This window comes from Gobio gobio, assembly GCF_949357685.1.
Source record: "Gobio gobio genome assembly, chromosome: 6".
Taxonomy (NCBI): domain Eukaryota; kingdom Metazoa; phylum Chordata; class Actinopteri; order Cypriniformes; family Gobionidae; genus Gobio; species Gobio gobio.
In genome coordinates, this window is record NC_137102.1 from 41,373,998 (window position 1) to 41,443,055 (window position 69,058).

The following is a 69,058-nucleotide window of genomic DNA, read 5'->3' on the forward strand; positions in this document are numbered from 1 at the left end:
AAGTCTAGGTCACACTTTAGATAAGGGTCCGATTCTCACTATTAACTAACTATTAACTATGTCTTTTACTTCAGTAAACTCATAATTACTTGCTATTAATAGTAAGGTAGTTGTTAAGTTTAGGTATTGGGTAGGACTAAGGGATGTAGAATATGGTCATGCAGAATAAGGCATTAATATGTGCTTTATAAGTACTAATAAATAGACAATATCCTAGTAATATGCATGCAACCAGTAACTTATTAGTGAGAATTGGACCCTAAACTAAAGTGTTACCAAAGTCTCTTATGCTCACTGAGGCCGCATTTATTTAAAGGATTAGTTCACTTCAAAATGAAAATGTCCTGATATTTTACTCACCCCCATCTCATCCAAGATGTTCATGTCTTTCTTTCTTCAGTTGAGAAGAAAAGTTTTTTGGGGAAAACATTCCAGGATTTTTCTCCACATAATGGTTTTCAATTGCAAATCAATGCAGTTTCAAAGGAAGGGCTTCAGAGGCTCTGCACGGTCCCAGACGAGGAACAGGGAAGCGTTTTTTTAGGTTTTCTAGCGAAACATCTGTCATTTTCTAAATAAATGAAAAAATATTTATATACTTTTTTATCCTCAAATGCGCGACTTTGGTGCTGTGCTTCTTCACGGCGTATGACATCATCACGACGGAAAGGTCACGTCCATGACGTAGGTGGAAGTACCTACCTAGTGCCGAAAAACTCCATCTCCTGTTCTCCTCCAACTTTGAAATTGTCTGACATTGTTATTTTACCTTTATTTTTGTAAAGGGCGTTTGATTTAGTCCGTTTTAACCCAGCAGCAACCTCCCGCAGTTTCTCTTGAAGCCAACACGGAAGTGACTTAAACTGCAATTCATCGACTGGCCACTAGGGCCACAGGCTCCAGAAGGAAGCAGAATCTCTTTGAGCCCCATGTTAAAATGCCCAACTTTACAGCCTGGTACAAATTGTGGTTTTGGTCTATACGGCTAATTTTGCCCTTCATGACAACTGTGAGGGGGGTGGATTTTTTTATAACTTATTCTTTTACATTATATAAAGCCTTAAAGTTCTGCATAATAATAGGCGTGGCAACTACGAGTGACAGGTGGATAGCCATGTATCTGCTGTCTGTTAGTCATCGCGTCACCTCAGCTCCACCCACGTCCCGCCTCTTTGCCCATTTTCTGTTATCCGGGAGTGACGCACGATGACGCGCTGCCAAGATGGCAACGGCCAGCTTGTCTTTACTTTACGCTTCAAAACAGCTCTTCAGAATCCTATGGGTGACGTCACGGACACTACATCCATATTTTTTTACAGTCTATGGTTTTAACACTGGGTCGGTATGTCACAAGCATGACCTTTCCGACGTGATGCCGTCATACGTCATGCAAAAGCAGAACACAGTAGTCACACATTTGAGGGTAAAAAGTATATAAATGTTTATTTTTTTTAGAAATGGCCAAAGGTTTCCCTAGATAAGACCCTATTCCTCGTCTGGGAACTTTGACACTGCATTGATTTGGATCTTCAACCCATTGGTTGCATGAGAAAACCATTATGTGTAGAAAAATCCTGGAATTTTCCCCCAAAAAAATAAATTTCCTTTCGACTAAAGAAAGAAAGACATGAGCATCTTGGATGAGATGGAGGTGAGTAAATTATCAGAAAATTTTCATTTTGAAGTGAACTAATCCTTTAATTAAAAGTACAGTAAAAACAGTAATATTGTAAAACAATTACAATGTAAAAGTTTTCTATTGTAATATATTTTTAATGTATTACTAAAACAGCATTTGTTTATTAATATAATTATATATTTATACTTTTTTTAACTGCAGCAACTTTTATCCAAAAAATTGTGTCTTAATATGCACTCTGCTCATCAACGATTCACTATTGTTATTATTATTATACATTTTATTTATAGGCGCCTTTCATGGCACTCAGGGACACCTTACAAAGTTCACACAAAAAACAAAAAAAAAATTAATCAAACAACAAAGACAATACAGAACTGACGACAATAACATTAAAATCACATAAAAGCCTGCCTAAACAAATAAGTTTAAAGACGAGTTTTGAAAACTTAAGACTTGTACTATTACTAACTTCTACAGGAAGCAAGTTCCATAAATGAGGAGCCGCGTAACTAAAAGCTTGTGACCCCATGGAAGTTGTCCTAGTGCGTGGAAGAACAAGTGTAAGTGCAGAAGCAGATTTTAGAGTGCGGGAAGGTATGTATATATGCAGAAGATCAAGAAGATACAAAGGAGCCAAATTATTAAGTGCTTTATAAGTTAAAAGTAAATTTTGAAATTTACGTGAAATTTAACTGGAAGCCAATGCAAATTTTGTAAAACAGGAGTAATATGTTCTGAAATGGATGTTTTGGTAATAACTCGAGCAGCTGCATTTTGTACTAACTGTAATTTATGAAGAGATTTTGAAGGAAGCCCATAAAACAAGGCATTACAGTAGTCAATTCGTAATGTTACAAGAGCCTGCACAAGAGTAGCAGTACTGTTGAGTGAAAGAACAAGACGCAACCGATTAATATTCCTAATATGATGGAATGTAGAACGAGTAACACTGTTAATATGTGCTTCAAAAGACTGTCAAGGATGACACCCAAACTTTTAACCTGATTAGACAGAGGAACAGAGTAGTTATTTATTATAATGGATGAAATGTTTGACTTAGCTATTGAATGTTTTGATCCAATGAGTAGAATTTCTGTTTTACTATTATTCAGCTTGAGAAAATTACCTGAATTTTTTATTCATCTAAACATTCAAAAAGAGCAGAAGGGGGAAACTTTAAGGAATGTTTAGAAGACGGATAAAGCTGGGTGTCATCAGCATTACAATGAAATTGGAGGCCATATTTCCTGAAAATAGTGCCAATTGGTAAAAGATAGATAATAAACAAAAAAGGTCCCAAAACAGAACCCTGAGGCACACCAGAGGAAACATAAGTGGGTTTTGATTTAAACTGTTTAAGTTGTACAAATTGAATGTGGTCGTTCAGATAAGAACAAAACCAACTTAAAGCCATACCAGTGATACCAATAGATTCCAATCTACTTAAAAGAATTTTGTGGGAAATAGTATCGAATGCTGCACTAAGATCGAGAAGTACAAGTATCGATAAAAGACAAGAATCAGCAGCTAGTAATAGATCATTGGAGATCTTTCCAAGTGCACTCTCAACGCTATGATGGGAACGAACTGCACATATAAATCATTAATACATTGTAACTGATAATACAGTCATATTGCAACTTCAGTTCAAGCCCAGGGATTCTCCAAATGTACAAATGTGCAACACAAGCCAACGGCACTTTTTCCAGAAACCGTCGCTAATATGACGTAATTCGTAGAGCTAACAGGAAGTGGGGTTTGCATGCTGAGCTGAAAGGGTTCCAGATAAAAGGTGACAATGCATAGAAAGAGGGAAGTGGCTCTTCTCGTTTCTTTTGTACAAGCGGTTAATCCTGGACTGAATACAGATGGCTAGGGGGTGACAAAATCTGGCTCGGCATGGGGGTCAAAGGGGTCCACCGCAGACTGCAAACATAGAAACTTCATTATAGAGTTACAGGCTGCACAGATCCAAGTTAAACGCATCAAACTAGATCTAATTATGTTTAAGACACATCAAAGACAAAAAGCACCGCAGTGTTAAATACTCTAAAGGGACTGTTCATTTTTAAGAAAGAGGGAAACCATGGGGCAGAATTCCACATCACACTGTCAGTGAGACACGGCACGGATTGCATTCCATGCATTCCACATTCCAAAGGTCACTGCAGGAGGCCGGTACAGTACTAACTACACCCTGAACAAGTAACTGCTTGATATGCAATTGTACAAGTCGGATTGCCTCCAGAAGTTTGTGCAACGTGTTTAGCATTCCTGCCATGCATTAGATGACTTTGACCCTGCTAATTGCCTAATTTCATGAGTTTAGATGTCTATATTTAAATCAATCCTAAAAGGCTCCCAAAGCCATGATAATTGTCTTGTTATTTGTCTCTTTACCCAAGGTGTGTCAGATCTGTCTCTTTTTCGTTAGAAATGATAATGTTCACAAAACTGCAGTCAATTATTGCATTTAGAATGACTTGTTGACAACTTAAAGTGGCTTAATACAATCAAAGCGAACACACACACCCTCACATTGCAAACAAATCATACACCCACCCGCATAAATACACACATTTGGGCTTAAGAAGATCCCCAAAGCTGCATTTCGCTAAATCGGATAGTTCACCCCGAAATCACTCACCTTCACGTCGTTCACAACCTGTACAATTTTATTTCCTCAGTGGAGCACACACACAAAATATATTCTTTTTTTAAAATTCTTTTTTTCTCTTTTGTCCACACAACGGAAGTCAATCGTGTTTTTTTAACCCCATTGACTTTCATTGTACAGCAAAAACCAGTTGAAGCATTCTTCAAAATAACTTCTTTTGTTTTTTACAGAGAAAAGAAAGTCAGGTTTGGAACAACATGAAGGTTTGTAAATGATTAAATGAGTTTCATTTTTGGGTGGAACTATGAAGTATGCCTTTTCGCGTACAGACAGTTCAGTAATCCATAGACATGCATAAATGAAATATCCGGTTAAGAAATGTTCAGGTATTTCAGCTTGTTCATTTTTATAATTCTTCATACATGCCATTGATGTGGGTGACAAACTCAGTTTCTAGACACATGCCGTTACATGTTCTACTGAAGTGTAATTGCTAACTGTTACCCATATATGGGTGTCATTTATAACAGAAACTTCCTGGTATTTCATTGTCTATGTAAATAATTGACTGTGCTCAGGATGATGGACATATCTTATCTTTGAACCTTTTCAAAACATGCTATAAATCTGACTCAAGCTTCAGAGGAACTGCCATCTAAGGCAATTCATTTTAGACCACGTTTATTGGAGCGAATGCATTTCCTTTTTAAAGCATATTTAACTATTGGAGAGATAATGAAAGTGCCCTTTAAGGGCAGATGGATTCCAGTGTGAAAGACAGTTGATTATTGAGCAGGCAGAAGAAGCTAATGTCACTCAGTGTCAGCAGGGGAACGAGTCCTCATTATCTGAAGCCCACCTGATCAGCAATGAGAAGACTTATAGATCATTTATGTAATGTTCCATGTGCAGCGACTGAAGGTGTTAGCAAAGTCTGCTAATACTACTGGAATTACGCAGCCAAACAATTTATTGTTTGCTTTGATTATCATAATGGCACCTATAACATTACCAAGATTTTATTGCTCTTTCATATCAACTTCGCTTTAGATGTTTCTCCTAAAATGCAATTTGTGAAGCAGGAGATATAATGGCACACTAAGAATTTATTTTCTCACTGGCCAGTAGTGACACAATATAAAAGTTTCTGACTGGTCGTGTGATCAAAAATGTTGGCCCCTAACCCTTTTAAGGGATTTTGTAGTATATAATTGTACACATTTTTTTTAATCTATCAGAAATAATACTATTTTTGCAATATACAAATGATATGAATGCACCTTTAAACAAACATCTCCAACGGCACTCCATCTTGCTGAAAAGATACCTGATACCCTGTCATTTTCTTTCTAATTGGCAGCATTTACACATTGTTTAAAGGGATAGTGCTTACCAAAATTTTAATTCTGTCATTATTTACTCACCCTCATGCCATTCCAAACCTGTATGACTTTCCTTCATCTGCAGAACACAAAAAAGACAATATTCTGAAGAATCGTTCAACGATAAACAAAATACCACTGACTTTCAATGTATAGACAAAGAACACTGAGATTTATTAAAATATCTTATTTTGTGTTGCACAAAGGAAAGAAACGACATGAGGGTGATTAAATAATGGAAAAAAAAAACAGTAAATTTTGTGTGATCTACCCCTTTAAGTAAGTGTGATTTATTACATTTTACACTGACGTTTATAATCAGACGTTTTACACTGCAGATTTGGCATGTTTTACAGTCAATGTAAGGTATACATGTTATGAGAATAGGATTAGTGTTAAGGAGAAAATCTGTTTGCAGGGGAGAATGTGCCTGCATGCCAACTAGAGGAAGGCCTATTGTGAAAGAAATGTGATAAAAAAAAAACTAGCTGAACTTGTGGAGAAAGAGCAAGCAAATCGAAATTCCAAAGCTTTTTGTTTCCTGCATCTACCCATGCCCATCCTTTACTAATGACTTTAGTAATGCATGACTGGTTAAGGCTGTAGAGGATAGTAGTCTTTCCTGAGGAGCCGGGGCAGGACAGCGACGGGTGCCAGGAATGCATTTTTTGTCACGAGACTAAATGGATTTTATAAGGAGTGTCAAAACTTACAATGTAAAATATTCATAACACGTCTTCTATAGGAAACTGTAGGTGGAGGTGGAATGTGGCATGACAGAAAGCAACCGTCTTTCTCTTTCTACCCCCCCATCCCGTCTCATCCACCCCCTCCACCATCAGGTTTGTGCAGGGCAGACAGCAGACTTGGGGAACGACTGCTTTGATCGTCTGATAGCGTGATAAAAGCGTGTTCTGTGTATGGCTGACGTAAAGCCATTCAAAATACCACCACCGATAAAATCATGCAGAATGCTGACCAAATTATTTAGTCATGTTGTACAACTGTCCCCTTATCTGCGCATCGCAAGCGAACACTAACCTATTGTACGCTCTGAGTTGCAAAGAAAGTACACTATACACCCCTCCAAATCATTGAATTCAGGTGGTCCAATCACTTCCATGGTCACAGGTGTATAAAATCAAGCACCTAGGCATGCAGACTGCTTCTAAAACATTTGTGAAGGTATGTGTCGCTCTCAGGAGCTCAGTGTATTCAAGCGTGGTATTGTGATAGGTTGCCACCTGTGCAATAAGTCCATTAGTGAAATTTCCTCACTACTAAATATTCCACGGTCAACTGTTAGTGGTATTATAACAAATTGGAAGTTATTGGGAACAACAGCAACTCAGCCACTAAGTGGTAGGCCATGTAAAATCACAGAGCGGGGTCAACGCATGCTGAGGCGCACAGTGCACAGAAGTCGCCAACTTTCTGCAGAGTCAATAGCTAGAGACCTCCAGACTTCATGTGGCCTTCAGATTAGCTCAAGAACAGTGCGTAGAGAGCTTCATGGAATGAGTTTCCATGGCAATGCAAAGCGTCGGATGCAATGGTGTAAAGCACACCACAACTGGACACTAGAGCTGAAGAGACGTGTTCTCTGGAGTGACGAATCATGCTTCTCTGTCTGGCAATCCGAAGGATGAGTCTCCGCCAGGACAGCGGCACTTGCCTGACTGTATTGTGCCAAGTGTAAAATTTGGTGGAGGGGGGATTATTACGCTTTTTTAATTATGGTATTATTATGGTGTGGGGTTGTTTTTCAGGGGTTGGGCTTGGCCCCTTAGTTCCAGTGAAATGAACTCTTAATGCTTCAGCATACCAAGACATTTTGGACAATTTCATGCTCCCAAATTTGTGGGAACAGTTTGGGGATGACCCCTTCATGTTTCAGTGCAGTGCACCAGTGCACAAAGCAAGGTCCCTAAAGACATGGATGAGCGAGTTTGGTGTGGAGGAACTTGACTGGCCTGCACAGAGTCCTGATTCCCATAAACCCACTCCTAAACCTTGTGGGAAGCCTTCCCAGAAGAGTTGAAGCTGTTATAGCTGCAAGGGGTGGGACAACACTATTAAACCCTACGGATTAAGAATGGGATGTCATTAAAGTTCATGTGCATGTAAAGGCAGGCGTCCCAAAACTTTTGGCAACATAAGGAACGTATCATCATCAATCTTTTTACTGTTGAATCGATACACATGGCAACCTTTTGAGCGACGTTGCCAGGCAACATTACTGAACATTTGCAGTGAGAGCAACAGGACATATGTGCACTACTGAGGCTGCTGTTATTGACCATTGTACAATCCCATCTTTTGCTTGCATTGTATAGCGATGCATATCATACCAATATTAAGAGTTTGGCCGATATTAATAAGTGGATAATTTTTTTCATGATATGGATGAAAACATATGATACATGCCAAGATAAACAGCCAAGATAAATGGCTGATATTAATGGCTGGTATATAATTGTCGGGGGTGGGGATAATAATAAAACACAAACCTTAAACATTCTAAAAATATTAAATTTAAATAGAGTGAATTTAGGACTCACAAGATTATAATGCACATTGCCCAGTAAAACATATTTATTAATTTTGAGATGTGCTAAAAATGACATTTAACAGTGTTATTATTTTTAAAGGTTATAAATAAGCATTAGATAAATCTAGCACTAAAAACATCCAATATCAACCAATATAAAATACATTTTTGGGAGTTTGGGATCAGTTGTTTTTTGATAGAAATTAATGCATTTATTCAGCAAGAACTGACTAAACTGATAAAAAAGTGACAGTAAACACTCAAATTAAAATAAAAAGTTAAAATATAATAATATAGAAATTAAAATAGAAAACTTTTTTTATTGTATTAATATTTCGCAATTGTACTGTTTTTATATATCAATAAATGCAATCTAATATTATTGCATTAAATGTAATGTAAATATAATGAAATATTGATCTCAACACAGCTCTAATGATTCTTATTTCTGTTGTTGTTGAAGTTGAATCAAGGCTAAATACGTTCTAGAAATGAAGAACTGTTATAAAACGTTTCATCTGCTTGGCTGAAACTTTGTTTTGCTCAGTTTTTCCAGCATCTGCAGCACACTAGCCGTAGTAAACAAAGGCAAGCATGCATACACTTGCACATGCTCACGGATCAGTCTTAAGCCCTTAAGAAGTTAACTATTGCTTTGCAACTGCGTGTTAATGATACAGACTCGATCCTAGCTAAACCAACACCTTTGCAGCGTGCAAAACAACAACAGCTGATGGTGGTCACTGTCATTTTTCCACCACAAAAACACTGTCTGTCCCTCATAATCCCCCTTGGATTTTCTGCCCCACCCTGCTGCATGTTTTCTCTTCAAGCTTGTGCATAAAGATCAGGTATTTTTTCAGAATTTCCACAGCCGTTTACAAGAGTAAGTGCATGCCAAAACAAAACAGAGGACAAATGTCTCTATAGTTGACCTCAAGCACACTTTCTTTCTCTCTGTCCTATGGTTGTCAGTGTCTGCACACATGCATGCCACTTATGTAACATCCCCAGTTTCATGTACCACCCTGAGCTCTGTTGTCCTCCCCTGAAAAGAGTAGCTGAGTTGGGAGGCGTTTTGGCCCAACCCAGCACTTTCCTTTAATGTGTATTTGACACATGCTCAGACTCCACTCCCTCCATACTCACATGTCAGGGAAGAATACTACGAGAACGCCGTCACACTCTCTCACATGCTGCTCCAGCTTTGTTTACCATCTACCAGCTGCCGGTTGGCTGAGTCACTTTATTGTGACTCACCTTTATTTTAACAGACTGTTCTAATTTTACTTTTTCAACCTTTATTCTCTTTCACGTCTTTTAAAAAAATATAGATGTGCTGTAGAACAGTGGTGACCTACAACATCTAGTGCACAAAAACAGAGATTGGAAGATTTGTTGTATAGACGCTGTCATTAGGAATATTTGTGCAAGTCTAAAATGAAAATCATAAGTCAACAGTATTATGTAAGATATCTATTCCAAAAGGTGAATAGCATGAATGACACACTGTGAAGCATTGTAAAACATGTGCCCTTAAATCATAAAGGGTTAGTTCACCCAAAAATGAAAATTCTGTCATGAATTACTCACCGTCATGTCATACCCAACCCGTAAGACCTTTGTTTATCTTCGGAACACAAATTAAGATATTTTTTTTATGATATCGTGGAGCTCTCTGACCCCTCCATATTTTTTATGCAGAAAAAACAAACAAAAATGTACGACTTTATTCAACAATTTCTTCTCGTGAACAGCATTGGCCAATGGTAAGGCGTTCTGACGCAGAACTGCGCTGTATTTACTACGTCAACAGCCTAGGAGAATGACACAGACGAGAAGAAATTGTTTAATAAAGTCGTTGTTTGTTTGTTTTAAGCTTTGTATCAGTAGAAACCCGGTAGTATATTCAAATGATGGTACCTTTCCCCCTCATGTCCCCCTGAGACGAGAGAATTATGCAGTTTATTTCTGGAAAAAATCCTCAGATGACGCAAATATCGTCATTTTGCGTCATCTGAGGATTTTTTGGCCAGAGACTAGAGACTGCAGCCAGTAGAAGGAGCTAGTTCCGCATGTTATCAATCTCCCCATAGGGGTGGGATCTCACTCACTGAATGTAAATGCGCACGGCCGCTCGGCTCGGGCATTAATAACAGAGCGATGCGGCGCAAAGTGAGTGTTTCAACTTTTCAATGAATTCCTATGAAAGTTAAGCTGCCATAGGCACGATCTGAAAAGGCGCTAGACTGGACACGCGTCGTGAATGACTGCCGCGCTTACCTCAACTCAGCTCAGCTCTTCGCTCTCGTGATGAATGAAATCTGACTCCTGCTGCGTCTTTGCCGTGCCTTTCGTTCGGCTCACTTACACTTTATTGAAAAGACACGTTCAGTTTTTAATTGTAGTGTTTATTCTCTAACTGAACAAAATGATTGTATTAGTATGAATATCAAAACGACGGTGGGGTTGGTGTAATGGTGGGCAAGTGATAACCAGTAGCCGTGGCTTTGGGAGTGGCCTCGTAGGGCAGCGAGGCAAGTGCATTCTGGGAGTTGTTGTCTTTCATCCACATCAGACTAAAATTAATTTTCTATCTTTTCTTGGTCTAGAAGGCACCAAATTAAAAAATAATTTCACATTTCTACTACATAAATGACCCAGCTTAAATACACATTCATCTTCCCAAAACTGAAGTACCCCTTTAATGACCTTTAAGTGTGTAGAGTTTTCTTATATCTATTTAATGTGCACTTTTTACAGATACTGCAATATTGGTTCACAACATTGCCACCTGCTAGGTCTCTAAACAGAATATCACCACAAAGCATCATCTTACTACTGGGTGAACAGTAAACTCTTCACAAGTAAAACATTCACAAATGTAACATTTCTATGGAATTATTTGACTAATTGCATAACATTTATTCATGCTTAAATTGTCATAGAAATAGTTGACAATATTTGAAATCATTATTCTTATAATTATTCATATTCATATTATTCAAACTTTAGTAAACAATATTCTTAATGCTGTAGTCTAATAAAAATGCTCTAATTATTGTGCAGAAAAAATAAGGATAGATAGATAGATAGATAGATAGATAGATAGATAGATAGATAGATAGATAGATAGATAGACAGACAGACAGACAGACAGACAGACAGACAGACAGACAGACAGACAGACAGACAGACAGACAGACAGACAGACAGACAGACAGACAGACAGACAGACAGACAGACAGACAGACAGACAGACAGACAGACAGACAGACAGACAGACAGACAGACAGACAGACAGACAGACAGACAGACAGACAGACAGACAGACAGACAGACAGACAGACAGACAGACAGACAGACAGACAGACAGACAGACAGACAGACAGACAGACAGACAGACAGACAGACAGACAGACAGACAGACAGACAGACAGACAGACAGACAGACAGACAGACAGACAGACAGACAGACAGACAGACAGACAGACAGACAGACAGACAGACAGACAGACAGACAGACAGACAGACAGATAGATAGATAGATAGATAGATAGATAGATAGATAGATAGATAGATAGATAGATAGATAGATAGATAGATAGATAGATAGATAGATAGATAGATAGATAGATAGATAGATAGATAGATAGATAGATAGATCGATCGATAGATAGATAGATAGATAGATCGATCGATCTGGGGGTGTTTGGGAAACCTGTTTGAAAACAATCAAATTTTTGCAAATTCATTTGGCCTTGCAGAAATTACACACTTCAGCATTAAAGCAAATGGGACTGCAAAATACTCCCAAAAAATATTTGCCCAACATATTTAATAATTAAAAAAAAGGTGTATTGCTTTTCATAAATTGTCGTTTGTGTGAGACCGTTTTCTTAGAACAATTCAGGCAAGCATGTTTAATAAACAGATCCGCGTCGATGCAGAGTAACATTTTGTCTTTATTTTATTTCATCTACTTTTTCCGATATCATCATTTTTAAACAGCAATATCCACAAAATATTAACATTGTGCAAGAAAACATGATTTATGGCACATCCGAGAAGAACAATTACAAAAAATAGATATATTTCTTCATAATCAAGGCAGAAAGATACATATGCATACACAGGAAAAAACACAAATTAATGGGACAGGCTGAGATTGAAATCTACTGGCTAAGGACTCAGCTACAGATATTACCCACACAAAGCCTAAATCTCATCTCTCATGGTCATGAAAGAGCTCGATGGTGTGTGAAGTCGAACAACGTTAGGGAACGAGGAATTGAGGTTAAGGTATCACGGCCTTCTCAGCACCTTAAGTGTTCTCGCTGCGCGCAACGCTCGCTTGTCCTAGCGCTCGCAAACAACGGGTCTCACAACGTAGCAAGACGTTTTCTCAGCTAAATGATGGCGGGGTCTTATTAAACCTAAGTGCGGGGAGTTGTTAGCGCTATACTGAGTCAAGAAGGTGGAGAACTCGATTCTAACAAGCTAACTTAGCTTAGCTGATTTTCACAGTGTTTGCTCCAGTGTAATACCATCAAATGTGGTACAGCGAGTTTGGTGGCTGGTCAAAAAACGTCACACTGTTGTAGTGCTAGTTTAGCGCATTTGAGCACTTCGCACTTGGCCTGAAAGGCTTGTTCCTAAAGCGGACTTCCTTTGCAATAACATGGTTAGAAAGTCAGACTTTCTAACGTAACACTTGAAGTGATTCAATTGTAATCCTCCATTATATAATGCGGTGCTTTTTCTTCTGAAGTAGCTACCCATCTCTCTCAAGTTATTTGAAATGCAAAAAGCCACTACACTGCTCCGTTCAGGAAGTGATGTCGCTGGAGCAGCTCAGTCCACTGAGCGATTCTGTTGTTCGCTGACCTGCCGGATGACACATAGCATCTCGTGACCTTCTTAATACAGGAGCTGATGACAGCATCCCGTGGGCCGCAGAGAGCACAAACCCCCTCTGTCCCACAACGAGACCCATTTTCCTGCACTCTGTTGTTATTTTCCAGCATACGAAGCGGGATAGTGGGGGAATTCTGTTTTTAGCACTTATCTGAATACTGTGAGTGACTGTTCGGGGATTGTCACATGCAAAACCGTCACTCTTGGTGGCCCAAAAGACTCTGTGATGACTCTGTGATGCCGAGTGCACATTGGACAATTAGAGTTGTGGGTTGACCTTGCCACTCATCTTTTGCATGTGACTGCTCAGACCGAGCCAAACCAGATGGCCTGTTGCATAACACTGAACATCCTGCCCTTTAGATAGACTTAACAACACGGACCACCTCATGAAACGTGCTTCGAACAACACTTTGCGTGGGCATTGTGTTAACAATCTCTTCCACATTCCCTCGCAGGGAGCAGGTAACCCATTGACTATCACATGTACAAGCACTGAAGCCGTCCATCAAATCCTTCACTCGCGTCTTTTGCCTCACCTTAAAGAGGACTAACTCAACGGTTAAATATGAATGATGGAAGAAACGGAAATATTACACTAAGATTACAAAAAGATAAAACATCCACAAAAGAAAGAAAGAATGCGCTTTAGTTATCAAACACTGTACAGTTTCATACTCAATGACCAGATTCCATGTTTCCATAGAAAGAAGAAATTGGAACAAACAAATCCAAACAGCTATTCTCAAAGTTAACACCTCTGAACATATCCAAAAGAAAGTTTATACATTTTTTTTTTCCTTCTGTATGGATTTTACAATCAAGTTTGGTTTCAGAGAAAAACAAAAATGGCCTTTGCAGGGGCTTCGACTTTAAAATGACTAAATTTAATGGGGCATGTCCGAGCCTCTGCTATTAGGATTCTAATTATTCATTATTATTTGATATATTTGATATCAAATTTTGGCATTTTAATACATTTGACCACAAATGTTGCAACTTTTTTTCGTATTTCACATTAATATCTCAAATAATAGGGCTCCATTTTTATACAGAACTGCACTTTAGGAGGGAGCTGGGAAGGAAAGTATTAGGTAAATATATTTTCTGCATTATATAAAATCATTTCTTTATAACTTAGTGTTTGAGGATTCTGAAATATAGTATAAACATTAGAAAAAAAACAAAGCATTAAGTCTAATGAGTTTTAATCAATGAAAAGAAAAACTACAGCTCACAAACGGACTGAGGAAGAAAAAAAAAAGTAAAAATATTGGCAACTCTGGTTAATGTCTTGAATCCCTTTGTAAAACATGAAATGCACTGTTTTGATAAAGGTAAGCATACCTGGATTCAGTTTTGGCCATACAAATCTAAAATGAACCTTTAGCTTGCACAATGCAGGGTTAATACTGAACAACCGTTTACCACAGTATGACTGGGCTAGCCAGCTAGTCAGTCAGCATAATCATGACTGTCTTCCTCTACTCTCCTCCATCACCTATGGTAACAAGGCCAGCCGCTGCACTGAAAAACATGCTGGAGTATCTCTCAGTCTCTGTGTAATCTTTTGAAACGGTTTAGAAATCCGAAATATGCCACCTCCTGTTAAGTGCGTCTATATGCATGAATGTAAACAGGCGTGCTGTGCTGATTCATTCATATAGATTCACTCAACGCTGGGCTACATGACGCTAGGTAATACAGATATTGCCCCTTTTTGTTTTTACCGAGAGAGTGTGGCGTTTATTTTCTGGAGAATACCAGGTAAAAAGAAGTGTTGGACGGAATTGCCCATTGACTGGGGATGGGCATCGGTTAAAGTGGGACTGGGATAGCTGGGCTAGACAGTGTAGCTATAGAATGATGCAAGGCTTCTTGTCTTTGAAAGGATTCTCTGAGGTGGGAACCCCCACCAGCAGAGGGTCGCTGCGGGCATGCTGCTCACAGTAACTCATGAGGTCTGCAGCAGCCTTAGACACCTGGGAAAGAGGAAGAGGAAGAGATGTGATACTGAGTCAAAGACTATTATCAAAATCTGAGTGAAAGATTTGAATCGCTTTCTTCCCATTTAATTTTTGTCACTATTACTTTAAAAAGAGTAGAAGGATGACTGGAAATGAAGGGGGGGGGGGGGGGGGGGGGGGGTGTTATGGTGCTATGATTTGGAATACTGTCATAAAAACAGAATTTAAATGTATAATGCGGAATTGCACAGAATTTGTAAAATATTTGATGAATAAAAGTGTCTATGAATATTACACCACAAAAGAGTATTTAAATATGAATCCTAGATGTTCTGTGTGTCTATGTGTGAATTAATGGCGCAGGTTTCATTTACCACACACACACACACACACACACACACACACACACACACACACTGAAGCATGCGTGACGCTCACTGTGTTTTCAGCCTTTGCCGCCTCACTATATGAGGACATGAAGTTCATTCTCCAGAGCCGCTCTGAGAGTCACTTCATGAGCATTTTACCATTTCATTTCAGAAAAACTATCGTCATATCATAAACACAGAAACTTCAAGGGTTTTCATGGCAACTTTTTTTTTTTTTTTATGTAGCTGTCTCAATGTAATAATAATACGAACACTAAAACTAAAAATATTTTGTGCAGCACTTTGTTTGACAAAAAAAACTGTTTAATTTCATATGATTAAAAGAAATTTAATGATTGTTTCATTTGATTTTCAGAAAAAATAAAATACACAAGAATTTCTGGAAAAAAAAGTATTTTCTTAGAAATGTTATTACATTTTGAAATTAATAAATTGATGTTTTTTATGAATTTAATTCATTAGACATGCTTTTTGATTATTACAATTTATTTAAACCAGTGGAACCCAGAACATTTAAAACAGAAAACACAGAATTTGGTCAAAATAAAACAGAATTTGATCAAATAAAACATATTTCATGTCATGATTTCAATTAATTAACATGCTTTTTGAATACTAAAATGGAATTTAACCATTAAAATGGAGTAAAAAAAAAAATACTCCAAAAATAGTAAAATAATTAAAACCCGAAGAAAAATGTAATCCAGAAAAATTTAAATGGAATTTGGGAAAAAATAAACAAATTTCATTGGGCCTTAAATGGTTTTTTTTTTTAAATACTGTTAAAATGCTACAGTAAATACCTATATACAGTGTAAAGCTGTAAAAGGTTTAATATCTCTTTATATGTCAAATTAAATGTCAAATTCATGGTTTTAGGAAGTCACCAAATTATTTATGGGCATTTAAGGGCATTCCCAAAAGTCCCTGCATGACACTTCAAACATGATCCTATTTTATATAAATATTTGTTTTATTATTATTTTTATCATCAGTACAGTATGGTGTTTTTTGTTTTTCATTTTTTGTTGTTTATTTAATGTTCATTGCATTGTTTCATGTCATGTTTGTCAACACCCTTATGGTATTTTGTATTTGTGTGTATGAGCCTGTGCACGTCTACATGAGAGTATTGCTCATGTGTTATGGACAAGCCACTTATGAGGAACTCTGTCTGATTCATCATTGCCTTCCATTGTGCCACCTGTATTATTAATTGTGGTTATCAGTACATTTGATTATAAAAAGCAGATTTTGGTTAGGTGATAGTTATATTACCCTTAAATCACTTCATGAAATATACAGTTACAAGCTGTCAAATAAAAAGGCATCCCGTAATATCAGATACATTGTCACAGCATTTTATATGGTGAATTTCTGGCAACCACAGCTGCACTTTTAACAAGATATCTCTTTACAGTGCAGTATTCAAACAGTTTTTCTCATATGAGCACCACAGTTCTAGATAGTAACCACTATGTCACACCTCCAACATATCAATAACAAGCAAAAAAGCTATTGCTATTAGTTGAAAGCAAACATGTTTTAAAGAATAATAAAACCTTGTGTACCTTAATACGTTCGAAGCCTGCCTCGATCCTCAGCTGCTCCACCAACTTCCTGGCCTGGGCTATGTTATTAGTCGTCGACATTCTCTGCCATCGGTTATCGTGCCAAGTAAAATGAGAAAATTCTACAAGAAAACAAAAGATGCAACAATATTAATATGGAAGCAGCATTCAAAGCATGCACAGTATGACCTATGGACAATCTATGTAATGAATGAGATGCTTCTCGAGCTGCTTTCAAACTCACTTTCAACTTTTAGAGGACATTAAAAGGGATAGTTCACCCAAAAACCGAGAGCTCTCTGACCCCTCCATAAACAGCTATTTAAAGTTCAAGGTTCAGAAAGGTAGGAAAGGACAGGACATCATAAAATAGTCCATGTGACTCCAGTGGTTTTTAATGTTATGAAGCGGCGAGAATACTTTTTTTGCGCAAAAAACAAACAAAAATAACGACTTTATTCAAGAATTTATTCACGTCTGTGTCAGTCTCCTATGCTCTTGACGTAGTAAATACAGTGCAGCTCTTCCGAGTTGTGTCAGAGCTTTGGCCGATGCTGATCACGTGAGCACCACGCGCATGCGTGTGATGTTGACACAGGAGCTGACCAACGTAAACTGTGTAGGAGATTGACACAGACGTGAAGAAATTGTTGAATAAAGTTCATAACATTAAGGTTGAACCACTGGAGTCACCTGGACAATTTTAACAATGTCATTCGTACCTTTCTGGACCTTGAACGTGTTAATTACATTGCTGTCTATGGAGGGATCAGCGAGCTCTCTGATTTATCTTATCTTAATTTGTGTTCTGAAGATGAACGAAGGTCTTACGGGTTGGGAACGACATGAGGGTGAGTAATTAATGACAGAATTTTCATTTTTGGGTGAACTATCTCTTTAACAAAACCTCAAGAATGGCAAGCAGGGACGGCAGGGAGTAAAAATAAAAGTGTAATAATTAAAGGGATAGTTCACCCTAAATTAAAAATTGTCATCATTTAATCGCCCTTATGTTGTAACTATAATTTATTTTGCAGAACACAAAAGATGATGTCATGTATTGTATGTCATGTTTTTTTGTTTTTGTTTTTGTCCATACAATAAAAGTCAGTAGGGTCCAATGTTGTTTTGAACCACAATGACTTTCATTATATGGACAAAAATATTCTTTAAAATAGTGTTCAGAAGACGAAAGTAAGTCACACAGGTTTGGAACGATATGAGAGTGAGTAAACAGAATTCTTTGGGGTGAACCATCCCTTGAAGTTACAATCATATCTTATAACTTGAGAAAGTCAAGCCACTAGAATAGTTTACCTATACAAATAATATGTCAATCAAGATATTTGTTAGACAGCTCCGACCACACAACTACCCAGAAACATCAGTCCAGACCACCCAGTTTTGGGGACTATTAATCAGACTAAAAGTACAACTGAAAACAGGTGCGGCTGTCCTCTGAGGCCAAGCACACCAGCTTATCTTCTCCCTCCTTATTTTAGGACCAAGTGTTCTGAAAACAAAATGCGTGAGGAAAGATGAGCGTGCACCCTTAAAATAAAAAGGGATAAATTAAGACTTTAGCTTTCCATCGTGATTTTTTATCAAATGTTTCAACTGTTTTGCCAATGGGGTCCAAAACAACACTGGACCCCATTGACTTCTACTGTATGGAGGGGGGGGGGGGGGGGGGGGTCATCTTTTGTGTCCCACAGAAGAAAGTAAGTCATACAGGTTTGGAACAACATAAGTGAGCCTAAATGATCCATTTAAAGCATAAACTGTTTCTCTTTCTGTTTCTCATGTCATGCGATTTGCTTACTACAAGCCTTTCATACAGCTACATCCACCAAAAGGTCATTTTAAGAACCACTTAGCAACACCAAGCAAATTTTAATATCAGCACACCCACAGAGGAGGTGACTATCAAAGTAACCGCAGAAACAGAGGAAACACTGGAGGCAGTGAAAGGTTTGCTTCTTTCTGGAGACAAACACACTCCTTATACGACCCCCTCCCTTTGCTCCATGCACGCGCTCCCAAAACAGCGCTGCACCCCTGGCATTCCACGACGTTCCTAGAAGGGGCCGTAGTTCTAAACACATGTTGCTTAGTGCCTGGGCTTTGTCTTCTCACAGCAAACACAGTCTCTTTCACGGCTCCGTGTGCTGCATTCCAGGAAATGTGCACAGCGGCCCTGCATACATAATTGCAGCACTCTAGAATACATTGGCATATTCATTCAAACATACAGGTCTTATAAAGGACGATGTCTCCCTTCACAATTTTTTTCCAACCACATCTTCCTTTTTTTAAAAGAAAACCCTCACAGGAAAACTGCTTAAAGGAACAAGCTTTGGATACACAGAGCCATAGTGTGTACCAGGTAGGCTCCATGTAGGCTGCTGGGATTTATTCTTATCTACTGAAAAGTAGCAAGTTTTTTAAACATTTTTACTTCAGTATATCTGGGTATAAATACAAATTTCAATTTGACTTAGATTGCAACTTGTAGTTGGCAACTAGAAGTGTGTGCATTGCAACTAATTTTAATACTGCCCTAAACAAAGCGATGCATTACAGAATGTACGTTTACATGTTCAGCTTGTACATGAAAGTACTACAACTGGTTTTTGCATAGTCAATGTAAATTCTTCATCTTACTGCCCAAGACTACATGACACAATGCGTAGTCAAGTGCTTGAAGGATGAAATGCAATCGCATTGCATTTAGATCTGTTAGTCTGACTTCAGTTGGACTACCCTTGTGTGCTTAATTGTATTGAATGTGCACTTGTAGTGTACTTTCAAATCTTACAAGTATACTTTTTAAAAACCTATACTTGCAGATAATCTAATAATAATGTTAAAGAACACTCAAAGAGAGTACCCTTTCAGAACTTTTAATGCACTTTTTAATAACATTTTAAATCAATATGTTTTAATAATCTTTTGTTGTGCTTTAAAGTACACTTATTCTGATACTGAAGCACTGTAGTGGGTTATGAAATATTGCATATAAAATATGCTTAAGTGGTTTTAAAAAAGCACTCTAAAGCTAATTGCATTTAATATAAATAATATAGCTTTAATATATTTTCATTTAATTGCAATTAACATGCAATTAAGAGTCTTAAAACAATACATTCAGATGGCACTTAAGTATTTTCTTAGTAAAATAAGCACTCTAAAGCTAATTGCATTTAATATAAATATAGTTAATATATTTTCATTTAATTGCAATTAACATGCAATTAAGAGCATGAAAACATACATTCAGAAGGCACTTAAGTACTTTCTTAGTATATTATTATTCATTTATAAAGTATATTATTTCCAGAATAAGTACTCTTTTTTAAAAGTATGCTAAAGTGTACTTTATCACAATGGGTTGCCAATGTGTGGTCACAGATTTATTCATTTATTGGCATTTTACAACAAACTTACTCTACAAAAAGTGGGTTAAATCAAAGAGGCTTAGACCGTGTCACAAGGCACCACTGAGTGTGCTGAACTTCCTATTAGATCTTTATTTTCTCCTCAGAGACAGTCTTGATATTAACCCTTATCCATGTCTTACACACACACACACACACACACACACACACACACACACACACACACACACACACACACACACACACACACACACACACTCCTCATTCTCTCTTTCGGAGCAGGAATCAGGCTCACGTGCAATCACACACTGCGCTTTCGCATAACTGTGTGGTCTGCAGCACCAAGGAGAGTCTCCAAAACAGGCGTCTCTTTCTCCACTCTGTGGAATTCTAATCCAGTGAGGAGGAAGAAGAGGAGGAGGAAGGGGGCAGTGGAAAACTGCACCCCACCCTCGAGTCCCTATGCTCCATTTTAAGGCACAATGAGGTGTTGCATATTCAACAATAATAAACATTTATTCAGTGAATAGGTAAGGTTTAATTTGCTGATATAACACTGAACAAAACCTTTACTACATTTATTAATCATGAATAAATGTTCATTTCTATATATACACTAATGCATTTTTAAAGTCACTGTGAACCGGAAGTTGAACCCGACTTTACTTCAGATGTTATTGTGATGGAATTTCCCAGTACAACGGAATATTGAATGCGAAAAATAGAGGGTGTGGCTTGTTTTTTTCCCACTGGGAATTGATTGTATCTAGAAAAGTGGGCGTTCACTTCAGCTCTCGATCAGAGCTCGCGGCAGACTAACAGTTGGAGGGTATGTTCTACCCAAGCCGTCAAACTGACATCATCTAGAGGGGAAGTACATTTTCAGATTTTGATAAAAAAAAAATAACTTGCATGGATGAATTGTTCACCACAAGACTAGTAATATAAAAAAAGTAAATAGGGTCAATTTAGTTTATAAGTCCTTAAAAATACCAGGTTGTTGATAAACTAACATTAGTATTATGAACGAAATGAATTAACAATGAACAATGAGCTTATTCCCTAACCGACCATAAAAAAAAAAATATCATACATTCTTCCCATACTTTTTTCCTTCTAACCCTTTTGGTATGTCCCTGAAGCATCAAAAAAGCAAAAAGCATTGATAAATCAAGGATGCAGCATGTAAACAGTGGTCAAGTGAGAATCTGAAGTATGCATCATTCTGTTTGGTCACAGTCTGTTCTGATATGTGCGGCTTTGCAGGCAGACTTTTTTCTTGAGTTCAAAGTGAGGCGGCAGTTCCCGCCAGCTTTCCAATCAAGCGGTAGTATTAAATCAAAAAGCCCTTGCCTCTAACGGACACCTGGTGGCAACGTGCCGGCTCTCTCAGTAATCTCACCAGGCTCCAGATGCTTCCTACATTCCCGCTTCTTTGAGTGTTCGGCGGGAATACCGTACATGATTGTTCTAAACAAGGAGCGTGAGGGAGGAAAAGAGGGGGGAGATAGAGGAAAATATAGAGTGTTCTGGCTGTCAACAAAACCTGACCAACGGCCCTTCGAGCCTAGCCGGGAAAGATGCCTCATATCGACAACCAATCAAATTTGAGCCTGGGTGATTATTAAGGCCACAGGAATTTGTGCCTGCTCATTGCTTAAGCATGTGAAAATAATAGCTGCTCCATCATTGCTAATACCAGTTGATGCTGTACTTAGACAAGGTGTTATAATTATATTTATTATATTTAAAATAGCTTAGAACAAAAATGCAATCAAAGTCATCATCTTTTCAATGAGGAGCAGTAAACACTATGGCCATTCCTGAACTAAAGCTGATGTTTGTATTTTTTTATGTTAAGATATTTAACGTACCGGGCAAAAGTTCCCTTAATGCTCACCAAGGCTGCATTTATTTGAACAAATATATATGCATGACATTTTAAATTAAATGTAATTTATTACTGTGATGCAAAGCTGAATTTTCAGCATTCATTACTCCAGTCTTCAGTGTCACATGATCCTCCATAAATTATTCTAATATGCTGAGAAAGCGATTGAACTGACAAAAATCAGTTTAGTATATGATGAGTCGTCAATATTTTTGGTCAGTTTCTTAGAAGAAAAATTCTTAGAAAAATGTTAAAAGTGTATATATGCTAAAAGTGAAATCTGTCAACACTAGCAAACTGATTTGTTTCCTCAATACTAACACAAATAGACTAAAAGAAGACTAACCACCAACTAGTAGTCAACGTTGAACAGACCGTTGGCTGAACGTCTGATGCATATGATACACTTATCTGAAAACACTTCAGGAGTTTCAAAGTCTTCATCTGATTGGTTGAATTCTACAAGATGTCCGCAAGACGTGTGTGTGTGTGTGTGTGAGTGTGTGTTGCGTTCTTTAACAGTCTGCCTGGAAACAAATCCTGTGACGGCAAACTCCCTCGTGGAAGAAGAACGCCGTCGTGTTTACAACTGTGACAATGAGTGCTTACCAGGATCGACTAAACACTGGATTTTCAAAAGTATGTGAAGTTCGCGGCTCCATTGTTGCAGTAAACTCGCACAACGTTCTTGAACGAATAATTAATAGGCGCATGCCCGGTTGTTATTGCAGGGACATCGACTTTTTCATTTTCACGCCCATAAACATGCCGCTGAACAAAAACTGTGATTGGTTGTGTTACATGTCAGTCAAACGTCCTCTTGGGCGGTCCTTGACCAATGAAACCTGCGATAGAGTCCAGACCTTCTGCCGTCAGTCTGAAGGTCTGGCTACACGAGACTAGGCCGGGCCCCACTGGCTCCACCATACAAAAAATATAATACAAAAAATGTATAAAAAAGCCCTAGTTATTGTTTTCGTTGTTTTAATAAATAAGGTTATGGCTAACTCATATAAATTGCTGTCCTTGGTTTAATTAACATTAAAAACAAAGACAGCAGCAGGTTTATTAGGCTGCTGTCACTTTAAGAGTTGCACAGATCCAAAATACAGGTACACATATGTTTTATTTCTCAACTGTTTCTGTTCACCTAAGACACAACAGACTGTTTACATGGATACTTGCCAATATGGGAATTTTCTTTGCGTGAATATGTCCGTTTAAGCGCAAGAAGAGAACTCCAACAAAAAAAAACAGCATAAGAAATAACTAAATTAAGCATTTGCACTGTCTGAGAGGCAGCTTTCTGTAAGCACACTTTGGATGTCTGTTGCACATGTAAAACTTCTCACACAGCGCACAAGTATTGAATTGAGTTCTCTTTCGAGTGTGCAGCGTTCCAACCGTTGTTTAAGCGACATGCACCAGTATTGCGGTATAGTAAAAATTAATATCATAACAAAACTAAACACCGGTTTTCGGTATGAACCGGTATACCGCCCAGAACTACTTTCTAGTCTTCTTGCGCTTAATACTTAAACTGGCAAGACTTAAAAGCAGTGCAAATGATAAACTTTCGTGATGATGCAGCACTGACCTGATCGGGCCTGTTCTGTCAAATATCGAGTGTCGTTTATGCTGGTCACGGGGCATAGGGCAGTCCTTATTGTTAATCCCTGCTTAAACTACTTGCAGAAAGGGAGAGCATAAACCTATGGCAACCTGTGCAAAAACATTCATTATTTATGCAATTCTGTTTGTTGACAATAGTGGAGCGTAAACTACCCTATATTTTATGCACACTATATAAAAGAGCAGGGAGTTCATGGCAAGTTCACAGAGTTGCAATCCTGAGCCACTGTGACTGTTAAGTTCCACACCTTTCCCCGAATTTGACAGGCTCAGTCAGCTGCTGCAAAGCTTCTTACAAGAATCAGAAACCGAAAACACATACAGCTTGATCAGCTGCCAACAGCAATGCCAGAAGTGTTTTCCTCAGTTTACAGGACTTTCCAGCATAGCAGCACACATGAAGGGGGAGGCAAATGAGGGGCATGGAAGGAAAACGAGAGGAAATGAATGGGATTTCTCATCTCCCAGCTGAGATCAAGTGAGGGAGTGTTTGCTCACGTCAGCATGCATGTGCACAGAGGGGTCACAGAACATTCGTGCGCCTGTGTCTGTATGTCAGGGTGTGACCAGTGGGGACGGATCTGTAGAGAGACACTGAGACAGACAGACTCATGACCAGGCAGACAGAAAAATAGACACAAATAATTGAAGTGGGTGGAAATTGTTTGGACAGGCTTATACAACGTGTTCCCTGCAGAACCATTACTGATACAATTCTGGCAGACACATGCGGCATGCAAAGACAATAATGGGACTGTTCTCCGTTTTTTGGTTTATAAAAAGCATCAATATAATGAGCTTACAAATGAATTACAACGATGACTATGTTGAATTCTTGAGGTCAGAAACTGGTGCAACATCCACAACCCACTCAAAGGTTTGATAAGACAGGTGGAGCTGGCATTGCCGGTGTGTGCATCACTCCGTGGTACCTACACCACCCTGTTCAAAACTTGTTTAACAAAAAGGCGGACAAAAGAGGGATTTGAAAATGCCTGAATAGCTCAAGTCAAACCACTTCATGATAATAACTTTAAATAGTCATACAGTGAAAAATGGTTGCTAAGGAATTCATTAAGCATTTGTTTAACAGCCGGAGGAATTGTAGGAATGCGGTCCGATGCAATTTGTGTTGAACGTTGCAAGAAGCTATTGTGACCACAAATCCAGTTCAAATATATTAGCAACTTTTACTCTCTACTCGACTACATTTATGAACAAGTAAATGTACTTTTTACTCTAATACATTTGTGATGAGTAATGCTGTTATACATTACATTTTGTATGGCACGGCACCTAACTTTTTCTGCAGCAGTTTGTTTCTGCTATAAAGAAGCAATATCGCATTCGCCATCTAATACTTTACGTGCTCAGTTTTATTTTGATTTTAGAAAATAACAATTCTAATATTTCTAATCTTACAAACGTTCACTGGCATGTCTCTTAGGTGTTGAGCACTAGTGCATCTTTGAGCCTACATTCAGTACGAGTAAAATACTTAACTAATGTTAAAATCAGATACTCGAAGACTTTTACTCGTTTTGGAATTGGTGACTTGTAACTTGTAATTTTCCTTTTCGCTGTAAGGCATCTGCACCTTTAGTCAAGTATGGTTTTCAGGTACTCTTTACACCTCTGCAAAAAAACTGAGTGTTGCATTTTTAGCTTGACCTATTATAATGTGTGTATGTTACCATTTTAATGTGTTTTGCATATTTCATGATGCTTACATTGCAAATATATTAAAATGAATGATTGAATTGCCATCTGACCTGATGTAACGTCATACTGTGTGTGTACTTTTTACTTTACATTTTTATTTTACTTTCAAAAGTTTGGGATTGGTCTCATGTTCACCAGGGTTGCATTTATTTGATCCAGAATACAGTAAAACAGAAATATTATGAATCATTTATGCAATTAAAAATCTAAAGTTTTCTAATAATATATTTAAAGATATTTATTTCTGTGATGGCAAAGCTGAATTTGCAGCAGTCTTCAGTGTCACACGATTCTTCAGAAATCATTCAAATATGATGATTTGCTGCTCAAGAAACACTTCTTATTACTATGATGAATCTATGATCTTTTTTGATAAACAGAACGTTCAGAAGAACGGCATTTATTTGAAACAGAAATCTTTTAATGGATTTAATGCATCAAAATGCAACAAGGATAGGACATTTATTACACACACACCAAGTGCAAAGATTGTTTGCTTTATTATTTTGCAAATACCTGCATAAAACCAATTGGAATATTCTCTTAGATCAGCAGAAATAGAATGGAGATAGACACTGAAAGAGAGCAAGGCCATATGTATGCAAAACTAACCAACCAACAAGTTTAAAACTTACAATCAGCAAGTGAACTTGTATGCAAAAACCGACAGCCACTGTCAAATTGCAGTGAAAGGTTCACGCTACAAATGACAGATACTGAAAACAGATGCAAGGTTGACTATGCACAACGCCCTGTCTCTGGAAAAACAGGCAGTTAATGCCAGAAAAGCACAGAAACATGTTTCTCTAGTGCCTTGGGAGGAGGCCCCTATTTTGACAACTCGGCAAAGTGAGGTTGAGGTTAAAACTCTGGGCAGGAGGAAGAAAATTCACAATAAACTTGCCCCTACAAAACCTGGAATGAAGGTGACAGGAGGATGAGGTCTGGAAGTGCAACTAGTCAAAACACAAAAAGCGTGTGTGGGGGATCCATACCCTCTCCGCTTCTACTTCATAGGTGATTTCTTTTTCTAGTCATGGATGGAAAGAAACTGAAGCACAAACAGATTTTCTGCGATGACAAAATATTAGGTTGCACGAAAACCGGATCTAGAAACTTGAGAAACACTATGTGACTCAGGAAGGTGCATGAGCTGATAAACATCTGCAGTGGAACAAAGAAAAAAACTGTCTTGCCCTCTTCCTATACTGAGAATTGGGTATTTACGAGATGGCACAAATCATAACAGCCTTTTCATGATTCACTGACCTCCAGCAGAATGTAAGCTGGTCAGATCCTTTGTGACTGGGTGAGTCTAGAAGCAGGAGACTTGGTTTACTCACAGGGTCGCTCGTGCAAACATGTGGTTCCAGCATGATGTGTGTGCACATTGGACACGAACAAGGCCTTTGAGGTGGGAATCAGAGCCAGGTGCATAGTAATTAACCATTGTGATCAGGCAGTAAACAAGCATAAAGGGCAGAGCAGAGAAAGTGACTAACCGGCCTCTTTCACAACAGCCAACTTCCTCCCCTGGCCCGCTTCCTAATAAGGGCAAAGGAAGCTGTATAGACGGAAATGGGGAACTCCTAAGGGGTGCGACGTAGCTTACAGTAAGTACGATTGGCACTTATCTGGGGGATCCTGAGTCGACACGTCCATTACCTAATATAGCAAACTGTCTGTTTTCCTGCTCCTTCAAGTGAGCAGGCGTTTACACTGGAAAGTCTGCAACACGTTGAACAAATATGACACATGTATCATTTCGAGCTGTGGATAAAGACGACGTGTGGTGGAGACATTTTGTTTGGACTAAAAGAAACTTAGATGGAACAGTGTGGTTGGATCTGTCCTTGTGGGAATGTACATGTGTGGAGGATGGGAGATATTTGAGATGACGCGAGACATTTCTGGTCAAGGCAGCCTGTGACGCAAGAGCACTGCGCATGTCTTTCCTCTTTTGGCCCCTGATAAATCTATAGCACTGTTGGGAATACCGACAACTTTGTCACCATGCAATCAAAATTGCCAATTCTTTTTTTTATGGAATACTGCAGTGTGTATTACAAATACACTGTGCACATCTTTTTTAAATGTATATGCACTATCAATCTTTTAACAAAAACATCAACTTCACCTTCCCTTCATAATGACATCTCTTCATGAGGGCGGGACAAAAATCCCTCCCCTTCAGCAACCTGGCTGTCACTCACATGAGATTGCAGCAATTAGCAAAGAACAACAATCCAATGAACCAATCAATTCCCGATAGATAAAATAAGGTCCCGCCCAACATTTTTGTTCATTTAAAACCAGTTTATCTCGGATATGCGTCAAAATAAGGAAGAAAAGACAATCGGTTCATGTTGGTTAATGCCGATTTCAACCCATCAATCAAACGTAAATAGGAAACAGATTTTGCATTGGTCTACGCTACTTGAGTGGGATAAATTTGCAATGCACATTATTAAAATTTTGTCCAATGCTGATAAGTATAAAGTAAAAAAATCGGAACGAATGATTTAATGATTCATTCACTCGTACTTGTTTCATTACTGGATGAATCAATGTTTTTGAATAAATCTCTTGAATGAATGATTCAACGACAAATACATATTTAACCGTCACTTGTCGCCACCTACTGGTGTAACAATGTAATTGATACAATCGTTATTCAAAAGGTGATTTGCTCTAGTTTGAACACTTCTGTTAACATCACCGTTTATATCCAAACTATAATCTTTTATTCCAGTACTTCTGTAATAGGGCTGGACGATTAATCGAAAAGTAATCGAAACCGAAATTCAGAACCTCTAACCTACATAATTTTCCCATGTCGGTTATTTCGGCTTTAAGGCCTGTTCACACCGGGACGATTTTCGCGTGCGTTTATCGCCGACGTTTAACGCCTCGTGACTAAACAAAGGGCGCCAATGTGAGTGTGCACACCGACGCGCAAAACGGCAGGCGTAAAAGCGTCATTTAAAAAAAAAAACGCCTCGGGTTCGTTTTTTATTTTGAACCAGCGCGTTAAAAACTGGCCGACTAATGAGATCGGCGCTTTTGTTCACGTGCCTGGAGCTGCTGAAGTGACAGTAAAACATGACTTGGTGGCGCTCAAGGACAAAACGGTATTGCCGAGCACGCATTGATACAACGAAGAAGTACTAAGTAGACTAAGAAGAAGATGAACAGCTAATGCTGCTTGCAAGTTAGCAAAAAGTGTGTGAATGGTTTTGGCCATAGACATAATATGTCTTATGGGTTTTGGCAAGCACATAAATACTGTCTCTCTTCTTCTTCTTGTGTGACAAGCGAGTGTCAGAACCGTAAAGTGCCGCAGCACCACCTTGTGTACCGGGAGCGCTATCTTCTGAATTTGCACGTTCACTCTGCGCATCGCCAGTAAAAATCTCTTGGGTGTGAACACTCAAGACGCGCCGAAAAACGTCACGAAAAACGCTGGCGATAAGCGTGCGCGATATTCGTCCAGGTGCGTACAGGCCTTTAGTCATGTGACTCCGCCCTGTCAGTCACATCAAGTGCAATTTGCAGGCACACAGAAAGATTCAGGAGCAGTTATCTTTGTTTATACAATCTGGATGCTCAGTTTTACTATGGAAATTGCATGTTTTACACAGTTTATACAGGTAAATTAATCGCCGTTCTTATATGCGTTGATACATGCACACAGACGGCGCGTGCAAGCCCCGAAGTCAGATCACTTTCACTTGCGTCCTCATGAAGTTTGTCAATTAAATGCGTTTAAAGGCTTGCCAGTTTGAACATTCAAGCGATTTTACACTATTCAAGAACAACAATATGGCAAACATATCCGTTCAGTGCTCGTGAGCTCTTTTTCTGTGACACAGAGAGCCGAGTTGTGTCATGCCCTGAAGCCAGATCACTTTCACTTGCGTCCTCACAAAACTTTGTCAATTGTATGTGTTTTAAGGCTTGCCCGTTTGAACATTGAAGCAATTTTAGACCATCGGATGTGTATTATGTTGAACTAATGCTTGATTTATTGTGACACACGAACACTCATACAGACAATAGCTCGCACATCACGTGAAGAGAGGAGCGCGGAAACTCATTGTCAATGCGGTCCTGTGATTTATCACTAAAGTAGCTTAGAAACTCTACCATTATAGCATAGATTGTCTACCTTTAAAGTAACTACAAACCACAGCTTCAGAATTAATAGAGACGTTATGACTAATTCACACACATAATCACTCTCTCATTAATGCATTCAAATAAATGTAATGTAGGCCTCCTTTGCTAAGTTATCTGTATCTGATGTACAACAAACAGATAGACCCATAGACAATAACTGCTGAAAGGGAGCGGTTTCCTTCAAATATTTTAAAATCACAAAGAAATGCACTTTTTCTTTAGAAAACAATACCCCACCTTTAATAGTTGAACATATTTACAGTACAAGCCTCGTCAGTGAACTATGAGGGCAAAAAAGGAAAGCCAAAAAAGAGTAAAATAATCGTTCATTAATCGTAATCGAGGTAAAATGTTTAATTAATCGAGATTTTGATTTTAGGTCTAATCATACCAGCCCTATTCTGTAATAATTTGAATAATTGTAAAACAGAAATGATGATACTGTGTGGTTGAAAAGACTGTTTGTAAAGCTGTTTAATACCTATACATGACAACTGCTCTCTTTGAGTCAGCGACAGCGCGAACACAGATCTGAATGTTCCCGAATCGCTGTCATGTAGGAATAAGACTGCGTGGATGTTTGAATTGAGATCGCAATCTTTTAACGATTAATCGTACAGCTCTAAAATGCATATTCATTTTGCTATTTAATTATTATTATTTAAAGATTCAGTTACATGAGCGTTATATGACAGCATATGTAATCTAAATGTTGTTATTGTTAGTTAAAACTATTAAAAAATCATTTAAATATAAATATAAAAGATGAAAAACTAAAACTTTAAAAACTTAAATGAACATTTTAAAATGTTGCCTTGGCAAATAAACTGAAATAAAAATTAATTAAAGATATATAGAAAAAAGGGAAAATTAAAATATTAAAGTAAACGCTATTTAAAATATTTATAAGAAATATGCACAATGAAATATATATGTCCAATAACTATCTGGTATCGTCCTAACTCTGTTACAGTGCCACTGCAAAAGGCTTAGTATAATTTATGACTATGCAAACTGTCCAAGGCTACAAGAAAGGCCAGTTTCATCTTTGATCTTGAGTCTAACAATCTTTCAGGGAAACCCTTCCTCTTTCTCTTTAATCTGATATTATAACTCCAGGAAGTGACCGTGGTGTTCTGCAGTGCCACAGAGCTTGTTTATCTCTCCAAACAGCACACTAGATGACCTCTGTGATGACCTCTGTGATGACCTCTTTGACATCTTACAAGTGCCAAAGTTCTGCTGACAGACACCCTCCCCCGCTGGCCGTTGCACTGCTTTACTTGAATCTACACTCCATGACGCACATTACACGCATCTCCTGCGAGCTCTATGTATACAAACAAGAGACAAATTAGCATGGTTCAACACGCGGTTCAGCTAATGTTCTCCATTCCTCCTTCAAAAATAAATAAAGACCTCTTCAATGACTATGACATGGTCATAGACAACAAACTAATAAACCCTTAGTGCTTTATTGCAGTTTGACCCACTCGTTGGAGCTGCAATGAAGCCACTCAAGGAAAGCATTCTCCTTCTGTAAACATGCACAGGTGATGTGATTTTTAAGCAAATATGTTGACTTGGTGATGATTACATAATTTACAAACAGTTCAGGCCAATCCAATATGGCATCCAATACAGCAGAATAATCTGGGGGCCATGCAAGTTTTGTGTACATGATCAAATGCTGGCTGTGACTGGCAACTTAAAAATATATATATTAAAAAACACTGACAAGGAAAGAGTTAACTAAAACTGAGCATTGTTTTCATTAATTGAAATAAAGCTGAAATAATAAAAAAGTAAATATTAGAAAATTGCTGAAATAAATAAGTTAATATATTTTGTTTGTTAAAAATAAATATTTCATAACTAATAACTAATACAAATTACAAGTATATTGCAAAGTTAAAAGGAAAACTGAATATTAAAATAAAAAGCTAATGCAAATATATCTACACATTGAATGCAAAATTATTGTACAATCAACATAAAGAATAATTTCCATAATATTTTTTTAATGGTGTCTTCTAAATGCTAGCGATGCTTATGGCGATTCCAGTTAAACAAATCACAACAAAAATAGCGGTGCAAGCTTATTAATATTATTACGGTCATTTACCTAGATTGAGTTAGCAGAGAGTTCATTGTTTTTGTACCTTTCAACAGGCATCCATCTCACGCAAATGTACATAGACCAACAAATAGCGCAGTTCCCATTCCAGAGTAACTGATTTATCTGTCAGGTAATGGAGGATAAGTCACAAAATGATTGAAATGCCTACCCTTAGGTAGAACAAGTCATTATTGTACGAGAGACATTTCCTAACTGAAGCACATGGAATCAATTGCACATGACTTGTAATGGAGACAAATCTTGATAATTACTATGGCAGGAATGGAGGCAGCTTTAATAAAGTGACCATTCACTAATGTCACACGGTTTTATAAATGGTGACCAAGGGGGAGAGAGAGAATGAGACGGAATGTTTAGAGTCGGTCTACGGTCGCTCTCTGCGTCTGTGGCCACCTAAAACAGCAGGGCATTAGGGAGATATACGGCAGGCCGTTTCACACCTCTGTCGTGAAACTGCGTAGAGCAGGCGGTTCACATGCATGGCAGAGGATTTCTGACCTGGTCCCTATTGGACTCCCCGCTGAGAAGGGCTGTTGCAGATATCAGCTGCACAGGTGTCAAACCTCACTCCTGCTTTCCCAAACAAGCCACCCTCAGTGCAAAGAGTGTAACTGACTTCTCTACCACATGCCCCCGCCTGTTTGAACAGAGCACAGGGAACCAGGACTGTTTACATGCAAAGGACCTAAGTGGAAAAGCTGCTAGGATGATTCAATTAGATATGTTATCAGGACAGGTGACTAGGTGTGAAGTATTTTTGTTGTTGTTGTTGTTGCAGTCAGAAAAAAACTGTTCCTGTAAATGTTTTTTTTTTAAAAGTATATACATTTTATTGTTCATGCAACATATTTCCTTGACATTAAGCAGGTAAACAAATGAGAAACAGCCTCTTCCTACCCGCAACTACCCATAAAGGCCTGGTCAAGCGTCAACAATGTTGTTTTGTTTTTCTCTTAAATGCATGATACTGAACTTATCTTAAATCTTAAATGACATGTTGTTTCTCTTGCATGACTATATTTTGCATTGATCAAACTAGGCCTGCACATATTTTTACAATTTAGGGGGAAAAAAACTACAAAAATGGTCATGATAATTTGAAAGTATTGATTAATAGGTAAAACAGCAATGAAATGATGCATAAATAAATTAACGTATAGCATCATAAAGTATTTCAATTTAAATATTTTAATAATAAATAAAATGTCATACTAGTACCAGTAAACTATTAAATGTATTACTAAAATCTAAAATATATATATTTTTAATGCACATTTTTAATCAGTTCTATTAAGTGAAATTAATAATCAAGAACATAAAAAATATCATAATCATGCAGGCCTAGATCGAACTGAAACCCATGAAAACTGGTTCTTCCTGAGCAATTATGTATGAGTGCTAAACCTTTGGCCCTGGTTTGCAGGACAGGACTCAGTGTTGGGAAGCCACACCTCTTCCCTCAAATCTTCCTCATGGTGAGCACGTTTACAGAGCGTGGCAAGGCCCTTAAATTAGGTCAGTGCTCTGGGAGCTTAACCTACTTGCTTAAGTATGAGAGAAAAACTGTATTTATCACCTCACCAACATATCTGCCCAGCCTTTAAAAGGTGCTGAAAAGAAAAGGAGTATGATTAGTAATTTCATAAAAGAGAGCCATACAAGAGAATCTGTTGTTTCATGTGTTTGGCCGCAGGACTGAAAAGTGTGTTGGTGGCAAAACACCCAGGTGTCAGCTGCAGCACCCCGTACCCGTGATTGCTCTCTTGAGGGGGGGGATAGTGCACTCAGTCAGGATTCCCTTGTCAAGTCAAGGGAAGGGTCAACTTGTTTCAGACTGGGGTCAAAGTTGAGTCTCGTGTGCCAATGATCACGGGTTAGTCACCACAATATCTCCCGCAGCATAACTAGCCTCAGCGTGGAATTTTGTGCCTTTTAAAATTTTAAACGCCTCAAATGTGAGAAAGTACGCTATAAGAGCATCTATGATCACTGATAACCTGAGCTTTGCTGTCATAGGTTAATCTGTGCTGGACAAACTATCATACTGCTTACTGTACATACTGTATACTGATGTTTGTATGAGATAGCATGTGAAACAGTATCCAATAATGTTTTATACTAATAATTAATATACCTATATTAATATAATACAATAAATGACACTATGTATTACTTATTATTTTCATGTAATAGAATAAATAGAACAATGTAAATTGATATTATATACATCGTAACATTATATATTATTATATAATATATACATTTAAATGTATTAATTACATTTACAATAAAAGTATTATGAATAATACTCAAGTTAATATTAAATTATATTTGTATACATTTTCCCCTTTTTCAACCATTTTTGTCTTAACTCAATGCAGCCTGATCCAATAATAAATAAATAACAGCTAACATCACTTTCAGTTAATTTGCTAGACTATCAATGGAAGGTCGAGCCGAGTACATTGCATTGTGGGATACACATTTTGGCATGTATTATATCATCAAGGCATTCTATTCAAACAGAAACAGTATACATACTGCAGAACTAGTTACAGTGGCAAGAAAAAGTATGTGAACCACTTGCAGAATCTGTGAAAATGTGAATCATTTTAACTAAATAAGAGGGATCATATAAAATGCATGTTATTTTTTTATTTTGTACTGTCCTGAATAAGATATTTTACATACAAAATGTTTATATATAGTCCACAAGACAAAATAAATTGCTGAATTTATTAAAATGATCCCGTTCAAAAGTTTATGAACCACTCAGTCTCAATAATGTGTGTTGTTCCCTGGATGATCCACGGCTGTTTTTTTGTTTTGTGATGGTTGTTCATGAGTCCCTTGTTTGTCCTGAGCAGTTAAACTGCCCAATGTTCTTCAGAAAAATCCTCCAGTTCCTGCACATTCTTCAGTTTTCCAGCATCTTTTGCATATTTGAACCCTCTCCAGCAGGGACTGTATGATTTTGAGATCCATCTTTTCACACTGAGGACAATTGAGGGACTCAAACACAACTACTAAAAATGGTTAAAACATTCACTGATGCTCCAGAAGGAAACACGATGCATTAAGAGCTGAGAGGGGGGGGGGGGGTGTTTGAGCAAGATGAAAATGTCCAAATGTTTCTTATTTTGTTTAAATATCTTCTTTTTTTCCCATTTAGTACTGCCCTTCAGGAGCAACAGAAGATACTTGCATGTTTCCCAGAAGATCTCCTTGATCTTCAAATTCAATACATTTCCACCCCCTGGCTCTTACTGCATCGTGTTTCCTTTTTTAGTAGTGGAGTCCCTCAGTTGTCCTCAGTGTGAAAAGATGGATCTCAAAATCATACAGTCATTGCTGGAGAGGGTTCAAATATGCAAAAGATGCTGGAAAACTGAAGAATGTGCAGGAACTGGAGGATTTTTCTGAAGAACATTGGGCAGTTTAACTGCTCAAGACAAACAAGGGACTCATGAACAACCATCACAAAACAAAAAAACAGCCGTGATTCATCCAGGGAACGACACATTAATGGTTCATAAACTTTTGAACCTGGTCATTTTAATAAATTCAGCTTTTTTTTTTGTCTTGTGGAATAAGTATATGTTAACATTTTTTCTGTAAAATATATATTTTCAGGACAGTACTAAATAAAAAATAACATGCATTTTGTATGATCCCTCTAATTTAGTTAAAATGATTCACATTTTCACAGATTCTGCAAGCGGTACACATACTTCTTCTTGCCACTGTATATGATGGCATGCAATTCCGAACGTTCCCCATGCTCGTAACCTGCAGCCACAATGCAAAACAGTTTAGAATTCGCATGAACAGTGAAACACTAACAAACAGCATGTGTTCCTATATTTGGATATCAGCTGACTTGCGCATTATACAGCTGCTTACTCGGAAGGGTAAGAGATAGCAACATGAATGCTTATGAACTTTGAGTTCAATGATGTTGCAGAAGCCTCACATAAAGGATTAGAAAGCAGCACAGACAGTAGCTTACAGCTAGTACAGCAGACAAGGACATTTAAAACACTGATTATGCTATCAAATCAGCTAGAACGTGGTGAGAATAATAGAATAAACAGCCTGTTAACATAACAGTCTGGTAGGTTTCTGATGTAATCATCAAATCTGAACATATAATGCACCTCCTGAACTGAACAACTCCTTTCCGTGTGCAAAGTCTGCAAACCAAATCAACAAAAAAACAAACAATTGGCCGAGCTTTAGTTTTACAAGGAAGAATTAATACAATTCCAGGAAGAGGAACGTTGCATATGAGAGCAGCATTCCTGCAGCGCTTAAGTAGTTCATTGGAACTAAAAGCTATCCAAACTATGCACCTTTCCTCGAACCAGAAGTGTAGCACAGACATGGATGAAAACTTCCATGCAAATTCATTTTGCAATGCAAAAAGAGCCCGGAGCAAGTGATGACAGGAAATGTTCAATGATTTGCTGTAACACTTTATGGAAATACTAGCATACTGCTTACTATACAATAGATTCCAACAATAAATGTGTCCCTGGAACACAATATCAGTCACAAGAAATTGAAATGTATACATCATATGAAAGCTGAATATAATAATAAAGCTTTCCTTTGATGTATTGTTTGTTAAGATAGGACAATATTTGGCCGAGATGCAACTATTTGAAAATCTGGAATCTGAGGGTGCAAAAAAATCGAAATATTGAGAAAATCGCCTTTAAAGTTGTCCAAATGAAGTCCTTAGCAATGCATATTACTACTAATAATACATTTTTAAATATATTTACAGTATGAAATTTACAAAATATCTTCATGGAACATGATCTTTACTTAATATCCAAATGATTTTTGGCATAAAAGAAAAATGGATAATTTTGACCCATACGGTGTATTGTTGGCTATTGCCACAAATATACTCGTGCGACTTATGACTGGTTTTGAGGTCCAGGGTCACAAATGTTTTAGAAGAGTTATTAATATAACAATCATGTGTATCATTATTATTATATATTTATTATCATTTTATGAAGTGTATAATTTTTTGAAAAGTGTTGGCTCTGTGACGAGTGCCATATGCGCACAAAAAAAGCATCTGCTGAATGCATAAATGTAACTTAAGTGTAATAATTTTATAGAAAGCAATGTTATATTAGTCTTACTATTAATAATGCAACTATATGAGATCCCCGCAAATGTGCATAGCAACCTATTTTGTCTACTAAAACAGCATTAAATAAAACACTATATAGGAGGAGGAGGAGGAGGAGGAGGAGGAGTGATGGAGGCGGCAGTGCGCAAGTAGTCTATGCGCAATGCACTGAACCCCCAGCTGCGATGCATAAGCTTAGAGTGGGCCGCACACTCCCCCTCCGCACATGTAGGTGAGAGTAGGAGACTGATCTATATGCTGGGGAGTATGCGAGCGCAGTAGAGGCAGAAGGAGGGAGTGCATCAGCAACCGTTACTCACATTCCTCTTTCAACGACAAAAATGAAAGCGAGTGCAGAGCAGCAGGAATGCAGCCAACTGTCGAGCTGAATAGGGATTTTTGAATACCGAGGAGATTGTGAGGAGGCAGTGATGAAAATAACAAAGGACTCTTAATGCGACCAAGTCCAAATCACACATATTAGTCATTATTTTTAGATAAGCTTGCATCTCCAGCACTTGGCATGCCACTCTTTGTCTTAGATGCAAACATATTATATAGCACACTATAAAACCTGCTACATAATCCTGCCATGTGGAGCTTCAGGGACGTGATATAAGCGGTTACAAGATGAGGGCAATCCCAAGAGATCCACAACAGACTGTTTATGCAACAATTACCGGCACATGTCATGTAACCGAGGAATATGAAATGATGTGCATGACGGTTAGTCAAAATTTTTCATCCACTCTGCTGGAAACGGGGGGAAAAAGCTGAGGTGCTGACTCATATTTTGAAAGCTCACTACATAAATAGCACAGTCATCATGACCCAGCACTTTTGAAGTGTTTCTCTCGCCAAGCCTTTCATAACACGCTCAGCTCTTTCACAACACAGACAGAGTAAAGGACTTAAGTGTGGGGTATTCACCACACATCCATCTGTTGAATAACAACAACCTTGCCAAACAATCACAAAATCTATCACAGGTTATGAAGCTATTTTCAGCACTGCCCTTTCTCATATTTTGAGCCTTCTGAAATGCTCAAATTGAATTTACCGCATGTATTATTTGAGCAAGTTATGTCACATGCTAGCTGGAGAGTTGCTATGTAAAGTGTTACATATGAAACTATCAAACAGCCCATTGTTTAGTCTGAAAGTCAATGCAAGACATGCATGACTTGAGCCTGACCGACAGTCTATCAGTCACTGACAGGCGTCTAGTCACCGTATGGCAAAAACAGAAATTACCACAGTCCCTACAGTATTTTTCCTGTCTACCTCAAAAAAGCATCTCTAGAAAAAACCAGACACCGTGTTTGTGTAAAATTCAGACTGAAGTCTCGGAAGGTGTTTTCCCTGAAGCATGTTTTTCCAAACGGGACCCCATACTTTCCCCCCACAGTCTGTGAGTCAGTCAGCTGACGCAAGACAGCAGGAATCTGGTCAGGGGTTTTGTCCCGTCTAGACCGAGCAGAATGTAACTAGAGATGAAATCACAACGGAAAACAAAAGCAGAGCCTCTGCAGTGAAGTCCTATACTGCCACTCTGTGGTGTAGTACATGTATGGCACTCTTATCCATGACTACTGTACTCTGTGGATGTATTTATATACAATATTAACATATTCCAAAAAATGTACAACTGCAAATTTACTGTTAAGATTTTCAAAATATTAGGACAAAATTATATATGCACAGTGGGGTTTAAAGAGACGCTGGTGACACTTGCTTCTATTTGTCTTTTATTTTTTTATTTACTTATATATAAATAAATTAATAATATAAATAAATATATATATATTCTTTAAAGGGTTAGTTCACCCAAAAATGAAAATTCTGTCATTAATTACTCACCCTGATATCGTTCCAAACCCAGCTGTTCATCTTTGGAATATATATATATATATATATATATTTTTTTTTTTTTTTTTTTTTTTTTTTTTTTATTAAATCTGAGAGCTTTCTGTCTATCCGCTAAGCAACTACCACTTTGATGCTTCAAAAGTTCAAGATCGTAAAACTAATCCATATGAATCCAGCGGTTTAATCCAAATTTTCCGAAGCGACATGATCACTTAATATGATGAACAGATTGAATTTAGGCTTTTATTCACATATAAACATTGATTAGTGAACATAAACAGAAGCTCAACCGTACATGCATGATGCGAAAAAACAAATCTCATTGGTTCTTGAGGAAGCTCAAATGTGCTGCATAACACACAAGAACGAACCTCATTGGTACTCGCATGTCAAGCAAACATGCTGATGCGTGACTTGAATGTTTATATGTGAATAAAAGCCTAAATTCAATCTGTTCATCATATAAAGTGATCGTGTCTCTTCAGAAAATTTGGGCTAAACCACTCAATTCATATGTAAATGGCATGCAGAGGACAGGCACGAAATGTGTGGGGAAATCCATTTGATTGTCGTTTAAATTAAAAAATTATTGCAGCGCTCTGGTCAACCGCTATAGAGTTAGTGTCGCTATAGAGTTAGAGCAGGTGAATGCGGTTTACTGGTTTCATAGAAAGAGTATGATGTGAGCGGCAGTCAGCCAAATCAGTCACGGTAAGAATACTGTCCTGTTTGCGGACAAAATAGAGTGGTGCAGGTATGACATCACTTTGTAGGCCAAACGCGTAAATTAGCATTTTAGCACTTCCGGTTCCATTGTCCATGAAATTTCTTCTTTTTTTTTATGGGATTTCAGTTAAATGGCTGAAATAAGGTCTGTGGTGAACACAAGCTCAAGACACTTTTACGTTTTATTCTACGACATAAAATACATCAGTATTACCCCAATCGTTATTCTTTTAAGATGTTACGTGTCTTGAAAAAAGGCGGTTGCCAACAAATGGGACTACAGAGGCTGTCGAGGAGATTAAACGTCATCACACCTAACAGGTAAGCTCAGTCCGCTTTTACAGCCATGTTATGCTCATAATTATGCTCTTATAAACGATTCTAACTCAGAGGTTCTGGGAAAAGGTTTTTAGATAAAAACTGAAAGAGTTGTCGGAAGCTTAGTGATGGTGACGTTGGTGGGACCGTGGTGTAGTTCCTTTATAGCCTACCTTTAGCTTTTTTTACTACTGGCAACTGCATTTATGCTTCATCTGTGTTCATCTGTGATGTCAATTATCTTGATGGACAAAATGTGCAAAGTATCATAAACTTTTGTTGCTAACAGAGCTTGTTTAGTGTTTTTTTTTGTGCAATAATCCAAAAGTCTATGAAAAAATACTGCAAATACATGTGATGCAAACTGCCGATTGTTACATCAGTGGCGCCATGTGACCCCAGGGCCTAAAATTACTACTCACCAGCGCTAAATGCGAGTATATGAAACGGTGCCAGTCGCCAGTAACAATTTTTTGAATTCCACCAATGCAATGTTGTGACAACATGAACCACGCTCTGTACAGTTGACGGGTCAGCGCTGGATCATCACAAAAGATTCAGCCTTTCCAATGTAAATATTCAGGTGCCGGAACATGCAGAAGGGAATTTGTTACTCACGCCCTGTGTGGGAAGTTTAAACATAAGAAGGGCGTGCCCTGAAAGCCACATCTCAGACAGCACACAAAGTTGAGCTCTCTTTCATGCCTTCCTGCCCTTGAATGGACAAATTCACACTCGACGAGTATCCCAGTAAACATGGTCGGTCATGTCTTAAGTGAACTCAAACACAAAATGCATGATCTGTACATGCACTCGGTCTTAAAGTGACAGCGACATTTTATTAAATGTCGGTACCTGAAATCTAGCTATTAGACCTGCCTGAAGAGCACTGTTAATTTCATGTATCTTTGTTGTATTGTATTTATTGATGCTATTGCTTGTTTGTTCTTATTTTATTACTGACTGTTTACTTGTCTTTAAAAATAGGCTATTAAATGTATTTAGTTAAGCTAGTAGTTTTAGCTGTGGAATTGAAATTGGAATAAAGGATTGTGAATTTTCACTCTAAAAAAAAGGCTCGTAATCATAGGGGAACCTTTTTTAGTGCTATATAGCACCAATTTTGGTGCTTCAGTGGTTCTTCAGCGGTTCTTCAGAGGTGCTATATAGCACCTTAGTCAAAGAACCGGTGAAGAACCTCTGAAGAACCGCTGAAGAACCTCTGAAGAACCGCTGAAGCACCAAAATTGGTGCTATATAGCACTAAAAAAAGGTTCCCCTATGATTACGAGCCAAGAACCATTTTTGGTGCAATATAGAACCTTTTTTTTTTTAGAGTGTAGGCTATCTAAAATGTTGGTGTCATAACTGCCTGTTTTTGTGTCATGGCTGGTAAGAAATAAATTAAGTCACCGGCCATTGGCAGGTGTGGCAAAAAAGTTAGTTTTAAGCCCTGCCTGCACCACTCTACAGCTCAATACGAGAGGCAGCACGAAACGCAAAGACACGTGAAATAAAACTTAATTACGATTTAAAGAAGAGTGGCTTGATTAAGTGATGGAAATAAAGGATGAGCACAGAACAGAAACAAAATTCTGAGACATTTAGCTACAATTACTCATCCACCACAGGTGTAGTGTGAAAACTCAAAATACATCAGTTACATACCTCAGCTTCAATAGATTTTTGTGTTTGTGGTGTGGGTTTCAGGGATGTTTAGATAACTATAGAAGAGTTCACATGTTCACTTTTCTTGAAAACATGTAGCTATTAGATCAATTTAAAGGGCAATTGTTTTGCAAGTAATTAGCCTACATGTTTAATCTCGTCTTGCCTGGATCTTTGGTAAACTCGTGAACAAAAATCTTGCTTCCAACCGGGGGGGTTGGTGTTTACACTACACCATTTTCACCTAAAATCTAAAAAAACTTCATATGCGTTTTGGCAGTTAATTTACACGACTATGGCGTTTTGTGGGCCTGAAAATGCAAACTTTTGAAAAAGGGTTTCAGCGATTGAAATAGGGATGTCACGATACCAAAAATACAGTAGTCTGTACCAATACCATACAAAATGTCCGGTTCTCGGTACCACAGCAAAATGTTTTTTTTTTTTATCAAATTCAATGAGTTTCTTAATAATGATGATACTCAGAGTCATTATAAGTAAATAATACATCACATTTAAAGGCTACATGCTGTTTAAAGTAAACATTGTTTATAAAAAACGATCAAGTGAAAAATAAGCAACCATCTAAGCATAATTATTATTAGTAGTAGTAGTAGTAGCCTATTATTATTACATAGAGAAGTAGCTAAATCTATTGTACAACAGTAGCCTGATATATTTCTGTCAATATCTTCAAGTTCAACCAAACTTTTATTTTGACGGGTTGCCGTGAAGGCCTTTGAGTGTCTGTGTTTATGATATGACAGTTTTCTCAAATGAAACGGTAAATTCTCATGAAGTGACGGTTTATGCGTTAATTTCCTCGTATAGTGACATGACAGAGGCTAAAAGGACAGTGTGTGAATGGCACGCATGTGCGCACACACACACAGAGACGCAGAACATACAGGAGTAATATTTAAATAGTATTTTGCAGTTTAATATTCACAGACACTACTATATATTCGGCTACAGTCTGGAGCCCTGCGCTTATAAACACGGAATCGACTGAACGCAGCTGCGGGTACCGAATATACCCGGGAGTCGGTACTACCGGTACTACAGAAATGCTGGTATCGTCACATTTTTAAGATTTCACTACCGACTTGGTACTGAAGTACCAGCACTTGTGACATCCCTACTACAAAATGCTCATACGTATTACGTGTGCAGTCTATGGCCACATAGATTTTCTTTACAAAGTGATATCGCCAACTACTGGCCTTGCATGAATAATACCACGTTTTTAGTCGTTTTTGCAGATCCGTGTGAATGACAACGGTGTCGTCTGAATGCGAAAAAAGTAAAGGAAAAATGTATCCTCTTTAGAACATTGTTGTCATGTAAACGTTTCCTGATTCTACAAACAAAAACTTGTAGCTATACATACAAAACATTATGGTTAACATAATGCAAACAAAAAACTGTCTAAATTATTGTAGCTCTCCTTTCATTGTTTGATTTCTAAAAAAAAGTTATCAAATGTGCAAACAACAATTTAGAAGCATGTACACATGAACTGTCTATATATATCAGCACTGAACCACAATGAGGCCTCATCTATCTCTATTATCAAAACTGAACTGTGGACTGGGTGGTTGCTATGGACACAGCTCATTGTAGGCTGCAGAGAGTATATGCATAAATCAGTTGAATATTGTTACATTGACACCCCCATGTGGTCAAGCTGCATTAGATTACCTATAGGCCTATATATATAAAATTCCTTGTCAACCAAGTACAAACATGACCTGTATCTGCATTCTCGGTTAGATCAGTATAACTCGTATTTAGGCTTTGTCTTACCTGGATGATGGAGAGGTTGTAGACTAAAATTGGCTCAGGTACCTGCAGGTAAGTTTGCTTGTCTAGAAAACACAAACACAATACACATATCATTTATTACAACAGGAAAATATTAATGTAACGTTATTTACCTATTTGACCATCTTTTTGCGTGGTCACTACGTAATCGTATTCCATATTAAAATTGTGTTTCATCTGTGAAGAGCATTGCTACAACTGATATATTTCAATTAAAAAGTGACAGATATAACAATGAATTATATAATTATATATTAATATAATAATTTAAAGATATACATACAAAACAAAAAACGTTTCAAGAAATAATGCCATAATTCCTAGTAGACACTTGTTCAATGATATGAAAAATGAATTTTAAATGCTCTACTTGATTCACTAGAGGGCAGTGTCCTGATGCAAGGCCACTAACATAATTTATATAATACAGATTAGGCCAGAATTAGCATGATTTTAATCTACTTTTAGTAGCTATGCGGAATTAATCTGTGAGGTTTTTAATCCCTCTCTAATCATGACACAGAAACATGTTCAGACAGGCTTTATCCAAGCAAGTGTAAACATACTGTAAATTCTACCGTTTTCGCATGGGTTACTGACTGTCAACTGGTACACCTTACAAAGTATCATAGTTGTGAAAACCTTTACCTTATAATCCTCTTGTTTTTTGCAACTATTAATTCTAATAAAAGTTTGAATATCATTGACTTATGGTGTGTTCAAACTTTGCATGTTTGGTTCGATTAAAACAAACTCTGGTGCAATTGCTCTGTTAAGTGCGGTTCATTTGAATAAGTATGAATGCTGCCCTGGTGTGCACCAAAACAAGCGGACCAAGACCGTTGAAAGGATCCGCTTTTAAACAAACTGGTACGGTTCGAATTAAATATGAACGCAATACGGGCCAAAGACAAGATGTGACCCTAAAAAGGACAGAATGCTCAAGCATAACCGTTTTTTTTTTTTCTTGTCATAGTTATGATGTTGCCAATCACAGTTCGGGACAGGCATCAGAACCGTGTTTCCTCACAGCAGATCTTTGTTTGTGTGAGTGACGGAGGGATTCCTGCCGCTGTTTTGACTCCTTTACATTTTAAGCTCTTTTTATTAGCTGTTCACAAGTTCTCAGCTGGTCAAAATACCATCATATGTAGGCTATGCACATATAACAAGCACATTTAGCCTAGCACACATCATTGTTTTGGATGTTCAGTGGAAGTTTGTTTTGGGATGTCATGAAATATCCGTAATAAAAGCCGACCAATCAGGTTAAGAACATATGTTTAGGTTCGGTTTTAAAATGACAATGTAAACACTACATTTTGTCTGGACCAAATGAACCGAACTACAAGTGTGAACACACCCTAATTGATCTATCGTAAGCCCCTCCCCTCGAACACAGATGAGCCAATGGCAGTTGAGTATCAGTTGCACTGGGGACCGGAACTCCGATATCTTTAGGTTTCAGCGCCATAGAGAACCATTGGAAAATCCGAAGCTGTTTATGCTCCAAAAATGGTAAAACAATGTGTCTGGGATATTGTAACACTGATTCCAGGTATCCTGAGAGAATTTTCCGGTTGTCAAACTCTCATTATTAAAGTTAGTGAGTCCCTGCTAACATAGAAACTGAAATAACTAACTGTTCTCACACTATGTAACGTTAACAGTGTAGCTCAAAAGCACATACATTTCTGTGCGTTTAGATATGTTTACTAAGTAGGGACTCCTATTTTGATGGGTATTATAGTCTACGGAGCAATGCGGGTAGTGAAAGGGAGAGCTCGCACTTGCAGTTGTTTTCAGATACAAAGTTTACAGTTTATTAGCACCCCCGAAAAGGCACAATGTCTGTATATGTTTGTTTACTGTTAGTTGTATGAGTGTTTTTGTATAATTTGTTGTGTATGTTAATGATAATGCAACGTAGAGTTTGTGAATGAGACGTTAATGCGCACTTCTTATGCTTTGTTGGTTCAGCTCTTATGGTGATTTTTTTGAGGGAAAAAGGACACAATAAACTTAATAAACCATCATTTAAGTTTGGCCATCAATCGGAGGGGGTCCGCTACATTCTCCAAAAACAACTTGGGATAAGGTTTTCACACTGACACTATCATTGCAAGACAGTTAGCAACTCTGTTTGTTTGTCCGAGTTAGCAACAGTACAATTATATCACTATGACCAAAAAAATAAAAGTTCCATTCCACATTAAATAGCATTTCACAAATCAATCCTATAAATATGCAATACTGTATTAAAAATAAAATAACCCAGCATATTTGTAGTCTAATCATAACTGGCAGCACTTTCATCATACAGTTTCAAAGTTGTACACGAGATGATGAAAATGTGCGTTACAGCTATAACCATTATTCATGTTGTCAAAACAAATATTTCCAACCAGGCAAACCAGAGTAGAAAGAGAGAGAGAGAGATGTGAGGCGGCAAAATCAAAACCTATGAATAATTAATCTCATCTCATTCAGTGGAGCTCTGAGTATGATCCTAGCCATGCAAAACAAAGTGGCAGGACCAGTTAATAAACCTACTGCATTTCACTAACCATCTGTTACTCTATACAGATAATTCATGTACTACTGTGTAAAAGAAATGTATATTTTAATTAGGGTTCCTATGGAATAAGTGAGTGAGCTGGTTCTTTAATTAGTGCACAGTAACAGGTCCAGCTGTAATTATATTTGTGTCCCTGGAAGACTTCATACTGGAAAAATATAGGGCGCTTCAAGCCATCTGATTAGCTTGAGCTAATTGATTTTAAAGACTTCGTATGTTTGGTAATACAATCAATATATGCACCACATCTTTTCATATAATGTGCAGAGTGTGTGTGTGTGTGTGTGTGTGTGTGTATATATATATATATACAATACATTATCAGAAACGTTATCAGATAAAATAACTTTTCTTTCACAAAGCATGAGTTTCAAATGGAAACAAAACCAATATGGGTAGATGCCTTTATATTGTTCTGTTTTGTACATACAAAAGAGGGGGGAGGTGGTGGTGCACCTGCACTAGACAATGTGACATATAACTGACCTGAAATAAATTTAGCATCTGTCAGGAGAGTATATAGTATACAGCATTAGATACAGAAGACATGGCAGACTGGACTTTGTAGTGAATCTAACCAGGCCCAGTGCACTGTGTACTAGCACACTGTGAATTCTGTGGCTCAGTATGGTAACGTTGCCAAAATCGTGATAATGGCTCACCATGATGTCATTTTCTATAATAGGCAAACAGGAGCGATACATCAGCTCTACAAATGTAATACATTCCATTTACCAGAGCAAATCAAATACCTTATCTGTTGAACCTAGTTTTTTTTTTAAGGTTTCCCTATAAAGGAGAACTATTATAACAAAAATGAACATATTTGTACATTTATATATTATTCGATATGCTTCTCTGACCACTGCATAGAAATTATTTATTATCTTTACATTATCTAAATGTGATTAAACATGACTAGTAATAACCGTACTATGTGACTAAATCATATTTGGCATATATACACATTTATTGTAATAGACTCCAGAGGAGGATGGGCTCCCTCAGCTGAGTCTGGTTCTTCTCAAGGTCCAACCTCCCTGTTCACCTAAACATCTTTTAGAGGTGTTTTTTTTTCTTTTCTTACCACAATAGGTTGTTCCCTAGATTACATTCTGTACAGCTACTATGAACGAGATGTATGGTTAAAAGTGATACAGAAAGAAAACTTGCATGCCTATTAAATTGTGCACAACCTTACAAGGGAACTACAGTATGAAAAGCAGGCCTGTGGAGCTGTTATTGGTGCTGCTCGGCTGTTTTTGAGTTTTTTGTTCAAAGTCCAGAACAGAATAACTGCATTCAGCCAACATTTTATCCTGATATCGTCACATTAAATCAGCCCAAAACGATGCAGAAGTGCAGGCAGTTGCATATCTGCCATAACGCACAGCATTTTGCTCCAGAGCTCTGTTGCTGTTGGTAGGCCTTGCTCACACTGATGGAAAGACAATGCGGGCATTTTGACAAACGGTACACTATGTACGCCTCCCTGCCTATAGCTCTGAAGACTCCATCAAACGATGTATACAATGTACAACCCTGTAATGACCCGGCGCTGCAAATATCTGCCACAGAATTAGATAATATGCAAGGCGTAAAGGTGTTGACAGGAGGCGCAGGAAAGCTTCTTCTCGCCTGTTAAGCTTTAGTTTGAGCCAGAGAATAAAGATTGATTCATGCAAACACCCAAATGCCAATCTTGCCCACGCGGTTTTTCAGAAAGCAGACATATAAAATGTACAGTCTACTAAATATTATTGATACGAAGCCCACTCCCCACCCCACCGGACAACGCTCAGAAAATTCAAGCGGTTTCGGATTCGTGACACCGGTGGAGTGGAGCGCGCGCCCAGCCTAACGCAAACGCATTGAACAACACAGGCGTTTCGGCAAAGCAAACGGATGCTCGATTACAAACCTGAAGAAAGGAAGGAAGGAAGACAATAAGAGCTTGTTGTATACTCACCTCGTCTACAGTGATTGTGGAGGTAATTTAAAGGGCCAGGTTCGCGCAGAATTGTTACCCCCCCTACCAAACAAACACCACCCCCTCCGTGCACCAGTGTCCACCCAGTCAGTCCCCCCACCACTGGTGACAGCGTTCTCGCACACAAACTTGCTTTTCTCTCCTGGGAAAAAGCTGAGTCGGTTCTGAGTCAAATAAGGCGGATCTTCGTTAAAATCGAAAACCAATCAGTTTCGCCAGCTCTGCCCTCTCCACCCTCATCGGGTGCCTACGGGTTTGGTTGCGTCCGTCGGTGAACTGTTTCGATGCTCGATGGGATTTTTGGGGGGTTTTGAGTTGCCGAGCGGTTAAAGAAGTACACTTTACACAGCGGTTCATCGACCCAGTCTTCAACACATTTGGGCGCACCGAACTCGAGCCCGTCTTGCACTGCAGTATGCAGTAACGCCTACTGGCCCAAGAGGGCGCTAGTGTACAAACTCTGTTTGCACATGGAAGAAGAGCGACAACAAGGAAACAGAATAATTTAATTAATCTTCTTGTTAACAACATTTTATTTACATCAGTGCTGATTTTCAAATCTGAAACCAATTTTGTGTGTTCTGCATGCTGACTCTATTTTTTATATTATTACCATTTTTTTTAAAGTTATAGCCTGTATTTTTCCCATTTCTTTCCCTTTCTTGTCTCTGCCACTTCCATTGCTGTTCTAAAAACACACACAAATAACATTCATTAGAACTAACTGTTGTCTGTTTATGTAGCTTACTTGTTTTCTAAAATGTTTTTTAATACTAGTAAGTAGCCTAATCCAATTGTTGCTATTAGCCTTTTTTTAACACTATAGACTTAACTATTGATTACAAATTAGTAGCAATACTAGAAGACTACACAATTTTATTCCAACAGTATAGCATCTGTTATTTAAGCCAGTATTTATTAATTAGATATACTAGCAGTTCATGGTCATTATTCCATTGTTTGAATTAAAAATGTTTGAATGTGCATTGAATTCTAATTGTTGCTTGTATCTAGTTCCAGTACTGTTCAGATAGCATTTATTTCTAAGTTTGTAATATATTTATTCTAGCTTTACTAGAACTTTGGTATCTAGATATCTAGATTAGATATAGGGATGCACAATATATCGGCCACCATATCAGTGTTAATTTTTTATGTTATCAGTATTGGCCTTAAAAGAAAATTTGGCCGATATATCAAAGCCGATAAAGAATGGATTATTTCCTTCTGCTGAGACACTTCAGATGCGCACTGTTCACCATGATGGTTTTGAATGACTTGAAATATGATTGGAATCATATTGGCTACATAAAATTATAAAGAGAACATTATTATAATTGTGTGTTTGGGACATGGCTTCCAATGGTGAGACTTTTGTTTTTGTAATCAGGTTCTCAAAAATTATATAAAAATTTGGATTTAGATTTATGGGCCAATAAATCGGTTATTGGCTTTTAAAAATAAATGAATTATCGGTATCGGCCAAAATTTTCATATCGGTGCATCTGTAAAACGAGCAGGAAGGTGGCTGGCTATTTACTATGACGTTTAGTAACATAAAAATAGATTAAAAAATAGCACTTGGTGGCATATAGTTAATACTTAAAGGGATAGTTCACCCAAATATTATCCCTTAATTTACTGACCCTCAAGCCATCCTAGGTGTATATATTCTTCTTTCAGACGAATACAATCGTTGAATGCAATAACAAAGAGTTATATTAAAATATAAAGCTAATCCAAGCTTTATAATGGCAGTGAATGGCAGTCCAAAATTGAAAGTAAAAGTCCACAAAAGTGCATCCATCCATTATAAAAGTAATCCATATGGCTCCGGGGGGTAAATAAAGGCCTTCTGAAGTGAATCGATGGGTTTGAACTGTGAGAGGCATAACTCTCACAGTTACTAAAGATTGTATTCGTCAGAAAGAAGAATGTCATAAACTCCTAAAATGGCTTGAGCGTGAGTAAATCATGGGATAATTTTCATTTTTGCGTGAACTGGCCCTTTAAAGAGACCCAAAATTTTAAATTCTGTCATTTACTCACCCTCATTTCATTCCAAACCTCTAGGATTTTCTTTATTCTGTGGAATAAAAGAAGATATTTTGAAGAATGTTGGTAACCACTTATTACCATTGTATGGACATAAATACTTGGACATGTAAACAATTTTCTATAAACAAAGTTCTTTTATGTTCCACAGAAGAAAGTAAGTCATTCAGGTTTTGAACGAAATTAGGCTGAATAAATGATGACAAAATGTTCATTTTGGGTAAACTATCCCTTTAAAATATTGCTGTAATACAGTGTAGTTCCTTTGTGTATTGCTGCATTGGTATTATTGTTGCATACACAACTGCAAATACAGGCTTCAGTGGGATGTGTTCTGCTTCTTTGAGTAAGCCCTAGGTATGTGTTAGATACTGTAGGTGGATCTGCACCTCCAGGCAAATTTGGCATTTGGCACCAGATCAGAGTGAGCCACCCGTAATAATAAAGCCCTGTGGTTCTCCTCCGAACTCAGCCTATCAAAGCTTTGAAAATGCAGACAGTTTAAGAGACTGTACCCTGTGGCAGATAAAAATACATTATTATAGCTAATAGCATAGTGGACCGCTAATCTAACATAATACCTTTTTATGAAAGAGTGTCCAATGGGAGTTGCATTTACATTCACCGTCCAAATAGACAAGCAGGAAGCAGGTTTGAGTTTGTGCTTGCCTGTTTACTAAGCCATCTGAAATTGAAAACAAAAACTAAAGACCTTTTTAATTATGAAATACATAAAAAGTCTTGTGCTAGAAAATGTTAAAGATGTTTACCTTCATCTGTTCGCTTTGAGATTCTACTGTTTTATTCAAGGACTGTGCGGACGATTTGTCTCTTCTTTCTGCTTCACTTCACAGCCTCCCTCAGGAGCCCTGGGATTTTCATTGTGCCTTTGGATTCTCAAAGGTCCCAAATGACTTGTGCTAACATTTGACTTGGCACAGCATAGTTGCTTTATTTTTACAGTGGGATGTATTTATAGGAAATGGGGATGGAAAATACTTTTACTGCATTAGCGTTATGCCCTCTGGAACATGAAATTTTGCTGATGGCAGGATATTTTCTATATGATTTTCTCATGCTTTGAAGTCATGCAGTTCTCTCTCCTCTCCCTCAGATAGCAGCAGTACATCTAACAGTCTGCATGGAAACTGCAATACTGCTGAGAAAGGAATGAGATGGTGCAGTTGTTGGGAGGCGGGGGGCAAAGAGAGAGAGAAAAGAGAATGAAGCAGTGGATCACAGTCACAGGAGAGTTGATTCATGCAGGTTCCCTGGCAGCCCTTTTTTTGTTCTGTACTGCTGGCTTGATTCTCAGAACATCATATGAAGCTCCTGATCCAACTTGCCAGGTTGCCTGAGTGAGATATAGGCAGCAGATCATTCAAATCTAGAATCGGAAAGAAATTGGCAACTCAGTTTACATTTGACATTAATGTAGGGATTGCACCCAAAGCCCATATACACTCACCTAAAGGATTATTAGGAACACCTGTTCAATTTCTCATTAATGCAATTATCTAATCAACCAATCACATGGCAGTTGCTTCAATGCATTTAGGGGTGTGGTCCTGGTCAAGACAATCTCCTGAACTCCAAACTGAATGTCAGAATGGGAAAGAAAGGTGATTTAAGCAATTTTGAGCGTGGCATGGTTGTTGGTGCCAGACGGGCCGGTCTGAGTATTTCACAATCTGCTCAGTTACTGGGATTTTCACGCACAACCATTTCTAGGGTTTACAAAGAATGGTGTGAAAAGGGAAAAACATCCAGTAGGCGGCAGTCCTGTGGGCGAAAATGCCTTGTTGATGCTAGAGGTCAGAGGAGAATGGGCCGACTAATTCAAGCTGATAGAAGAGCAACTTTGACTGAAATAACCACTCATTACAACCGAGGTATGCAGCAAAGCATTTGTGAAGCCACAACACGCACAACCTTGAGGCGGATGGGCTACAACAGCAGAAGACCCCACCGGGTACCACTCATCTCCACTACAAATAGGAAAAAGAGGCTACAATTTGCACAAGCTCACCAAAATTGGACAGTTGAAGACTGGAAAAATGTTGCCTGGTCTGATGAGTCTCGATTTCTGTTGAGACATTCAGATGGTAGAGTCAGAATTTGGCGTAAACAGAATGAGAACATGGATCCATCATGCCTTGTTACCACTGTGCAGGCTGGTGGTGGTGGTGTAATGGTGTGGGGGATGTTTTCTTGTCACACTTTCGGCCCCTTAGTGCCAATTGGGCATCGTTTAAATGCCACGGCCTACCTGAGCATTGTTTCTGACCATGTCCATCCCTTTATGACCACCATGTACCCATCCTCTGATGGCTACTTCCAGAAGGATAATGCACCATGTCACAAAGCTCAAATCATTTCAAATTGGTTTCTTGAACATGACAATGAGTTCACTGTACTAAAATGGCCTCCACAGTCACCAGATCTCAACCCAATAGAGCATCTTTGGGATGTGGTGGAACGGGAGCTTCATGCCCTGGATGTGCATCCCACAAATCTCCATCAACTGCAAGATGCTATCCTATCAATATGGGCCAACATTTCTAAAGAATGCTTTCAGCACCTTGTTGAATCAATGCCACGTAGAATTAAGGCAGTTCTGAAGGCGAAAGGGGGTCAAACACAGTATTAGTATGGTGTTCCTAATAATCCTTTAGGTGAGTGTACAGTAGGATATATAAGACGGTAATTGCTTGTTGCTTATGTGTTTTCCCCTTCACAATAGATTGCTATGCCATACTATTAATTATTAAATGATACTCATTTTTTAATTACTTTTTCCTTGAATCAGTAAGGGATTAATCTTATTTTTTTCTGTAATTTAATCAATTACTTCTAAAGTATAGACTTTAGAACATTAAAGTCCCAGTGAACCGGAAGTTGCAACCGACTTTATTTCAGTGATTTGACGTATTTCCGAGAGAAACGGAATACTAAATGAGCAGAACAGAGGGCGTGGTTTGTTTTTTCCTCCCTGTGAACTGATTGGATATAGAAACGTAGGCGTTTCATTCAGAAAACGCACCTCCTCGCCATCTCTGTTTATTAGCTCACGGGCAGCAGACTGTCAGTTGGATGGGCGTGTTTAATGATGGCATGTCGGTGTCGAAGCCCAAGCCGTCAAACAGACGTCATCAAAAAAGGCCTACCAATGTAGAGGGGAGGAGCATTTTCAGATTTTGATTAAAGATTACGAAGCCAAATAATTTTTTGATGCGGATTGACTTGCACCGATGGATTGTTCACCACAAAAATAGCAATTTGCGCTAACAAAGTAAATATGATCAATTTTGATTTCACGAGGAATTTAAACAATAATGGATTTAATGTTAAAGGTTTTTCAAATATTCCCTTTCATGCAGTGTGAAATATAGCTGTTTGTGAATGTAAACTTTCTCCAAAGTTGTAAAGTCGAAAGTACACGATAAATAAAGTTATTGTCTCCCAAAAGAAAGAATCAGCTCTGAACTGCCTTTATGAGTCGTTTGTAATTCGAATCCCACTGCGGTTCTAAGTCACTAGAAAATACATTTGAATAATGCCTACATGTTATCTGCCGCAAACAACTTGACCAGACCTCAAATGTCATTTTACTGGCGACTGCTTCTCAAATCTCAGGAGTTCAACGCTGGATTCGCAAAACGCTTGCTCTGGAAAGATGGCTCAGTACCCAGTTTATTTAGACCAGCTTGCTCCTCAAAATCACAACCTGTAAGCATCAGTAATTATTGATGTATATATTTTTACCGGGCGTTCAAAATAGTTTTGTGTTTTATATTGTGGCTAACCGGCTAAGTCTGTCTACTGTCTCACTCTAATACTTCTGCTAAGCAGCTGTGGGCCACTATTACCTAAAATGGTGTCTATTAATGCATATTGTATGTTGTTCTTACTACTTTGAGTAAAGATTTGTTTTACAAACATTTGTTACATCAGTCATTCACGTTAGTGCTGGGCTAACATATGCGCTGATATTGATACAGTTCCCGCATGTGCATCGCAATAAATTAGAAATATACACATTGGTTTGTTGATGAACATACACTTGTTAATACTGATGGTGAGGAATTACAGTTGCAACATCTCATAATATATCTCAAAATGAGTAGTGTATCACTGAGAAACGTCCTGCTACCCGGACGATCCACGGCTGTTTTTTTGTTGTTGTTGTTTTTTTTGTGATGGTTTTTCATGAGTCTCTTATTTGTATGTTCTTCAGATAAATCCTTCAGGTCAAATTCTTCAGTTTATCAGTATCTTTTGCATATTTGAACCCTCTCCAGCAGAGAGTGTATGATTTTGAGATCCATCTTTTCACACTGAGGACTACTAAGGGACCCATACACTGCTACAGAATGAACATTTGTAAATTTTTCTTATTTTGTTTAACCCTCATGTTGTCCCCAAATCTGGTAACATTTTTTACAATTTGACCCCAGCAATTTTTACAAAGGTTTATGTCTCTCATGTCATTTATGACTGACAGCTATCTAGTGGGCCCTGGAACCATTTTGATGACATTAGCAGCAGTATGTCTACCCTGTCTTTCAAGTGAGGAGCGGGACCATAAAAACGTGAACTACTAGTGGTTCTCGCAATACTATAGGCATGTTTAGGTTAGGTTAGGTTAGGTTAGAGCCCTAAAACAGAGGGAAGTTGTTTGAATGTTATATTGAATATATAAAATTATAGCATGTTATAGTGACCTCAATAAAACAACCAAAACAAATGTGTATAAAATTGTGATATTGTGTTTTATACAGCTAAAAGAGCCCGGGGTCAAATTGACCCCAAAGAACATGCTACAAAATGTGTACAGGACATTGGAAAAATATCATGATGTTAATTTTATGTTTAAAAAAACAAAACAAAAAACAGACGTTAAACATCAAATTAACCCCAAAGATAATAGTAGGGTTTAAGGTCATAATTTTTAATGTAATACTACCCTTTAGAAGCTACAGAAGATACTTACAATTTACCCTGATCTTCAAATCCAAAAGGTTTACACCTCACAATGCACTGTTTCCATGTGGATGTTTGAACCTTCTGTAATAGTTGTGTACGACTGAGTCCCTCAGTCGTCCTCAGTGTGAAAAGATGGATATCAAAATGGATCATCCAGGTAACGACACACAGTATTAAGAATCAAGGGTATGTAAACTTTTGAACTTGGTCCTTTTTTATTCATTCAACTTTTATTTTGTCTTGTGGACTATATGTAAACATATTTTATGTAAAACATCAGATTCTACAAGGTGTATGTTAGTAAATGACATGTATTTCTGGTATAAACATAATAATCATTAATGGAAAGCATTGGACTTTTGGAACCTATATTGAATGATTGAATCATTTTCGATTCCTTAAATTAGCCAACATTTGCCTTAATAGCATGCATTTCACACCCTTCTTCAGCACTGACTAGAAATGTAGGACTCTTTCAGATAGCAACTGGTCTTTGTCCAATAAAATCCTTGACTGCATGCAGCATATTGAGGCTTTACTGAATGTGCCTTTATGCATTATTGCTTTGTAAATTCCATCATTTGTGTATTTGAGTATCCACACCTGGGTCAGCTGAAAGTGAAGTACTCCTCATGATGTTGCCATGGAAACCAGGTTTAGCACATGGGGCTATGATTCGAGGGAGGGGGAAACAATAGTTTTGCTTTAATCGTTTTTATTATGAAAATCAATTCGCAGATTTGTTAGAGAATATTTGCAGTTATATATCTATACATATTAGTATATGTACACAGTATTTTCCTTCATTTGGGATGCGTGAGCACAGCATACCATATCTTAGGAAGACTATTGCTAGGACATACAGTATCATAGTAGTTGCTAATAGCTATAATTAAAAAAAAGTTTTGTAAAATATTGTACAAAAAAAGAAAATAATAAAATGCAAAGGATTTAAGTTGAGAAGTCACTTCACAGTTTTGTAGCTTGCCCTCATGCTGGCTAACATCAAGTGGGACCATGCGTAGTCTGAATTATGAAATGGAGGTCATCTTTTACATACGTTTCACAGTACATTCCATTACCCTTAGGCATTTAAAGTGCTCACTGTGTAAACCAGATTTAGGATAGCAACTGAAAATGCATGAGTGAGAATCCACATAGATGTACAGAAAGTCCCCTGGGATTCCAGCCAAACACATGATCAGTGATTGAAGAGCTTTGAAAGGAATCGTGTCCATGGCTCAATTCAATGAGGATTTCTTTAGTGTTATATTCTTTACATACAATTTACAAGTATGTACAATAGAAAGTGCATGATAAATATGCGTGTGGTTCACAAACTGATTTTATACATGGAACTGGTGGGCGTTGGCATTGCGGAGGCAAGTCCATGTTGTCAAGCCAACCAAAAGGATCACAGGTATAGCTGACACTCTTCCGAGATTGCAGACTTCCCATGCATGTAAAATGCAAGAAGCTCTGCAGATTTCCTCTCGTGCAGCTTGCAGTGCCTCTGATGGTATCAGCAGTGTGACTCATGCGCCAGCTGAGTGGGCTTTATAGAGATTGGATACATAGATTCAGTTAGAATGGATCTGAATACATTCTAAACTTCAAACTCGAGATGGATGAGGCATTGTCCCCAATTTAGAAAAATCAGCAAAACTCTGCAAAGTGATAAAGAGGGATTTATGACTGTATAAACCATGCAGAGCAGAACTACTAACACCAGTAGGGAGGTGGTAAATCATAGCACCATTTTTAGGGGATGAATGTGTTGGTGGGGCATCCAGGGAACCAATATTAAAACATTAATCATATACAGTTCATCAGTCAGAGGCAATAAGCTGTCGAAATATTAACTGACAGTAAACCGGAAACGATATATGAATGATGTTTTCAGTGCTATTGCAATGCATGTCATCATTAGATATCATTCAAATTTGAATTTAGGTAGGTGCATATAATGTTTCATATATTGTATATAGCCTATTTTTAATGTTACTTTTTCATACAGGGTTGTTGTTATTAATAGGTGTCATTCAGAATGCTTCATTTACAGTACAGTTCAACCAAAATAAACCTCTACTCACTTCTGGTGGACTAGCTTTTTACATAGCATAACATGATAAAATAATGTTGTCTGCCTTTAGCTGTAATGCAAAACCCTTAAAACATATTAAAGGGGCTCTTTTGCGCATCATTTGTACAAGGCAATCGGCTGGTTAAATAAAAATAAAATGCTATAAAATCAAGGCCCTTTTTGAAACCAGAGGTTTCTTTTGTCGAAGGCTCTTCTCTTACCGAAATTGGTTGGCGTTTTGAGGGCCATGAGGCAAAAACTCCTGTAATGTCTGATGCTGTGATGCAAATAAAAAAAGTTGAAATGTTTGAAAAAGAAATGTTTCTTTATCATAAAACTCTCATTATATCTACTCTTCAATTAGTCTCTTTGATAAATTGAGTGAGAAGAGTTGCTTGTGTTAGAGCGCCTTAATCTTTTTGTTGTTGCTGCCAAAACGCACCTCCTGCAAATGCATTCATTTCCGGGTTGACTTTAAGAGAGCTTCATTTGGTATTGTCTCAATTATACTTGACAATATGAGCAGTTCATCTTGAGAATGGACATTCTGGCTCACTTTAAACTAATGGGGAAGCCAAGAGTGTCTACATTTTGAGAAGCTGAATGCCAGAGATGATGATGATGATGATGATGATGATGATAAGTGCTTGCTGCTTTACATAAGCATGAGTGCATCTGAATGAAAAATGTCTATAATGCTTTCAGATTTTAGAACTGCCTTGATTTCACTGAAGGTAATCATTTTATAAAGCATCAAACTTTTCTCTGGTATTTTGCTCGTGTTTAACAAAATGATTGTCTTAAATATTGATTGGTATTATTTAAGGACACGCAAAAGTAATCATCATAATGTTATGAGCATAACGAATAAAAGTCGATTCTACGCAACCTGAAAAAAAGGATTAAAGGGGTGGCTTGACTTTTATTGTCATACTGACCCTATTCCCTCAATCTGACAAGAACCTTTGAAGAAATACACAAAAGTTTGTCATTTTAGTTACTACATATGCAAAGTCTTATGTTTGGATAACATCTCATCACCCATGTTAAGTCTGTATCTGCTTTAGCGATGCATGCTGCGACCATTCAATAAAAATATGTGCACCATGAACTCAAAAAATGTCAGAATATTTCTCAGATGTGAGATATGGTGGTGATGCTCTGTAAAATAATAGAAACAGACAAGGCAATATGAACGGGCCAGTGCTTGTTAAGGCCAAAGACTGGTGGTGAAAGATGAAATCTATGAAGTCCGAGTGAAATCCTTGTAATCGGAAATAAGCATGAAATGTCAAATAACACCATCTCCATTCATTTTCTCTCCTCTCTCAGTTCATTTCCTTTGTCATTTTATCTCTCTATCTCTCCGCTTTATCTCTCTGTGTTCCGGTTCTGCCTCTATAACAATCTGTCTACATGATGCTGCATTTCCCCTTCAGCTTGTCAGCCCTGCTTTGCTTCCCAGAACGCTTGCCGTCGATGTTCAAACTCATGTTCCTCTTCTTCTCCAGGTTTAGAAGCTCCTGGAACAGCTCAGTGACATTGTGGTTAGTCTTAGCCGAGGTCTCCATGAATGCACACTTCCAGGTCTTGGACTGGGCCTCTCCATCCTCGGTCTTGACTTCCCGTTGAGTCTCATCACTCTTGTTCCCCACGAGCATGATGGGGATGGTCTCTACGTTGCCTTTGATGGCGAGAATCTGTTGGTATATGGGCTTTAATTCTTCCAGGGACTGCTTACTAGTGATGGAGTAGACCAGGATGAAGGCATGACCTTTGGAGATGGACAGACGCTGCATGGCAGGAAACTGGTGACTGCCAGTTGTGTCTGTGATCTGCAGGGTGCAGACACTCTTGTCACAGCTGATCACCTGCCGATATGTGTCCTCCACCGTCGGGATATAGGTGTCCCGGAAAGTGCCTTTGACAAAACGGAGCACCAGTGAGCTCTTCCCCACACCCCCTGCTCCAAACACCACCACGCGGTAGTCGTTGCTCTGCTCGGGCATCTTGAGCTTTCAATTGAGCTGCTCGCTTTTTAGACCTAATAGAGAGAAAAGAAACATTTAGATGATTGTGTATTGAATAGCCTGGGTTGATGCCAAGGGTGATTTTTTGATCCACTTCCTAAAAAAAGAAAAACAGCTATATTTTTACATGTATCCATTTATATAAAGATGAATTCATTTGATTCATATGAATACAAAATATGCAACATAAACATATTATATTGTCAGAGCTAATTATTTAAATATTATCTGAAAAAATATTTATTTAAAATATGATTTATTTATTTAAAATTAAAAACATATATTCACATTTTCTCCTTTTACATGCATACTTTATTATTTCTTATTATATAAAAAATGAAGGCTGTCAACAAAATAAAATATTGTGATTAATCTCATGATTTATGACTAAAGTAGTAAATGTGTTTAAAAAATGAATTAACCATATTTAATTCATATCTTAAGTAAATATGTTGATTTTGAAAACCCTTTTCACAAATCCTCTTGCACTCTCTTGTGGGCCCGGCCCCTAAAATCCCGTTGTAAAATAATGCGGCTGCATCCGAAATCAAATATTTCCCTACAATATAGAAGGCGAAAAACAGTATGTGACAAAAAATGTATGTTCAAATTCATGCACAGTTCTCATAAAAGTGTAGGCAAAAAGTACCCGAATGACCTACTTCTTCTGGCGAGATTCAGAAGTGTGTATATAGAGATGGTCTTATTGGGAGATACAAGGGATATCGTGTCTCTACCATTGGAAAAGTGTAACGGCTAACTTGATCACATTACAGCCTTGACATGAATTTCTTCCAGAGTTGTGCGACAGTCAATGTCTGCGTCCGAAATGGCATACTATCTTGAGTAGGTACTTATTTTGAATAAGTACTTACTTTGTGACTGCTAAAAAAGTATGTTCTATATAGTATGAATGTGTGGAATGTAATTCGGATGTACTATATCCGCCATGTTGTCATGTTACCTACCAGCATCAGCTACGTCACTTCACTGCCATAAATCCTCTACTGTGACCTCATGGGATAGTAAAGTGTCCATCGTATGCAATCTTGCTGGAAGTAGTAGGTCATCCGGGTGCCTCTTAAAATGATCAATCCAAAACGATTGTTTAAGAGCAAACATGTTGAAGATTAGTGGACAGGCTGTGGATTCATTAAATGATAAGCTATTTCCTCACAAAAGCAGTTTATTCAGCATAGTGAAGCCTCTCCTCCATCGACATCCATTTAAAAAAAAGGCCTCTTATCTCTTTCTCTGCGTACCGCAGCGTTAGCAGGCGTTATGCTTTTTTTCGGCTAAGCTTGCAGACTTATTAAGTGGTGCATATGATGGACACTTTACTATCCCATGAGGCCATAGGAGAGGATTTATGAATGGCAGTGAAGCGACACAACTGACGCTGATAGGTCACATGATAATGACAACATAGGGAATGTAGTATGTCCCAATTACATTCATACTACACACATTCAGAAAATACTTTTTAAACGTTCATTAAGTAATTACACACAGACGATTTTAGGAATGCTGTATTGACGTATCAGAGGCCATTACTGGAAACATGCTAAAAAATGCTGTGTTAAAAACAACCCAAGTTGGGTTGAAAATGGACAAACCCAGCGATTGGGTTGTTTTAAGCCAGCGGTTGTTAAATGTTTGCCCAATGTGCTGGGCAGTTTTATTTAGCCCAACTATTGTTAAAAAATTACAATATGGCTGGCTTAAAATGAACCCAAAATAATTAAAAATCAGGCACATGCATAATTACTAGAGGCAACAATAATAATCAAAAGGTGAACAATTAATAAGCAATTTGATAATTTTTTATTGTTTAATTATTATTCATTAAACGTATTAATAATGTTAATTTACTAAACATGTTAATAAATGTTAATTTCCAACATACTTTGGGTTCATTTTAAGCAAGCAATACAGTCATTTTTAAACAATAGTTGAGTTACATAAAATTACCCAGCAGGTTGGGTAAACATTTAAAATTCTTCATGATAAATCACCCAGCATTTTGTTAGTTCTTTCTATTTCTGACGATGAGTAACCACGGCCACTATCAAACCTCACTCCTGAAAACTGTACATCATACTGTACATCACATTTATTCTGATAGGCTGTGATTGTACCATGTCACAGCGTGTTCAGAGTATACAGAAAAATTGCTAGTGACTGTAAACACATCTTGCATCTTTAGGACCCACTGTAAGACCTATTTAAATCTATCATGCTTTAAACATTTAACATGATCATCATTTATTTACTGGGTATTTTTATTTACAAATTCAAAGTGATAGTATGACACACAAGCGCATTTAGGGATGTTTTGCTTCTTGTCAGGACTCAAGTGGCTTTTCTGAAGAAATAGACATGAGCCTTGTCATCCATCATGCTATTATGAAATCACAATGCAACTCATCATAATGTATCGATGCTCTGCCCTTAGACACTCTCTTGCTTTTGCTGCAGTTTATAACAAGTGCATTATTTATTGCCTTAGAGCCCAAAACAATCATTCTAAACAGTGTTCTGCTCCTGAGCACACTAGCATTCAGATGGTAGCACTATGTATCTGTCTGAGTGCAAAACGGGTTTCAGATTCTTTTTAAATGAGCTTTTATATGTGCAATTTAATGTTCTCATGAATAATTTACCCAAGACACAGACCATATCCATCAGTGTCAAAGAACCACAAACATAGAACACACATCGAATCGTGTAAAGATTATGCAGAAGCAAGCAAGAACACAATTTCCAGGCTTTAAGTTTACACCGATTTTATCCTCAGTAATCAATACCTCAATTTCACAGTAGCAGGCATGGGATACTGAGAAACTTCAATGAAGCTACCACGTTTTTTCCAAGATTTCTGCTGACCGTCCATCAAAAACTACATTAACCTGGAATGTGCATCATTTATATGAAACTGCAATGGTATGTGGAAGACATGACAACCTTATGGGTCAGAAATCTTGAGCTGATAACATCTGTGGTGGAGGGATTCTTGTCCATTTACAGTTTTTATTAGCACTAATATCAGAACCTTGATGCCATTTTTCAAGACACAAAATCACAACTGGTGATAAAAATGCAAATTTTTCCCCACTTTTCTAAATTGCTTGAATACAATGTAAACCAAACTCCAACTTCAAAGTTCAACTGTTCAAAATGACACAACATAACATTAAAGTATTACCACTTCAAATAGGCTATATACTTTTCAAAATCACACATTACATTTCAGATGAATATATTCATTTCATTATTAAGATCTAACTATCAACTGATCAAAGTGCATAATTCAATAGAAACTGAGAAACAATATTCAATGTAGATCATGAATGTTTCCGGATAACAAGATCTATCAATACCAGTTGCATGGAACATGAACCAATACATTATGGATGTAATATTTCCTTATAATTTTTTATCAGACACTATGGTCCCATTTCCACACCATGTTTTCATATTTGACATTGCTGTATGTATTCAGTCCCTTGTAATGAGAACCTGTGGTCAAATCCACAAGACAGGGTTGATGGAAATTTACAGTAGGAGTACAGTTATCAATTCTTTGTACACTGTAAAAAAAAGAAAAGTTGACATAACTTTAAATTGTAAGGCAACTTGCTACGCAGCTTTTTTGAGTTTAGTCAACTTTTAAACATAGTTCACTTAACTCAGTTAACTGAGTAAGGTCACGTCTCCCAATTTAAGATCTTTTGTTCAGCTGATTGAGGTTTTATAGTTTTTTGATTTTGTGTTGAAATTTTTTTATGTCATCATTATGGTGATCAGTGTTTTTTTTAGTTGTGCAGTTTGACGACTTTTTAATAGTGTTTCTCGGGCTGCTGTAATTGAGTAAAATTGATCTGTCGAAAACAATCAGATTCTGTCGGCTGCTCGATGATAAGAATATTATCATTGTGTAGTGGCTTAATTCACTGATTAATATGAGCAATATACTATTAACTTTGTTTTCTTGTGATTCTAGAAAAAATCCAGCACGGTTTTGATCAGAAAAGCTGAATAAGGTTTAAAACAGATTGTACACTAAGCACTTTGACCTCCTGTGAGATTTACTCCCACAGACATCAAGAATCAGTCTCAACCAATCTCAACCATGGTGACATGCCTCATGCCGCAATGCATTCTGGGAGCTATGGATGAGTTTTGCACGAAGCACCCAGAATGCATTGTTAACTTGTTGCAACTTGTATGCTTGTTAACTTGCATTTACAAATCGAATTTACAATTAATACAAGGTTGGTCCAACGATTGTTGAACCAACTTCTTTTCACTGATTGTCCAGTTAACAAAAAATGTTAAGTTGGATTTTTTACAGTGTAGTTTGTTTTGCTTTTTACAGTAAGCCAGGTGAGGAACACTGCAGTTGTATAAAGAAAACATTGTATAATGCTACCTGTTAGTATAGTTTTTTTAGGGTTTGTATGAGTGCAGTGTGTTTGTTGGGTGACAACCTTTGCTGATGTTATGGAAGATGACGTGTGAAGAATTTGGGTAGTTTTAGTGCATTTTGGATGTGAAATTTACTGCTATGCCAAGCTGAAAGTACCCAACTATTGAGAAATCTGTCCTAGTGATTGTACAAAACTGTAATATCCATATTGTATTTCATGATAAATTAGTTATTTTAACCAATCATTCTGCAAGAGCAATTTCTGTAAAGATGTGAATGTCCAATGCAATATTTTGAACATTGGACAGCCTACGAGTGATGATCATTTTGAGTTTTGTGTCAAGAGTTTTGAAAAATGACATCAAGATTCTGAAGTTTGTGCCAAAAAAACAAAAACTGTATGTTGTGAATGTGGCAATCCCTCTCAAAGCCGGCTGCCTTCCAACAATTCTTCATATTTTCATCCAGCATTATGACACCAGGCTACTTGCACTCAGAGCTTAAAGTGCAGCGACATGCTTGGCAGGGTGCAGCAATCCCGATTCCCGACAGCAGACGAGCTCTCATCTGAGAGAAGCCCTGGTGCCTCTCCCCCTCTCTAACACCCTGCGTGCTGTCAAATCAATGAGCAGAGGACACTGAGCCTTTGATCAATGCAAGTGTCTGCGGATTTCAGACCTCTGACAGGCCGGTGCCCCCCTCTCGCCCCTCTTAAGGTGTCACGCTTGTTTCTGCGCTGTGATTGATGTCAATCTCCCTCGGAGTGCTGTGTTATCTATTCTATAAGTCCTTCGCGGAAGGACTGGAGAGCCGCTGAGCTTATTAATGCTGTTACAGCGTCTCGCTATTCCAGCCAAACTCTATTATAAATTAAGTTTGGCACGAGGAGAGATTATAATGCATGTGCTTCATTCAAGGTATCCCAAGCACTCTCACAGCAATGTGCTGATGCTGCCGGATTTGGGAATGACCTTGCTTTTACCGAAGTGAATGTGGAATATATCACTCAGACATTAGGATTCGAAAGGTAATGTTTGCTGAATAGCACATGGGCATCGTGCCACATACTCTTAAACAATCACAGCAAATGGAAGTGTGGGCTCAGTATGCTGGCAGTTCTGTTTGCAAACCATACACTACAGTACCATGCATATAGAACATACAGAGTCGGAAACAATAGTAGGCTATATAGACAAATTACCCTATTTTCTTCTGGTTTTATTGTGAATCATCGGTCCATGTTATTCCAGAGAAACTAAAAATTCTTCACAGTCTTTACAGTTTTTTTTATTCGCTTTAGTCCTATTTTCACAAATTAAGGTGTACATTTTCAAAACTCATAGTACAAAAACCCAAACTGATCACACTTGCAACACAGCTAGTCGTTCTTTCAAAACCTGATCTCATGCTTTCATTCAGTTGCACATTTTTTCAGTCCATATAATCATTGTTTCAAACACAAGATTGTTGTAATATGTAATGAGAACATTTGGTTTAATCACAGAAACACAACAGTGTGATCTTCTTTCAGTGAAGTACTTTTAACAGCAAACAATGCAAGATAAATGTTTCAAATCACCCTCGTTGCTGAATTATCTACAGTATTAGGCTACAGATGCCGCATAAGAAAATACGCTTACATTACCTAACTTATGCAACTGAATCCAAAATAGTTTGTAATTGTACTTTATCAGTGTGATAAAGGTGTGATAAAGTTATGACACAGCCATGAGGTTCTGTGCTATAACAGAGTTTGCTGCCAATAAATGGTCTCACTGGACCATATGACTGAATCTACAGTAGTTGAGCTTTATAAGGGTGAGTCTCTGCCATGGTAATCTGTTTACAGTATCACATGGCACATACTGTAATGTAAAATGTTATATTTGATGCCATCTGTCTCTGATTTCTCATCAGTCTGATGTTACACCGTCATTGACTAGTTCCACTCCCTTATACTCTATTCTGCTCTATTCACAAATTGCTAATATTTCTGCCCCCCCCCCCCCCCCCCCCCCCCACACACACACACACACACACACATACACTCCATACTGTACGAACTCTATATTCTTTCCCCTTACACTAAACCTACCCATCACAGAAAAAAATCTGCATTTTTAAATTTACAAAAAAAACTTCATTTATAAGCTTGACCAAAAAATGTCCACGCAAGGATAAGGATTTAGGATATTGCCATCTTTATGGGGACATTTTGTCCCCATAATGTAGAGTTTACCAGGCCACACACACACTTTTAATCACACACACACACCTTATAATATAATATAAATCGCAAAATGATGTCTTTATAAACAATATCTATAGAAATCTATAGGTGTACCAAATGATTAATTGATTAACCATTACAGTTTTTTTTATTCGCTTTGGTACTATTTTCACAAGCAAGGTGTACATTTTCGAAACTCATAGTGCTAACAGATCATCAAAAGTGCACTTTTTTCAAACATTTCAGCATATTTCAATTGTGTTAGTTCAATACACAAAACCACAAATTATCCTTTTCAATACACAAAATAAGTGTTTCATCTTTATACATGTTTAATTCACAGTAACCGCCTTTCATAAAGCTCTAACTAACTTTTGATTTGCATCTTTTCTCAGTTTAATACATTTGTCTATTATTTAATCCAACTGATCTTAATGGTTAATCAATGAATCTTTTGGTACACCTATAGATTTCTTTAGATATTGATTATATAGAAATAGTTTCTACTTTGTTTGCAATTTCCGATATGAATAACCATATGTAATTGTTGTAATTAATGAATTATTTTTACATTATAAGCTATTTATTTTAGATTTTAACCACTATGTTCAAAGTGTGTGTGTGTGTGTGTGTGTCTGTGTGTGTGTGTGTGTGTGTGTGTGTGTGTGTGTGTGTGTGTGTGTGTGTGTGTGTGTGTGTGTGTGTGGCCTGGTAAACTCTACATTATGGGGACAAAATGTCTCTATAAAGAAGGCAATATCCTAAATCCTTGTCCTTGCGGGGAAATGTTTTGGTCCCCATGAGAAAAAAAGCTTATAAATCATACAGAATGTATATTGAAAATGTAAAAATGCCAAAAGCTTTGTGTGATGGATAGGTTTCGTATAAGGGGAGAGAATATACAGTTTGTACAGTATAGAAACCATTATGCCTATGTATACACTATGGGTGTGAGTGTGTGTCTGTGTGTGAGTAAACATAAAGCAGAATAGAGTATAAGGGATGGATAAGACAGGCGGCATCAAATACAGCATTTTACATTACAGTATGTATGCCATGTGATACTGTAAACAGATTACCATGGTAGAGACTTCCACATTACTGTAACTCACCCGTATAAAGCTCAACTACAGTAGATTCAGTCATGGTACAGTGAGAACATTTATTGGCAGCAAACTCTGTTCTATAGCCCAGAACCTCATGGCCATGTCGTAACTTCATCATATCTTTTGACCTTTTGAATTGATACTATTACAAACATTATGGATTGAATTACATAAGTTAGGTAATTTAAGCTTATTTTCTTATGTGGAATCTGGTACTGTAGTAGATAATTCAGCAACGAGGGAGATTTGAACATGTAACTTGCATTGTTTGCTGTTGAATGAACTGATTGTTAAAAGTAGGCTACTAAATTGAAAGAAGATCATACTGTTGTGTTTCGGAGATTAAACCAAATGTTCTCATTATATATTACAATAATCTTGTGTTTGAAACAATGATTAGGCTATATCACTGTAAAAAAAATTGTTTGGTAAAAATAATTATCCCCATGCAAAAAGATGCATTGTACTAATCATAGCTTAAGGTCTTAACTCAAAATTAAATTTGTATATTCACCGAACATATTTAATTGTGCTCAGTCAATCTATGAAGTCGAAGTGAAAAATCCATGTTGGCTGAATAAGTATACAAAAAACGGTATACGCATGCGCAAAATGCGCTTGAAAAAAACCGTTAGTGTGGCGATTTCAAATGCGGAACGCGGGAGCGGCAGCGCGAGCCAGCAGGTGCTGAAGACCGAAACAGACATTCCCAAGAGAATAGAGAGATATTAATCTCACTAAGACGTTGGTGAGTATTTAGCAGTGAAATTATTCTCCAGAGTTTTGCTTTATGACCCGGTATGAAGTTTAAAAGACATTTTGTAGAATCACGAGTTCATGCATTCATTGGTTTCATGCGTGTTCTCTTTTACTCTAAGGGTAGCCAATAGTTTTATTTTCCTCATGTCTTATGTGTCTAAAATGATAGGTAATAAGTAAATTAAGTCATTTGTGTGATATATGCGGCATGCGACCGTTGAACACGGTGCCGGAGATTGCATTTGGTGTCGACCTCTTTCAGGGCTTAAGTTATTGCCTTTTAATATCAAACACGTCAAGCTTGATTTTCTTATTCATCCATTCATTCGTCTCATCCTCATTATATAATGAAGTAACTTCTGTTCTGTCATTTGCCAAATGTGATGCAGGGAAACTTTGCCATTAATGTTAGTTTTTATTTTTATTTGCAGGTTTTTAGCTTGCAGTGCCGTGTTTTCTTCACCACTTTAAGACATTCTATTATGCAGAAGACTTCTTGAATATTCAGAGTTTTCCTTATTGAAAATAAGGTATTTTCACCAAATATCCTGTGTTGGAATTTACTTGTTAATAAAGTAATGTGATAAAATGTCAATCCTGTTGTTTGTGTTCTGTATTTTGCCTAATATATTTATGTTTTTAGTCATTTTTGTCTTTTGGGACAGTGAGAAATAAACAATTGTTACTACAATTTAAAATATTTAATTGGACCAACCTCACAGTTTCACTGTAAAACATTTCTCCAATTCAAAATTTTCTAGTGAGTGACAAATTTAGATGTGATCGGTCACTAGAAAATGTTAAATTGGAGAGGCCTGACATTTTTTACAGTGTTGGTAAATTACATTTTTCCATTGGCTCAACATATTATTTCTAATTGAGCCCATGTTAACAGGCTGTTGCCACAATTGATAAAATTACATTTACAGAATTTCACTTGGGCCAATTGAAAACTTTAGATATGACCAGTCACTAGAAAATTTTGAGTTGGGAAGATTATAAATTTTTTACAGTGATGGAATATGTGCAACTGAATGAAAGCATTACATCAGGTTTTGAAAGAATGACTAGCTGTGTTATAGCCACCCAAATATTGTGATCAGTTTAGATTTTTGTATTAAGAGATTTGTTACATTCATTTGATTTATCAATCACTTGCGGAGTTGTGAATTTTAATGGCGTTTGGAAGTAAAGACCTCTTAAACACATTTTTACTTGCTTGAGGGGTTCTATAACACCTTCTTGATTTCAAGGGCTCAA

General features: G+C 37.6%; 2 protein-coding genes across 3 annotated transcripts in view; both read right to left on the reverse strand.

Moving 5' to 3' along the window:
- Positions 1-12,139: 12,139 nt before the first annotated feature.
- Positions 12,140-48,535, reverse strand: gng7 (guanine nucleotide binding protein (G protein), gamma 7). Its single transcript, XM_079818412.1, has 4 exons — positions 48,100-48,535; positions 43,535-43,596; positions 17,037-17,158; positions 12,140-15,091 (listed from the first exon to the last, which is right to left on the reverse strand). Exons 3-4 carry the CDS (start codon positions 17,115-17,117, stop codon positions 14,966-14,968), a joined length of 207 nt encoding a protein of 68 aa, XP_079674538.1. The 5' UTR covers positions 17,118-17,158; positions 43,535-43,596; positions 48,100-48,535; the 3' UTR covers positions 12,140-14,965.
- Positions 48,536-55,354: 6,819 nt separating this feature from the next.
- Positions 55,355-69,058, reverse strand: part of diras1b (DIRAS family, GTP-binding RAS-like 1b) — a 24,491-nt gene continuing 10,787 nt past the window's right edge. The window contains exon 2 of one of the 2 annotated variants that reach the window (XM_079820564.1): positions 55,355-59,288. In XM_079820564.1, the coding sequence (XP_079676690.1) occupies positions 58,657-59,253 (597 nt within the window). In that variant the 5' untranslated portion in view covers positions 59,254-59,288 and the 3' untranslated portion in view covers positions 55,355-58,656. The remainder of the gene's footprint in view (positions 59,289-69,058) is intronic. The other variant, XM_079820565.1, reaches the window with a different exon arrangement.

Excerpts from the sequence above, each read along its gene's own strand:
- gng7 (XM_079818412.1), bottom strand. The coding sequence starts at position 17,117 with ATGTCGACGACTAATAACATAGCCCAGGCCAGGAAGTTGGTGGAGCAG. Across the intron at positions 15,092-17,036 it reads CAGGCTTCGAACGTATTAAG|GTGTCTAAGGCTGCTGCAGA; the intron begins GTACACAAGGTT and ends CCTCTTTCCCAG.